The sequence below is a fragment of the Anguilla rostrata genome, chromosome 12, assembly GCF_018555375.3.
Source record: "Anguilla rostrata isolate EN2019 chromosome 12, ASM1855537v3, whole genome shotgun sequence".
NCBI classification, from domain to species: Eukaryota; Metazoa; Chordata; class Actinopteri; order Anguilliformes; family Anguillidae; genus Anguilla; species Anguilla rostrata.
In genome coordinates this window covers 19,592,445-19,664,533 of record NC_057944.1, presented here as the reverse complement: position 1 = coordinate 19,664,533, position 72,089 = coordinate 19,592,445, and the positions used below count along the sequence as shown (strand labels likewise).

Below are 72,089 nucleotides of genomic sequence, written 5' to 3'. Positions count from 1 at the left end.
GAGGTTTATCAGTGGTTTGGATCTTGTGGTGAACCCTATGAGCCTGTGCTGGTGCAGTCTTCTCTTTATGGTAGTCTTTGACACAGTTATGTTACATCCTGGAAAGCGTTCTTGATTTGTTTGACAGCTGAAAAGGTCTTTTTCTTCCCTATTGAATGCATTCTTCAGTCATCCACTACAGTGGTCTTCTGTTGTCTACCAGCTGTTAGCTATTGCTGAACTCTCCAGTGCGTTCTTGCTTCCTAACAACATATCAAACACTTGATTTTTACATACCCAATGTTTTGGCTGTGTCTCTGATCAATGTATTCAGATTTTTCAGCCACTTGATAACCTACTTTACTTGGCACTTCTTCCTCATGTTGTGAGACAGCAGTAGCAGACTCCAAATGCTAATGCACCACCTAGAATCAAACCTAGACTTTTTGTTGCTTATGCATAAAATAAAGATGCAACAACACAGCTGGCCAAGAAACAGCTGAGCAGTCAATTGTCTAATCACTTTGGTGATCTAAAATGAGTGAACAATACATTAAAAGGGCTGGAATTCCTATAGGCTCACCTCATATGCATGTAAATACCCTCAGTTTTCTGAGGTAACCTTATATCCATTGTTCATTGTCTGTTATATATACCTTTTTCATATAAATTTTGTGTCATATCAGTTGCTCCTGAATGACATTGAAATAACACTGGATTGATTTGCAAACAATATGTCTATGGATGGTTTTTGAAGGGTTTTGTAAACAGATTGTTCTGAGTCATCACTGAGATTGTAAGGAAATGGATTGGGCAATAATTTAAACGGTGCTGTCCGTGGTGCTGAAATGCACTCCAGGGGATGTTTCCCCCCCTTTTCCTTCCTTAATTTAAAAGCTACACATTGGAAAGCACATTTGGAGTTTTAAATGAAAATGTCTGTGCAGTTTCCAAGCATTAAAAGGTTTCTCATTGATTGGTCTTTGGGGGTGTCAGGTTTAGTGATGTGAAAGTTGCTTCCTGTTATCGCATTGCTGCTGTGTTGACGGGTAGTCTCTGTTCCGCTGTTCCATCATAGTTGTGTTACTGGCTTTGTTATTACATCACTGCCGTGCAGAGTCTGGGTCTGTGTGAAGTTACTGCTACCACTGCGAATGTAATGAAGTGTATCTGAGCTATTGGTACATGACTGTACTACTGGTCCTGGGTCTGTATCCTATGATTGTATCACAACAGTGATACTGAGGTTTACTCTGTACCCTGTTAATGATGTACTGTTGGTAGGACGCTGTTGATGCATTGCATCTGCGTTCTATCAGGGCTGATCAGGAGCTGAGTATGAGAGTGCAGGGGGAATGCAGAATGCAAAGCAGATTCAGTGTGAATGTTGATTCAAAGGCAGAGTAGTTGAAGGTGTCACATTGCACGTTGAATCACTGCTGTGTGTATATAGGTGCATTTGTGAATGTGTTTGTGTGTGTATTGTGTGCGCGTGTGCTTGTGTGTGTGCTCCTTCTTTGTCTTTCTCTGTCTTTCTTCCCTTGTCTCTCTGTGGGTATGTATGTGCATATTTATAATTCTATGGGGCCATGCATTTGTATGTACAGATGGGTGTGTGTTTGTGTGTATTTGTAGGTGTGTGCATGTGTACCTATATATGCACATTTATTGTCAGGAAGGAAAGGCTCTTCGGGATTCCTTCCTGGCCTCGGGGAAAGCCTGTAAATATGTCTGACGAAGAGACAGGGCTTAGACTCCGCAGTATCCGATGTCTTACGTATGTCAGTATCAGTGCCTTACGTGTCTATTTACTATGATAATTACTGTGCTGAGAGACAGCAGAAAGCATCAGGGATAGAGATATGTCATTTTTGTGCTATTTTTATTTATGCATACATGGTGATACAGACATATATATATATACATACATACATACTACATGGCCAACAATATGTAGACTCCCGACATCTAACATCTAATCTGAAATTATGGACATTAATATGGAGTTGGTCCACCTTTTACTGTTATAACAACCTCCATTCTTCTTTATACTAGATGTTGGAGCATTGCTGCAGGGATTTGTTTCCATTCCGCCTGAAGTCAAATTGGGCACTGGATGGGTGATTAGGCCTGGCTCTTAGTTAGCTTTCCAATTGATCCCAAAGGTGTTGGATGGGGTTGAGGTCAGGGCTCTATGCAGGACACTCACGTTCTTTTACAACCTTCTTGACAAAACCATTTGAATATGGACCTCTTTGTGTGCCCGAGAGCATTGCCATGCTAAAACAGGAAAGGGCATATAATCGCCTAGAATGTGATTGTACAGTATGCTTTAGCACGGTGCCTTAGCCGAACCCAACAGCCCATCTATGTTTACTTATTCCACACGTTATTCCACAGGTTTTTGGTATATCACCAAATGTAACTATATTTTCAGAAATGGGACACAATCTGTGATGTCACTGAGAGATGACCTTCAGAAATGCATCCTGAATTGCATTTTTCTGAACCATTTTTACCTTACTTAAAATATCGTCTAAATCCTTCGGTATTTTCTCCTCAAATTTGGAATGGCCAGTGCTATTGTATTTGTTAACCTGTCACATTGCCATAGCATCCTCTGTTAATTCAGGAGAGCTCTGTAGTTCACCAGCTGAGCTGCAGTCACTGCCTTGGAGGACTACACTTCATTTTCTGCTGGCTCAAGGAGCCTGCAGGCGGCCGATCGACCGGAGGAGGAGTGACGAGTCGGGGGAACCGTGTTCACTGAGGCCCTGCCTCCCTGGGCGACCCTGTGGAGCTTTGTGTTGCTCTCCATAGCAACGTACAGTCACAGCCAGAGTCCTAGCCAGAGAAACTATGACCATGTTTTAGTTCAGCTGCTTCAGCTGTGTGTCTAGTCCCTTGTTCTGAATCTCTGGACATATAATATAATGTGTGCAGGACTTATATAAGACCATGCAAAGGTGTGCTATCAAATTCCTCTACAAGTTTTCTACTGTGATATGCTGGCATGACAGTGTGCACTGGTAAATTGTCATGATTCTAAATTTATAGTATTCATTTAGAAACAATGTGTTATCTTAATTTGGATGGATGCAATGACATCACACACACAGACACACACACACATGCAGACACACATGCACACTCTTACACACACACGCACACACACACATTTTCATTTTTAAGCTTTTACAGTTTGTCCTATCCACTGTTCATTATTTAGATTTCAAGATGCAACTCGAAAGAATACACTCAGGAGGATGCAGACCTCCGCCGAGGCTCAATAATCTCCCCTCAGATGGGTGTGCACAGCAAATGTCTTGGCAACCCAATTATACCTTGTTGTGATATTTTTGGCCTGATGGTGGCGCTAGAGGGAAGGTCATGGAAATTAACAGGTTACTTCCTCTTGGAAGCATGAATGTGCACTGCAAACTTCACGGCAGTTCAGCCAATACTTTTCCAGATATGTCTGTCAGACATGGATGGACAAACAGAGACAGATGGACAATGGACCAGCCTACAAACAAACAGACAGACAGACAGACAGACAGACAGACGTCATTAAATAAACTCCTTGGCAGAGGTAACAATGACTACGTGTACATGCTCACCATATTCTGAATAATGATCCTTGTTCTGATTATGGCCGTATTCAGATTATGCCATTTACATGTGTCATGAAAGGTTTTATTCCTGTATACATTGTTAGCTTAAAAATATATTTACGTCTTTTGGTCAGTTCTAAAAGATGATATTCTAGTAATTCTTCCTTGTGCATGAAGTGCTTAAAATTTTCCACATGTGAACAACTGGCATTTCATTACCTTGAAATTGGGGCTGTCAGTGTTAACCTGTTAACTCATGCAATTAATTTTTTAAAACGTAGTTAATCACATTTTATCATTATTATTATTTTTTCTTTTGGCTGTGTCAGTTCCTGTAAGTTCAGATCTATGGGGCAATTTACAATCTAACATTTTATCTATGACCAGAATTCCCATATACCATCCTATCATTAACAATTGTAATTTATAGTAGTAATTAAATTAATTGCATGAGTTACACATTAAAGTTGACAGCCCAACTTAAAATACATTGCTTTCAGGGTCTTCCACTTGTGTCTACTTTGTTCTGTGGGTTGAATGAACTCAGCGTCTTTTATTTTGTCTGCTACAGCCTCAAAAAAAAAAAAAAAAAAAAAAACTATTTCAATGCTTTATGCAAATCCTGTTTTGCACAACTTGCGCAACAATTTTTTTAAAATACAGAAATTAAGAGTTATGTCTCCTTATCAATCTAGAATTAAGGGCTTTGTGTAGGTCTGGGTAATAAATCATATAAATGGTTATCAATTTTTCTTTTTTCAAAGTGTAATAACTTCACCACTAGTGAAACAAATATTACCACTGATATCTATGGGGTGTTGATAAGATAGCCGATTAATGACAAGGTTGTAGGCTCCAGTTTCCGCATGGTCATGTGATGTGTTTTTGTTAAACATGTGGAAGCTACAAGGCCCTGCTGCTTATTGCCTGTCACATCAACAGCCAGTTGAAATTAGTGATGATGTTTATTATTATCCAAGGAGCATTTTGCGTGACCTTTGAAGTTTGGAAGTTCACTACTGCATCAGGTATGAGTAAAGAAATAAATACCAAAGAGTGCTGATATGTACGACATTCGATTAGTGCTGTGAAAAATGTATATTTAAAATATTGACTGATTGGTAATAATTATTAGTAATTTTTTTTTAAATTAGATTTTTCTTTTAAATTTGAGTGACAGTCCACAACATTCAATTGAAATCATTAACTGCAAGTTCTAATGTCTATGTAGAACTGGTTGTTGAGGTCTGTTTGCTTGTTTTTCCTTTTTTCACTTTTGTACTAAGTCTTGTTCTTATGCTTGGCGTTTCTGTTTTTTGGTGTACATTTCCTCCGAGATTTTGTTATGCCATATGAGAAAAGGGAATGGCAGTCACCTTGCAGAGCGATAAAAAAAGAATTTGAAGAAAGGGTAACAGAAACCCAATTTTCGATTAGCATTATATAACAGTGTCGCAGGATCAGTTTTTTTTTTTTCACATTTGGGGAGTCAGGGAAACAATCGTACCGGGTGCCAAAAAAAGTATTTGTGACAGATTGGGATTTGTGAGTGATAAGATCTGTCATCCTGCGTGGATCCCTGAGCCTCTCCTGGTGGGTTGGGCTAAACTGTCCCTCCCCTCTGGGTCTGCGGCCTGGCCGGGTTCAGAACCACTGCTGTCAGGAGATGAGTGATTCATGGTTCTAACCATCAGCTCCGACAGCCTCTGTGAGATTGCATTTCCCCCTCTTCCTCCCGCCAGTGCTCTTTCAGAAGTGTTTTGGACACAACAGCTATTTCACAGATGGGGTCAGTGTAGCACGAACCCTCCGATGACGCTGTGCTCCTCCTGCTTGATGAATCGCTTGCTTTTGGCCAGCTTGGCTCCTAATGAATTGGAGGCAAAACTTCCTCTTTCTATTTGTGTGTATGCACCTATGTGAGTGTGTACGTGTGTGTGGTGTATGTATCTTTACGTGTGATCGACTCTCATCTCGGTCTCCCCCTTTTCCCTCTTTCTTTTGCACATTCTCCCTCTTTCTCCTGGCCTCCCTCTCCATAATTTTTCTCCCTTGCATAGTCTGCAGTGTGGGTAGATATGAAACAGTATCTGATAAAGACATGATGCCCATTGCACTGCAGGAGCCAGCTGAAGGCTGTTTGTGATGCTGTGAGTGAAAAATGTTTCATAGGAGTGCAGTTTAAATTGACATTGGCCTGGATTAAATGATAATACATTCAAACATTAGCTTTTTCTTTTTAGAATTATCCTAAAATGTAACCACATAGCACTAGCATTGTTACAACAAATTAGGATTTGGTAGATGAAACCTAGGTTACAGCTGTCCTTCATGCTGTCAAATTGTGTCCTTATGTTACTCAAATTTTGCTGAAGCATTGGTGGGGCACAGGGAACTTGGACTGCTGCCTGTGATATTTATAAAATGTTAGTCTAATATTGGAATAATGTTGATTTAGGGACTGGGCCTGGGTTACAACTGCCTGTTCTGTTGCACCATGTGTTGTGTGGGTGAGCATTTGGAGCCTGCAGTACTGGTCTGTCTCCCTCTCTCTCCCTGCAGAAGAAAAGAGTTTTCACTTTAAACAGAATATTAGATTGACTCAATCAGGGGCCACTTTGATCACGGGGCGAGTACACGATCACGCTGACACAGAGGGTTGTTTTTATCTTATTTCTTTCTCACTCTCCCTCCCCCTCTAGTACGGATCAGTTTGTATCAGTCTCTCCCATAGTGCAGGAGTGAGCATGTTGATGTTGCGTCTGTTGGGATCTGACCCTGAAGCGAACGTAAGAGATGGAGTTCCACTGGGGACTGGCCATCCCAACTGTGACTGTTGGGAGAGAGAGTGTGTGTGCGTGCATGTACATGTGTGTACATGTGTGTGCATGTGTGTGTATACATGCGTGCATGTATGTGAGAGAGAGAGAGAGAGAGCGTGTGCCTGCATGTGTGAAGGGGGAGAGAGAACATGCGTGTGTACATATGTGTGTGAGAGAGAGAGAAAGAGAGAGAAAGCATGTGTGTGGGGGGGGTTTGGTATTTGTGAGTGCGCGTGTGCATGTGTGTGTGTATGCGTGCATGTGTGTGAGAGAGTGAGAGAGAAAGAACGTGTTTGTGTGTGTGTGTGTGAGAGAGAGAGAGAGAGAGAGAAAGAGAGACTGTAGAGGGAGACAGTAAAATACCACACTAACTGAACCACTTTTTCTCTTGCTCCCTTTTCTTTCTGTCTCTTGTTCTTATTCTCAAGCGGACTAATAGCAGATCACATCCATAATTCCCCAACATCACTGTCAAGCTGCAATGGGCTGGACTAGGAACCACCAAAACAGCGACATGCCCCCAAAAGCACTCGGACAACAGAGTGAGGTTAACTGGCCTGATCCACTCTGACCCAAAACCAATCTTTTGTAATTCCATGGAATATCAGTTCATTAGTGAGTAACTGGTGATTAAAGAAGGTCATAGTAAGGCAGCCCAGAACCTTTTGCAATGACCACAAAGACCCCTGAAGGGCCAGTTAATGATCATTCATGCCTGTCTTTTTCATTTCTTTCTTTATTTTTTTTAGTGAGAAGGAAGGGGGTTCATTAGTTTAACTAAGAGGAGTGTATTCTCATCATTCAACCTGACTGTACCAGGCATTGGAGGGGTAGGGCATTCAGGGGGGATTGGAACTCCATTGTCCCTCTGAATTCGTGCTGGCTTGCTGAAGGGGAAAAAAGATGTGTTTGCCGGCTTAGTGCTAGAGATCATATTTATACATTATTGGGCGAAAGTGAGCTGACCCAAGGTGCTCACTGACGAAGATCGTATCATGCTACCATGCTACCATGCATCCCCTCTCAAATTCTTCAAGCCATTCGTGCGATTGAAATAAAGTTACGCTGATCTCTCTCTGAACAACAGGAAATAGAATGCTTTCAGTGTACATAGAATACAAGCTGAATATTACTTCCTAATCCCAGTTACATATTAATTTTAAAGCTCAACTGAAGAACTTAATTTCTGAATGTATGTCAGTGATGTATACTGTATCATCATTATTATGTTCACAGTATTCTTTTTGACAGCATTTCCATTTCAGCCCAGTCACATCTCACTTCACTGTCATTTGGGGCCTGCTTCTGGTTGTATTTAAAAGGGGATTGTGGTTACAAATTATTTTATTCATCGGTAATCAGCTTAGAAAGGTAATTTCATTATTTGATCCTTTTTATTATATGAGTTATTATAAATATGTTGGTATGTGGTACAGGTGTGAGGACTGAATAAGAAAATGTATTACTAATCTGCTTTAAAGATAGTGTGGGTAGGTGTGATTTGTGTCGCTGTTGGTTGTGTTGTATCCCCCCCAACACCATTGCCAGATAAGCAATGATGATTAATGGCACAAAACAGCAAGGTTGAAAAATCACCGCCAAACATATGGTGCAATCCAAACACGCGGCGTAGTCCAAACACGCGGTACAGTCAAAGCATAAGGTATGGTCTAGGCCTGTGGCTGCTGGATCTGACTTCTGTACTGAACATATGTCCGCTCCAGTCTAATCGGGACATCACTGAGAGCCCTCTCTGTCAGAGGTTTAGAATGGTCACTCTGAATGCACTGAGAGTAATGGTAGACCTGCCGTGCTAGGCAGCTGGCAGCGAGCGGTCTCCACTTGCAGTGAATCTGACCATCTGTGCCATCAGTAGGACTTCGGTACAGTGAAGATAAAAGAAAAATGGGAAAAAAAGAAACAGGATTTATTCATTATTGTTGTTAATGAGGATATGAATATGCAGTAACTGTGAAGTTCTCCATTAATCAGAACAAGAAATCATAAGCAAAAAAACGTAAGAAAAAAGAACAAAAAACCAAACCATGACATCTCTCCAGTGGGAACAGGACGAGAGACTCGGAACGACCTGGTTTTATGGTTGAACACTTCATCACACTTTGTTTGAGATATAGGGCTTGGCAACTGACAGATGGTCCAGTTTGCCAAGGCCTGACCGATGGGATTGGACCATCAGTCCAAAAGCCCTTCCTTGTGGTGGGAAGGAGAAGGGAAATGGCAGCGATGGTTACCCCACAACAAATATGAGAAACCACTTGTAAGTATTATTAGTACGACAAGAGAGAACTTACCTATTAAAATAATCATATGAATTAAGCAAAACCATTAAAGTTGGGTATGTGTGTATGTATCCTGCAGTCTTCTGAAATACTTACGAAAATCAAAAATAAATTCTGCTTCAAATTTCATGGTTCTGCACTGGTAGAATAGCATTATAGCATTCAGTATCTTGTCCTGAATTGGACAAGCGATTGCAGATAATGGATAGATGGATGGAAGGATGATGGCCTTGCACAGCTACGTAACTCTGGGGCAGACTATGCAACACAAAGTAGCAAATAATAAGTAAAAATAATAACGCGTTCATAATATGAATCGCTGATGAATAAGCAGGTGAATCCATTTTAAATACAAACAAAAAATTTGAATTGATATATTTAGCGATGGCCCTTCTTCACTAACATACTCAAAAATTAGCATAAGTATGAAGTTCAGTATACTGTATGTAGAGAAGAAATATGAATTCTGAAATTAGCATTTGTTTCATTTTATTAATCCATTCCAGAAATTGAAATGCTGCCATTTGTCGCAACAGAGTAATGACAGCATATGCCTTTTTATAGAATAGTTTGCCTGCCAATGGATGCAGTCATACAACATGGCAAAGCATCAATGGGGTTGAGATGAATTCAAAGTTTAGCGTTGATGATAAGTAACAGATAAACAGAAAATAATTAGTTTCTTTTGCTGCTTGAATGTCAATTATTTCTTTTACTTATGTGATCTGTGTGTTTTTAAAACAAGGTATGACCTTATAAGATAATTATATCAATATTCTTTCCACTTGGTGACAGAAATAAAGATAGCCACCTCTGGGAATATTATTTTTAAAACAAATGCACAAAGAGACCATTATACCCTCCATGAAAATATATATATAAGCAGTACTCTCATTGTCAAACTAATGGATGAAATAATTAGCTGTCATAACAACACAATAGAACTTTCATACAACACAGATAAATGTGAATAAGAATTGCTCGTTACATCCGAAGGTGGAATGAGTCATACAATTATTTAAAAAATAAGACAAGCGAACACGCAAATATAAAAAAATAAAATAAAAAAATAATAACTAAAAAAAACAATCCCAATATTAAAGTTTATTCTTTAAATATTTATAAGGGAGCCAGATTTAGAAACACCATTCCCTTACCAATTATGTTCTTATTGTTTTTGGAAATATTTAAATATTTCCTCATTTTACAGGTCTAGACAAAAATGCCTTTTCTGTCACCTCCCCTTCCCCTAATCATTAGTCATTTGCACCATGGTTATTGCTCAAGACAGAATCCATTAAGGAGAGCTACACTCACAGCACATCCTGGTCTGTTTGAAGTAATCAGCATGTTTTAATACATTCACAAATGGTGATGAGATTTCCAGCATGGCTGTTCAGATGTGTGTGTTTAACTGTGTCTCAAGGACCTGCCCAGATGGAAAATACTGTGCTATACTTTAGACATCCATGAAGAATATATCGGGATAAGCATGCCAGTCTACCAGGATACATGTGCCAGCTAAAAGCTTTGGAAATAAGAAATAATTTTCACCAGTGGAGATATTTATGATTTTGATCAAAAATTGGTATATGGTTGTAAACTATCAACGTCAAAGTAAATGAATAAATACATGCATATGTATTGGAAATTGATGTTCTAGATGCTGGTTTTTGTTTCAGAACAACACTCAACAACACTGTACATGCAAGTATTTTGGCTTTTATATTTAAAGTACTTCCTGTCATGTATCAATTTTTTCCGGCTACATTTCACAGAGTGAGTCACAGAAAATGTATCACTTATTAAGAGGGCTTAGGGCTTTCATTTCTTATAGCCCCAATTAGACGCCAAATCTAAAAACAACATGATCTTAAATTATTGCTTTCATTGGTCACTGATTCAAGGTGCACTGTTGTAACACCTACACTGTTGTAAAGCACAGAGTCTTCGCACTTTCATGTAAAAAAAAACCCATCTCGATCGGTAAAGCCAGTAGAGATAATAAAAGAAAAAACAAGGCGGTCCCCTTACCCAAAGGAGGGGTGAAATTGACGACCCAGGTTGATGATTATGGTTTTTTAAAATAATCTAATAACTGTCTGTAACAAGTCAAACAACTGGTAACACTACTGTGATCGTTTTGATATCACTAAATTCCCGCTCTAATCCTTAAGCAATCATTCTGCTCTTTGTGAACAGGCTAGCAAAAGTCATTATTCATTAGGCGTTATTTCCATTGAGCTGAAAGCGTTTTCATGAGCATTTGAAAACGAGCATTTCCATGTACGTAAGTAGAATGTGAAATGCAAAAATTGCAGTTTACCTTGAGAAGCAACTACCTGACAAACATCAAAATAATTATCTCAATTAGACATTCCAGTGCCAAGTAAATTACCTAAATGCAAGCTACTACTAGAGATCTACCCATTGTGAATTTTGCCCCTGCTTACGTTACAGTAATCATAAAGTGTTGTGTTGATCAAGCTCATCTACATAGCTTTCAAACGTAGCTTACAGCTTCCTTCTAGCTTAAACTACGGTTTAGCTATTCTACTGCGTACCGACTTATTTTCACTTTGCGTTTTTGTGTAGCGCATAAATTGAAACTTTATTTGTTTTGTTTATCAGTAATACTTGCATAAAAGACACTGCAATAGTAATAAAAGGCAAATATTATTGTAATATTATCGTATTATCGTTTATGATTCAATTTTATATTTTTGTCATTTTCCTCCTTGTGAGCTCTCACTCAGTTGTGATCAGGACGTTTACTGCTGACAAGCCTGATTTACTGCTGTTTGGCCGCATGGAGGACTCAGCAAGGTAAAACCAAGTGGTTTGTTTGTTTCTAAGTGTGTGATGACAAACCATTATGAGCACATTTTGTACATAGAAGCTCTCTAAAAGGACAGCATTTGACTGAAATGCAGGGCTTAGTCAAAAAGAGAATGGGTAAAGAAAGAATATTTGTTTTGTGGGGTGCCACCCTTGATGGAATTAGCATCTGGAAGTGGAATATGCCTGCGAATAAAGACATACCGAATATTCTAATTTAGAGAGGTTTGGTGCCATTTGGAGAAGTTTCCGGGGGACTTGGATCCACCTTTGGGAAGACATATGTGCAAATTTTACTGCTGTGTCCAATCCACTCCAAACTTTTCTTACTGGTGTTGCATACATCCCAGGGTACAATTTGAAAATCTGGTTTCATCCAGTATTATAAGTACACAATCTCTACAGAATAAAAAAAAAGTGTTTTTTAGATTTATTTGTTTTTTTTTTCAGAATAAATATGTCCTGTGTTTGTATGGAGTGAGACTCCTATAGGATAATGAAATCTGGTCATTCTGGTACAAATGTCCTGTTTATTTCAAGCTGTGAACCATGTCTGTACTGTATATAATTTATGTAATGGGGTTTATTTAAAACTGGAGATTCTTGAATAAAGCCCTGTATTTGTATTTCCCTGGTTTAAGCAGTTTTAAACCTTTGGGAACCCATTGTTCTCTTGGCTCTGGAGGTGAAAAGCAAGTGGCCAGGTGGGTTGTGCCCTTACTGGTGCTTATGTAGGTGCTATTAACTTTACTGCTGCTTGGCAAAATGCACCCAACTAAACTGTCTTGGATTTAACTTGTTTTCTTTCTTACCCAAGAACTCAAGGTCCCAGAATGGCAACCCTTTGAGAGGACATAAAGCAGGCAGTTGTTAAACATTGACCCAGGGTAAAGTTAGCAGGATTGAAAGTGTTGCCTTTTGAGATTTCAAAAGAGAGATCTACTCTGAAAAGCGCCATATTCACCTGTCAAGAAACATTTGTATTGCCTTACCGTCTTTGCCAATTTCAGAGCAATCTCTAAGATCGTTTCTGTCGAATTGCACTGCTGGTCAGATCAAATGGGCAAATAAATGCCACAGTTTTTCCTGTTCCATTCTCTCCTGTTCCTGTTCCTCATATGCAAAACCATTATTTCTGTCCAATTTCAATCATCGAGACTGGGTTCCAAGCCAACACTCAAGCTCTAGAAATAATGTCCTCAGGCCAGACTACATTTTGTAAATAGAAAAATACTTATGTCTCATAAATAAATACATTTGGAAAAAACACCTCCTTTGCATTATCCATCTTTGCAACATCTCAACCTGTGTGTGTGTGTGTGTGTGTGTGTGTGCGTGTCTGTGTTTATGGTCAGACTGTAAAATCTGGGGGGAATAAAATTTAAATGTTCACGCATGCGCACAAACACACGCGCACAAACAGAAACACAGACACACGCCTGCGTGCATATTTATGTTTTATTCCGCCTAGATTTTACAGTCTTACCATAAAAACAGACACACACACACGTGCATGCGCACACACACATACATTTCTATATATAGAGGCATCATCAGGTATGTACTGTCGTTTGAGACCAGCTTTCCCCTGACAATACAGAAAGTCGGCCATAAAGGTAAGACTACTAGCCTGCATGTGTATTGCCTATGTGTGAGGACCATCTTATGTGTAGAGCATAATTTCATGGGGAAACATTTCAGTTTAATTCATAAATTAATTAATTTGTTCATTCATTCAGAGAACGTAATTAGATGAGAGATTTTATTATTTGTTTACATACGTTACAGTTCATCTTTGTACATGTGTAAATATTGTTTTTGGAAAAGTACACTGATTGCTGAGAACAAAGTAAAACCTTTGAACCGTTGAGCTGTTAAAGCTAAATCCAAATCCACTGCAACTCTGATTCAAGTTGTGTGAGTGATCCTTTTTTGTGTAAAATTAACAGGAAAACAAAATGCTTCAAAATATTATTGAGTGTAATTCAAAAATGTTAAAAGTCTAGTCATTTATTTATCTGAACTTGACTCTAACAGTGTAAATTTGTGGAGATCTTGTGATATTAATAGAAATCCTGATTATGCTATGGATATGGCTAATTAATGCAGCTGGCACTTGGTTATATCTCAGCTTTTTGCGTATGTATGTCATCTAAGCTAATTTTGTTAGAGACCTTAGAAAGGAGTCATTTCTGTGTCATTTCATTTCTCTAATGTATTTTAAGTTGAGCTGTAACTTATCCTTTGGCTGACAGATGTTTCAGGAACTTCCCTCCCATAGATCTACTTGAAATATTACATATATTAGAAATCTGCAAGAATAAGGCCTATAGTATGTATCATATCCTGTTTGATAAAAAGCAAACTTGAAATGACTTGTTTTACTCCAAATCATTACAGCACTCTTAGTTAAGAACAAGTAATGAGTCATTTATTATTAATGTACATACTGTAGTTGGAGGAGTACTGGCTTGCACATGTAAAGGCTGTTAAATGTTGGACAGTTTTTAATATTTGTTGTTATTTTAAAATTTAAAAATGCTAAATATTTATTTATAATTACATATTACTGTTCTGTAACTTGATTTTATATTGAGAATGCAACATAACATATTTGAAACCATGTAATCATAAATTCATATGTACATGCATTTTCATTGCTAGTTAATCAAGCAACCTAACTGTCCTACTAATTACTGACATCACTGTTGGTCTGTAAATGCAGTCTGACATCATAATTTTTCTCTCCAGAAATTGATACAGGAAGTGTGAGTCTCAGCTCTTTATCTTTACATAATTTTATTTATAATAATTTTATTTATAATTGCGGTATAATATTGTGGTTTCAGTGCAAGAACAAAATAACTTTAATTATTTATTATTTTCAAATTAAATTATTAGGGAAAATTAGACGGACACAATGTGAACTTTTTAGTGCATTATCAAGTTTTCTCAAGTAAAGATTCTTGTACTGATGACAGACATACAGAATTGGTTTGGAATGCAACTGGTTTTTAAAAAGTGCATTTGACAGTCACTGTATGAAAGCATTTCTGTTTACCCTGTTGTGGTGAAAGTGATGGCAAATAAGCAAGCCCACTCTTGGCCCGCTGCCGTCGGCGTCCTCCCTTGCTCTTCACACAACATTAAGCCGTTGGCCGTGCTTCACAGATACTTCACCTTTATTTGATGGGAGAGGAATACGGTACTGAGAAAGTGGCAAAATGGAGGACACTACGTGACTGGTTGTTTATAATGGCAGGATTTAGTCCTGGAAAGAGCAAAAATGAATTCATAGGAGAACACTAGGGGCTATATTTTAACGATCTAAGCACACGGTCTAAAGTGCATGGCGCATGGCAGTGCATTTAGGGCGTGTCAAAATCCGCTTTTGCTAGTTTAACAGTGGATAATCTGAGCGCAAAGTAAAACGTATGGTTCAAAGGGGTTGTACTTAGTCTCTTAATTAATCATAGGTATGTTTTGGGCGTAACATGAAATAAACCAATCAGAGTGTCATCTCCCATTCCCTTTAAAACCCAGGTGCCCTTGCACCTTGGCAGATTGCTATTATAATGGCGGATTTGCCAATTAGTAGGAAAGAAATTCTGATAAATATTATGACTAACCATTATGACATGTATTTTTTTTTTAATATCACGCGTTGTGCACACGCCTATATAAGCGCATTCCTATTACTATCTTAATAATGCGCCCTTAAAATAACAGTAAAATATTGCGCCATTGACTTAAGACCAGGTTTTTGTTGGTCAATCGCACAATCGCTTTCCGCTGCCTCAAGACGGCAATGCACCAACAATGCGCCTGACCACACCTCATTTAAAGACCAACACGCCCATGGGCGCTCAGATGGGCGCAAGTACATTTGCTATTTAAACAACGTGGGCTCTGGATGGGAAAATGATAAATGCGTCTGTCTGAAACTAGCAGACACGTGCGTTGCGCTTGGCGCCGCTTTGCGCCGGGTGTAAGATGGAGCCCTAAATCTATCTTTCTCCATCTAAAGTCCTTCTAACATTCTTTAAGAAGAGCCTATACATGCTTATATATATATGTATATATTATATATTTACACATGCATACATACACACACACAGACTCACACACAAACAACTACATGATAAGGCTATGCTTGTACTGTAATTATAAATCATGACATTCAATACAATAAACAATCACTTAAGTGTCACGGATTCTCATAATATGAATGAAATTAAATTGTCCAATTACTGTATAAATCCTACATCACAACCATGATACCCACACACGAAAGACAGTTTGGGTAACAATACCTTACAAGCATTTGGCATTCAAATATAGGCCAAAGTGGTTGACAGGGACAGCAGAAATGTGCAAAACTCAGGACTGTAACAATATAGCTAGCATTAGACATCAGCTTCTACCACCATAGCTGCTACGGTATTTGTTTTTATATTGCTAGTTAAGAAAATGTGTAAATTACTTAACTACAACTACACACCTTTACTTGTTTCTGAACAACCGCAACAAGTGGTGATATTTCAGTGATACCCATTCATGTACAACTGGCACAATGAAAGCCAGAGCCTGCAATTTATTCCAGGGTGACATTAACAGAGGTCTGGCCTGATATTCCAGTTTTCCAAGGGGTCTGGCCTGTATTGTCTTTGTAGCCTGCTATATTATACCTGAGTAGTATACCTTTTTCCATGTTTGTGTTAATGTGTTAAGAAATAATCAATCCCTTTATTGTTACTTTTTAGAGTTCTTACTGCATGATGTGCAGCAAAAATAGACATCCTAATTTTTACAGTGATAATAAGATGATCTGACTGGTCAAGTGTTGCCCAGTCTGGCAACCTTGCTCAGTCCGTCTTCTCCCTCTTCTTTCTTAATCATTTCCCCACTCCGTCTCTCAAGGCTTTTGGATGACTTCCAGGTGACCTTGTGATTCACATTCGTCTCCCAGCTGTGAAAGCGGGCTGGCGAATAAAGAATATTCAGAATTTATTCTTTTAGCGCTAGCAGCAATGTGATTGATGAATCTCTGTGAAGTAAATAAGTGATGCTGAAGCATCGTCTTTTGCAGCCATTCCAATTTTTTCCTCGGAATTGTGCTTCAACTTCCTGGAAGAAGAAAATGGAATATGAGAGTCTGCACGGCACTGACCTCCATGGTAGTGCTGGATGTGTTAATGTCATGCCATGCTGATCTGTCTTCTGAAGTAATGAGACACATTGACACTGTGTCAAAAAATGTAATGGTTTTAAAAATGTTTTTCTTTAATTTTTGCATATGTTTTCATGATTCTTTTTCTGCTTAAAGAGGAAAAATTAATATTTTCAGATTCATGCATTCCATACAGCTGAGATCTTTCTAGAATGATAACAACTGCCTAGATGCCTCAATTCTGTTAAGAATTGTTTGTCTTCACAGTCGGGGAATATAACATACCCTTCTAATATGTTTGTATCTTTATATGCCTATGGTTTGTGAACAGATGGGAAAGCGGAAGTTCTCAGGGTTGGAGGTCATACTAATTGTGATGTTCCTGCTGATTTCTGTGGTTGCGGTGGCCCTGATTGTGCTGTTGGCCACGGCAGACCAAACTGTCATTAAGGATGATGGTGAGTCGGTAACATACCTAGGGGTGGGGTTATGCAATCACCATGCGAATATGAACACATCCAAAGGGATCCAGTGGCATTTAATCAAGAAGACAGTAGACTTAGAGGATAAACTCTGGTTTAGTTATATAAGAAGGATTAACATTAAGATAGCTTTGATATCTAAGGTTCTTCTCTAATAAAAGTTAAATCCAACTATTAAAAGCATATCGTAAACAGTGATTAATTTTACAGTTTGGTTATAATTAAAGCTTATTTTTGGAATATTGTTCCACTGTAAAGGGAGCAATAAAAGCGTATATGTGTGTGCGTATGTGTGTATGTGTATGTGTGCGTGTGTGTGTGTGTGTGTGTGTGTGTTATTGTACGGGAGAGAGATTATAAAGGTAGAGAAAAAAAAGATCATTTTAAGAGTCATTAACAATAACCATATTTACAATGCAGTGTGTTTTACATCTATCACACACGCTGGTAAATGCTTAATGGTTATTATGTTTTACAGGGGTTCTGGAGTTTGCTCCAAAATGTCCAAACATTACACTAGGAGAGAGAGTTGACTGTTACCCTGATGCAGGAGCATCACAGGTCAGTTTCATTATCTTCATTTCCCTGAAAATTTCTGCAGCACCTGTTGGGATGTTGTTTATTCAAGTCACTTCGCCAACACAACATTGAGGCTCGGTGCCATTTTTGAAATATTCTCAATCATGTGCAACACTGTCATTCTAGTTGCTTTGTTTAATTTGTGTTACACACTGGCCAAAGCCCATTACAGTTCATACTTTCATAAGTTTGTCATTATTATGCACTCGCGAAAGAGTGGTGCAGCCACCAAGTTATGTAGTTTAATGAAACGCGCACACCAAAGTCCAGTGTGATCCTATGGTTTGGTGGAGCAGTCATCTAGCTCACCCAGAATTTGAAACGCACTGTGCTGCTGCAACACTTTTTCCTGCCTCTCCCCAGAATTTGTGCATCGCTCGAGGTTGCTGCTGGCAGCCAATGGATGAGGCTTTTGTTCCATGGTGCTTCTTCCCCACCAACCATGGATATCAAGTTATGAGTCAGTCAAGCAACAGTCAAGCAAGTAGGTTTTCTCAGTTTTTTTTTTTTTTTTGGCATTCCCAAAAGAATGTCTCCACTGCTTCCAGAATATCACAACATGAGGTGGACAAAAAGCAGCCAGCATGTGATAATTGGAATAACTGCGAAAGCCCCGGAAATCAGTTGTTTGGTCTTGTCATTTTACTATATCTACTATTTATTAATTTATAATTTATTATTTATTACTATTTATTTTTCTCACTTTCTCACTACATACATTCCCATCAGTTCACTGGACTGAAAGTAGTTGATAGAAAATGTCCCATGCCCATTGGTTTGTGGGCTCACATGTGGGTTCTTGTTTCGTTTTGTAGAAACAGAAGCCCAGCTGAAAAGGATGCCTTCTCCCTCCCTCTTCGGAGCCGACATAGAGGAGCTCACGTTTCAAGCCGAGATGCAGACAGACAACCGGTTTCGATTCAAGGTTTGCCGAGGAGAGCCCGCCGTCATTCCCCCGAGACCCAGACCAGCTGAGCATGTGGCAGAACTCTCTCATGTTCCTCAGGGCTATATTCTAATTAACCGTTAGAGACTCTTCTAATCATCCATCTCTAACCATTCATTTCATTTTGTGGTTATAAAGCACTGAGAGTTTGAAGTCTGACTGGCACAGGGTGAAAAAGCACCAGACGTTGAGGTTCGATTCGCAAAGCATATTAAGAGCAGTTTGTATCACCGACAGCTTTTTAAAAATGTACAAGAAATTTACAAAAACTTTAAAAATGGAGAAATGATGGACCCATCTCATGATGTAGCTTGTCCTGTTTCAGGTATATGAGTGGCCTAAAATAATAATTCTATTGACATCCTAAAATGAAATACTGAATTGAGGAAGCAGTATTTTTAGGTTATCGTTGTAGTAGTGACGTTGAGTGTCATAGGAGTATAATTATCATTTTTGTGTGTGCCCATGATTGTGCATATGGTTTTTCTCTGCACATCTCACCTTCAGGCCTCCCCTCATGTCTTCCCTTTCAGATTACAGATGCTCACAAAGCCAGGTTTGAAGTACCTCATGAGCATGTGAAACCACCTAGCAGTACCGCTACCCCTAACCCAAACTACACTTTTGAGCTGGTCAAAAATCCCTTTGGTGTGAAGTTGCGCAGGAAGTCCTCTGGAAACGTCCTGTGAGTCTTTTTTCCTGTCTCTTCACCCTGTCCTTCTCTATCTGCCTCCATCTCTTCACATAACCAAACGATCACCTTCACAGCCTTGGCCTTGGAATTTGGTCATTGAACCCTGTGAGGATGTCAGCAATTTGCTAATTTATAAGAAGGCTTCATAGCTAGATCTCATATGATTTTATATCAGCTGATAGTGCTGCCAGTAGGGCTTTATCAGGCACCTTTGCTCTCCCTAAGCATGAGAATATTCTACCACGTTCTGTATTTCAGGCTCATAGGGTCAAAGTTTTAATCAACTGTTGTGTGAAGTGTCAAATGTACTGGTACACCTACTACACCCATTGATAGTGGTGGCATTACCTGCACTCTACCCCATTTAATGCTCAGTGCCAAGGACAGAGGGAATGAGTACTGGCTTTAAAATATTTGCCAGGCTTACCTTTCCCAGATAAGGATGGACAGAAGCCCAACTGCAGCTTTTTTTTTTTTTGGCCACAAGGAGGATAACTGGCAAATGCGATGCTGTCATATCAAATTGGATCCCTCACCAGCTTTTAGTTTACCATTAAGCAATATTTTTATTATGCATTCATTAAAAGAAGACTATTTATTTCCCTGTTCTCTGTCAGTCACTAAAAGAGAGAGAGACAACATAATTATGGTTGTGTCACTTCAGGGACTGTTCAGCGGATTTGTGTCATTAGAGGAATCAATTACTTCTCAAACGAACTGAAGAATGCACTCTCCTCTACAATTAAAGCGTTATTATTAAAGAGAAGAAAGATAACGACCCTTTCATTAATTCTGTTTTTACAGCTAATGTTTCAGTTTGAATAGTATTTTCGAATAGAGAGCCCCTCAGACAGTGTGGTTTTATGGTGCGAACTGGGGTCAAAGTTTGTCTGCTATTACAGGGGACTTAAACATTTCATTTTCTCTGTTTCAGACAAAGAACAATGAGAAATATTTCTCAACATTTTTTAATATTACACTGCTGATATTTGCTGATGAGTGTGACTGGATTTGCAGGAGAACAGTACATCTATTTATAGTATTATACTGCCCAATTTATTGTACATTATAGACAAAATTTGCAACCATAAAATATTTATGGTAGCATTAAAAAAATTATGGATTTATTTTAGGTATATTTGCAGGGTGATCTTTGTAACTTAGTTTATTACTACTTAAAGAGGTGTGGTGTGAGAACACTCTAGATTCACTACAGATATCTGATTGTTCTATGCTATACTGAGATTTAAACTCTGTGCTAACTAATCTGCCCACTGTCAAATAAGCATGAATGATGGTCACTTATAAACTGTCTGCTTCATTAAATCTGCAGTATATGTTTGCAAAAACTGTAAACTTGTTGAGTCTGGACATTACATCTTTCTAAAGATTTATAACACAAGCTCAGTGAATTTCTTAGGGTGTTCTCCTTTAGGTGGTTTCCTCAGTTCAGCAACACAACATTTTTTTGAGCTGAGAGTACTTATTTTGTTGAGCTGGTACCTGTTCCTTGCTATTGATGATCTGACCTTTTCTTTTCTTTTTATTTATTTTTGTTTCCATAAGGCATGCCCTTTTAACAAGGGCATCATGGCCAGTGCTAATGTCTCACTTAGGTCATTTGCCCCATGCTTTCAGGTTTGACACTACAATAGGCCCCCTGGTATTTGCTGATCAGTACCTACAGCTTTCAGCCAAGCTTCCCTCACATAACATCTATGGGCTGGGAGAGCATGTCCATCAGAACTTCCGCCATGACACAAACTGGAAGACCTGGCCCATCTTCACCCGCGATGCCTTCCCCAATGGAGTGAGTCCTCTGATTCTGTTCCTCAGCTTCTACACCTTAAATGTCAGACCAGCCAGATATTCCCCCTTATCTTACATTCTCTCTCTCTCTTTCACAAAGCACACATTTACAAATACCTCGACCACACAAGCTCAGACACACACACACACACACATTAATTACAAACAAACAGGCACACATTACACACACATGTGCCCGTGAATATACACAAGCATACAAATGCAGCAACGAAATACACGCAGACAACAATGCTTTACTCAGGTAGTCAGCTGGTCTTTGTTATGTGGTCTGGGTGAACAGGTTCCCCCCAGATTCTCTCACACATGCAATTAGGTCTCCAGCACTCGCATGCACATGGCTGGATATTGTGTGTTCATACTGACCACGTGACGTATATCCATTCATCGATTCTGGCTGTGTAAGCTATGCTTTGGATGTAAATTCTGGGTAATTGAACAGTTATCTGATTAAAAGGTTATTCCCTCCTCTTCTAGGGAACCCATAACCTCTATGGTGCATACACCTTTTTCCTGTGCCTTGAGGATGAGAGCGGAAAATCATTTGGTGTTTTCCTTATGAACAGCAATGCCATGGGTAACTAAAGATAATTCTAGAGCTATTCTATTTTTGTTGATCCCATTTTCAGTCTACTCACCATAAGATGCACAAAATTGAAGGAAATGAGCAATGCATCGAATATTTGACATCGTCTGTGCTCTACACGTGGATGATTATTTGAAATGTGTTATCTTGTCTGTTACACAAACCTGTCCTGACATTTTAAAGATAATGGCATTTTATCCTTAATTTAACCATTTCAAATGTGCATGTTACTGTGGAGGCCATGACACGATTAGATGTTTCCATTTCAGAACTTTTCTTTGAGGGCTGTCATGTTTGGTTACTTTAGCAATGTTTAACCACTACGGTCTTGTTCTTACAAAGAGGTAACAATTCAGCCAGCCCCAGCAGTTACCTACCGGACTATCGGAGGCATCCTGGACTTCTATATTCTCTTAGGAGACACTCCGGAAGGAGTGGTCCAAGAGTATCTTGAGGTAAGAGGCAAGAAATTCACTGAATGCCAGACTTTATTTTATTGATTTTCCAATGTGTGCTGCTGTAGCAGTTTACCCTTAAATGGTCACCCACCAAGCCCTGTTCTAAATGTCTAGAAAAGACCTTGCATTTCTAATGGAAGTAGAATAGAAAATACATCACCTTGCAAAAAATCACTAGATAAGAAGCAAATACCTCACCAATATATTTTCACCCAACCACAAATGCACACACACACACACACACACACACATAAGTGAAGTATGAATGCTTTTAAAAATCATGGTAAAGTGCTGTGGGCAACCAAACGACTGCATTTTTATATCATGTAGTATCATAAGCATAAAATGGTTAGCTTACCAAAGGGTAAAGAGTAAATTCTAAATTATTTCCAATATGTAATTTATTGATAGCAATTTATTTATTATAGCTGCAAGTGCAGAAATACCAAGTTATTTTGGAACAAGCTAGGTAGTGATGTCACAACGTTGGTTTGTCTCATCTGCTGAAGCAATTTCTGTTACTGGACTTCTGACTTCAGTGAGATCAAACAATGAATAATTTCCACATAGTAAAAAGTTATCAAAACGTTCTTGAAAACTGCCTGTAAAGTTATTGCTTACCAGTTATCCAGTTTTGAAAGTATTATCATAGTCACACGAGCGGTTCAGACGTTTTGTCTTAAAAAAGTATGTGCTTTGTTTTTGAAAAAGTAAGATTGGGATAATAATAATAATAATAATAATAATAATAATAATAATAAATAATATACCATTCAGTTTCACTGCATGATTATGAATAGCAATTCAGTTTAGTTACTTAAACAACTATCATTGATCTGGAGTAGGGATGTACATAATGACATGCAGTGGCCATAAACCTGGTTAAAACCGGTCTCCCTTTTTTCCAGCTGATTGGCAGGCCTGTGATCCCACCCTACTGGTCGCTGGGCTTCCAGTTGTCGCGGTGGGACTACGGAAGCCTGGATGAAGTGAAGCTCACTGTGGAGAGGAATCGCGCGATTGGGCTGCCTTATGTAAGAACCAGGCTCGCCTCCTTCCACTGACATGTGAATCTGCATCCCCACATTTGTGTTTGTTAGAGTTCACTTTCATTCACCACTGTGTTCAAAACCTATGTTGAGGGATTAAGTCTGATGTAACTAAACCATTAAATTATTTCTACAGCTCCATATGTGCTCATGTTTGCATTATGAACATCAGCATGATATATATATTGCTCTTGTATCCAAGTTAAACAATAATTCACTTTATTTATTAATTTCAGTGTATACTTTTTATTAGCCCAGATAGTTCTTTTTGTGCAATTAACAGTATTTTAAATGCTTGAGGAATATCCAATGACCAGCCACGGTATCTTTTTGCTTTAGACTGTAAACCCCAAAATACCCCTATATCAGCCATTGTAAAGCAGTCAAGTCCTCAGAAACTATGCACACAAATTGAAAACATACACTAAAACTGAAATTATCAATGACCCAATTGAAAATGCACTAAAACTGAAATATTATCAAAAGCCAAGCTAGAATATCCTTTTAAAGTCACAACCAATACTCACATTGGGTTGCTAGCAAATCATTAAACATTACCTGTAAATTATTTGTCAATCAATAACACTGTAACCATAAATTTTTTTTAGTGCTCCAGGCAGCTACAAAGCAAACTTGCATGGTGCAATAGCCTATTACCAGGAATAAATTACAAGGCTGGTGCAATATAAAAAAAATTATGAGTACATTTTTTTTTTTTTTTTAGCTGCGACCACAACTCTATAGCTCTGTCTGTCGGTTGGTTGGTTGGTTGGTCCATAAAAAGTTTCCCACCCCGTAGCGACCACAGTTTTCGCCCCAGGAGGCTGAAATTTGGCATGGACTATTGTGGATTCACGCTTGTTTTTCATTGAAACCACATTCAACTTTATTTTACATTGAGATCAAATAATATAGTTTACAAAATACCCTATCAAGGGTGGGAGCATAGTCAGCATTTAGGGCTGTATACAAAATACAAACCTCAAATTGTTTGTTTGTATGTGTGTATGAGTAAGTGTGTGTGCACATGTATGTGCATGTGCTTCCCTCTAGATCTTGTGTATTCATCAATTTGACTGACAATGCATTGCAGTTCACCTAAACTGGAGTCCGTTGTCTAATCAATATAGACATAGTCAGTAATCGATTGTAAAAGGACGTGTTTGCGTGTGAAATAAAACGTGAATACCGTCACAAATAACATTCACATTCAGTTGGGAACACTGAATCACTTAGATGGGAATCCTGATCAAATATGATAGGGCGGGCATAATTATTCTCCGCTGATTCATTGCAAACTGATTACCGTTAGCTATGAACTGGCAAGAAGACATTACCATCTGGAGAGTGGCAAGGTGGGACATTTACAATTAATATGTAAAGCCCAAAATTGATATGAAATACTATTATGAAAACATATTTTTAAATGAGGAAAATTGCACTAACAAAGTGATATGTATTTATACCAAATACTGTGAATAGGAGCAGTTCAGATCTGTAAAGTCAGTGAATATATTAAAACTTGCTCTTTTATTATATCATTCTGTGTTATAGGAAATCCAATACACGGACATCGACTACATGGAAGACAAAAAAGACTTTACATATGATACAGTGAAATTCAAAGACCTGCCTCAGTTTGCTGATTACTTACATGAGTTTGGTCAAAAATATATTCTCATATTGGTAAGTGTAAACATATTGTAGTGCTGCCATCACATTAATAAAGCATTTTTAACATGTTAACAAGTCTACCAGTACATACATACATACATACATATGCATGCACACACACACACACACACACACACACACAAATAGACACACACCTGTTTTGTAAATCCACAGTAGAACCTTGGCGATATGATTGTCAGTGCTTCAGACCCGATCATTGTATAATGTGCTCCCTGCTTATATTGATTTGATTGTTTTTTTTACTTATAAAATTACGTAAAGCAATAGCTAGAAAATGAGAGAGAGCTTCTTAGAAAGCAAGACTATAAAATACTAGTTTCACTAACTCCATGAAACATGTCTGCCTCAGGATCCAGCTATTGCCACCAGTCGGAGGGTGAATGGGGCATATGGCTCATATGACAGAGGCACGGTGAAGAAAGCCTGGGTCACAGAATCTGATGGGAAAACACCACTAGTGGGAGAGGTAACCTGAACAAAAGGTGCTGGGGCAGGGTCGATGGGTCAGGAATGTATACATATAGGGTAGGGAAAGAGGAGGACAGAGAGGTACACTGAGTGGTGGAGTGAGCAGCAGCAAGTAGCCAGTGACGAGAACCAAAACTACACCCGTATTAAACTGTAGAATCTCCTCTATGTGGCTGTACTTTCATGCTCCTCAGGCATTTGTTTTTATGGCTGGTTAAAAACCAACCCTTTCTCATGAACAGAAGAATGAAGAAACAATAGATAGCTTGAAACTGAATCTATGAAGTAAAGACTCAAATATGATTACTCACCTTCGGGGGTATATCTAGTTTCTCCACTGTTTCTGTGCAATGAGTGTCCTCCTATCATGCCGCATCTAGGCCAAGGCTCTGTTACTGCCAATATTATTCTGAAAAAACCTACTTTGAAAAAGTATTAGAGGTATTCAATGTCATTTTACTTGGTTATATAAAATCCAAGGGTCAAAAAGAGGGGTTTGTTCAATCAGAAAATAAAATCTTTGACTGCTCTTTGTTCAAGCGAAAGTCTGACTGGAAGGTCTTGTTGAAATGTAAAGAATTGATCTCCCTACACCCCTGGCGATTACCCGGGGTAACGGGCAGTGAGCTGCATCTGTAAACAAGCAAGAACGCAACAGTCGCTGAGGAGTGGGGTCAAGGTTCTGCTGTGCTTTCGCTCAGCAGGAAGTGGCACGCATGCCAGCCTCCGTTGAGCTCACATGCACGGTGAAGCTCAAGTGCCCGACATGATGCTCTGGCAGGCCCATATGGAGAGAGAGGAAGTTGGATTAACTCTTCGGATGGATTTTATCCTGTCATACGGTTCCTTTGTGTATGCAGAATAACAAGTAAAAGTGCAATAGACTGTAGATTGCTTTTTATTATTCCCTTTATCAGCAGCCATACGGCTTTGATTACTTTTTATTGTGGTGGGGCTATAAAAGTGATATTAATCATTATATTTACGTCTGATTGGAAGTACTAAGATAAAGAACATTGTCCATTTAATTTCAGTTTTGCTGTGTCACCAATTTAAGCTATCTAGAGTGAATCACTCTTCGTCCATTATATTAACAGTCCTGCTGAATTTACAACCTAGTCAAATGTCCCTGCAATAATTGTTGTCTTGTTAAGCTTCCAAGCAATGAATTTTGGTTCTGTGTCTCGTTTCAAATTCCTTCCTTTTCACAATCTTAAGTTCAATGATCATGTTTTTCCTTTTCCTTTGGATAAAATGAATCGTATGGCACGTTTGCTGATGGAACTGTGAAAGGTAGCAGGACAATTGTAATTCAGCTGGTGAAGCAAAAATGATTCACGCAGAATTACTCTAATTATATGTCTTTATTTGCATATATATATGTGAATTTTTTTAAACATATTTATAATTTAATGAGAGTAATTGCACAGGATTTCACTTATGTCACCTATGTTTGGACAGAAGCAAATGTAGTTGAGAGAGAGAGAGAGAGAAATCCACTTCCCTCAGAAGTGACACCTTTACATGAGTCACATGTCTTCAAGCACATGTTGACATGTGTTTGTGCGCATGAGCGGGTGCTACTTTAATGTGAACAGACAGAAACCTCAATATAACATCAATAAAAGATACTGTTTCACAACTGGGTGTGGCTCAACCTTCACCCAGTATCTTTACCTGGGAGTACCTTCTAGTGGAAAGCCTGTTGATGGTGCTGGCCACTGAACTCCAGGATTAAGGACCGTTCCCTAAGCATATGCTCATAACTAGTTAGAATATTTTGAGTTTTCCTTTTTTGTCTGCATAACTATTCCTTTCAGACCTAACTGCATTATTGTTTTTTTTTTTTCTCTACTCTTCTTCCTCTCTCATTGCTTTCATCTTCATCTTTTATTTTTTCTGATACTTTTGCAGGTCTGGCCAGGAGAGACAGTGTTTCCTGACTACACCAATCCTGCTTGCATTGAGTGGTGGGTTGATGAGATTGAGAGGTTCTATAAGGAAGTGAAGCATGATGCACTCTGGATTGTAAGTTCCCTATGTCGATTGCTCTGGTAACTTCTCACTTTTCGGTTGTTTTATTGCACACAGGCGGAACTCAGTGCTGCTTTAACACTTAAAAGCCTTGTTCTTCTATCTCAAACTTGCTCTGAAATTACATTATGTAGAAAGAGTGCACTGTGTATTTATTTTTGTGTTTGAAGCTGTGCTTTCTCACTCATGGGTGTGCTTGTTTAATAACTAAATCAAGTTAATTAATGGATGATTGCACAAATTCTTATTGTGATTTAAACAAAGAAGGTTTTGTGTACTAAAGTTTTCCGGAAATTTCCAAAGGACATGAACGAGGTGGCAAACTTCAAGAAAGGTTCTACCAAAGGATGTGCTGCCAACAATCTGAATTACCCACCTTTTACTCCAAGTGAGTTTACTAATCTACCATCTGAATCACCCTCTCTTCACTGCATTATTTAACCACAGTAATATATAGCTGTCACTTTATTCAAAGTCAGTTTAATGCACCAGAAACTGTATAACCTCCCTCTAGTCTGAGTGATTTTACAAAGTAACTGTGCAGCCTGAAATACCCTGCTTTGCCAAAGAGAGGGTACTAAAAACAGCCACTTCACAGTCATATATCAGACTGCATGAATACACTGTTCTGTGTCAAATACCACCCCCTGCTGCCTGTTTACCTCTGGAATGCTTTTGTGTACTTTATATAAGACATCCTGGATGGTGTCATGTACAGTAAGACCCTCTGTATGGATGCCAAGCAAACGTGGGGTGACCACTACGATGTCCACAGCCTCTACGGATACTCAATGGTCCTGGCCACAGAGATGTAAGTTACATTTCTCATTTGAATAAGGTTCATGAGTTGATGGCTGTTGTAAATAGATTAAAGTCTCAAAATTTTTGAAGGAGAAAGGAAAACATTGGCTGTGTGCTATGAGTTCAAACTGTCAGTGAGTGTCATCCTTTCTTCTTCTGTTTTTCCCCATCCTGTTTTCATGCCTTCTCTCGTCACTTTCCCGGGTGACCCCAGTGCTCTGAAACGAGTGTTTGGCAACAACCGAACACTGATGCTCACTAGGTCCTCCTTCCCCGGGGTGGGCAAGTACTCTGGCCACTGGCTAGGCGACAACGCAGCCAACTGGAATGACATCAAGTGGGCTATCCCGGGAATGCTGGAATTTGGTCTTTTTGGGGTCCCTTATGTGAGTGTATGATCTACTCTGGCTTTAAAATTTACTTCATTAAATATAGTTTCCTCTATATGCCTAAAAGAATAGGTCATATAACAATGCAAAACAGTGTAACTCTTCCTAAACAACCAAATAGTGTTATTATTTTAGGAGAGAGAGAGAGAGCCTGAGAAATGTCAAGTTTGGTACAGGAAGTCTCCAGAAGGGACTGATGTCCAGAACAGGAAGAAGGTTAAATACAGTTGCAGGAGGCAAGTGGCAACATACAGTATGCATTCAGCGGAGTAGGGTGATTTTCTCATATGAAATTAACAACCATTTGCATCCCAAGAGACCACGTGAGATTAACTATCGGTTAACTATGTAATAATAGAGTAATCAGGGTTGATTTGTTATCAGCTGATAAAAGCTTAAAACATTTGGTACTGGTTGATAAGGTTAGATTACGGCCAATATGATGGTATAAAAGACAAAAGAAATGATGCATGGTGACAAGGCAAATTCAATGAAAAAGTAGCCTAAACATATTCCTCTGAACATCTTATTTATTATTGTTAATTTATTATTCTTTCCAGCCAACTCACAAGCTCATTAGCTTTCTAGACTTGTGCTCTCTACTTAATACTGACGAAAGAAAGTTGAAATATTTTATTATACAAATAAAATTAGTTACACTTTTCCTTCAGCAGTTGACACCTTTCTAATCTGCTTCTTCCATGAATGTACTGGTTATTAATCTTGACTCCATAATTTCCATATTGTGCGCCAGTTCTATGTACTAAATTGCATTAATTGATGAGTTATGTGTTGAGTAACAACTAAAGCCAGCATACCTTTCAATTCTCCTGGCCCAAGGTAGGCCACCCTTGAACTTTATCGCAGTGGAACTATAACTGCATTATGGCCGTATTAACCTGATCTACATCTATATACACATTCCCAGATTGGTGCGGACATCTGTGGCTTTTTTGACGACACAACAGAGGAGCTCTGTCGCCGCTGGATGCAGGTCGGGGCGTTCTACCCCTTCAGCCGCAATCACAATGCGCAGAATTATAAGGTGGGCTTTTATTTAATAATTTCTTCCTTTCTCATCATTGAATTAGTGCAGAGAAGCAATAAGTCATTCATTAGTAGACATTAACGGGAATGCCATTCCCCCATGTGTTCTCAGACAAGAAATGATGACGAATTGACGCTGTTATTGTTCCCAATACGAGATGAATGGTCCTTGACCTTTTGTGTCCACTAATCACCTGATTCAATTTTAGGCCCGAGGTAAAACTCTTCTGTCTCAAAACATAAGCAATCACCCAGCAATAAGAGAGAAGCGATTCACAGTGACCTTTCAGCTCTCATTCATCTGCCTCCATCTGTCATATGCTTGATTTATGTCTGCTTCTTTTCTTTCCCTCGCATTCAAAAGATGCTTTATTCACATGAACTGCATCTGCAGTTAAAATAAATAAATAAATAAATAAATAAATGAAATGTTTCCAGCACAACAAAGTGTTCCTTTTTTAGAGCAAGTATCCTGCGTTTTGGAAGGTTCTCAGTTAAACTTTTCTCTTGTCAGTTGAGGAAAAAACTTTTGTTTTTGACGCATAAAATCAAACATGTGACATTAAATAATAATAATAATGACTTCAGTCAAAAAAGGATAACACTAATGGTAACACAATAATAACATACATATGTAGTATGCTGGGGATAGATTTGTAAAGCAACAGGCTCTAAAAGTCACAATATGTAACTTTTTCTTTGGCTGCAATGTTATAAAAATTAGTCTATATTACTACTAAAAAGAATCTTGTAGACCATAAGCCCAATTGCTGTTTGAATGACCTCAAGTGACAACAACTTGCAATGTCTTGTCTACAAAACCATTTAGAGGGCACTTTGGCTACTATAATTTACAGTTTAGCTATTTACAAGATGCTTTTATCTAAAGTGACTTTAAAAAAGTACATTTCAAATGGTACGACTGGCAACCAACTATGTTATATTTCTTATTTATTGGCCTAATGTTTATTTATTGTGACTCCTGTCAACAAGCAGATCTAACCACAGCAAGTAAACTCAGTCACAAAAAGACAATCAAAGTAAATTAGAGTGTAGCTACCTTTAACTGTGCCGTAGTTAGCTTGATGCAATAGAAGAGCCTGTTCTAACTGGAAAAATAATAAATAAGTACTTATGAGACATAAGGTCGCAAGAAACTTTCCAGATGAAAGCTAATTTTATAATAGGATTTGGAAAATTAAAGGGTCGGGGAGTGATGAGATGAGATGTGACTGGACTAATGTAAACCCATTTTTCATTCACACCATGCTTCTCTTGCTCTCTCTTTCTCTCTCTGTCATACAGCCACAGGATCCAGCCTATTTTGGTGCTGACTCATTGCTGGTGAACACCTCTAAGCACTACCTGAACATCCGCTACACACTCCTGCCTTATTTGTACACTCTTTTCTACAAGGCCCACGTTTATGGGGACACAGTTGTCCGGGCCATGATGCACGAGTGAGTGATGCCGCTTTTTTGTTTCGCCCTGTTCTATCTGAATACACCCTGCCTGCTTCCTGTTGCAGTGCAGTGACTGAACTAGAGCACCTGCATGCTGACCCTGTCTGTGTTCCTCAGGTTTTACTCAGACAACGCCACCTGGGCAGTGGACCGGCAGTTCCTGTGGGGACCTCACCTCCTCATCACGCCTGTCTTAGAACCTGTGAGTTTGCCCCGTCCCTCTGCTTGTCGGAGAAATATCACACACACACACACACACACACATGCATGCACGCACAGACACAAACACACACGCATGCGCGCACACACACACACACACACGCGTGCATGCACAGACGCACACACACACACACAAGTGCGCACATTGAACGAGACGTACTGGCACAGTGCATGCCCAGACGTGCTTACACATCCAGCTTTAGTTGTCAGTAGGAGAGCTGCATTTGTCAGTAAAATATTCTGAACTGGCATTATAACCTCAGGCTAACACATAAGCTCCTTTAGACATCAGAAACCAGAGACTACCAGTAATCCTCCAGCCCACATCATATTCTGTTGCAGTATTTCCCTGACCTGGGTTGATCTCTCAATTTATTAGGTTTTAGTGAGCTGTTCAACTGAACTGAGTACTGGTCCTTATTTGACAAATCTACACAGATCCTGATTAATATTTTATATTAAAGAAATGTTTTTGGAGTTGTTTATGCACGTAAAGACAATGTCCAGCCTACTATTGTTAAAAGTATGATTCATACTAAAAAATTATTTTTGACCAACAAATTATTATTATATTTTTTTTGACCAACAGTTTTGCTTGGCCTTGTTAGATTGTTAGCAGTTTATAATGAAAATGAGCCCCTTAAAGGGGTTATGTCATTATGAATATGGTTATTACCACACATACTGTATATCATTCAGTGCTATTTATTTTTAGTGTTTTTATATTTTATAGGAATTTTAGACAGAATTTTGCTGCTTATATTCCTTGTCCATACATTGACATTCGTTTTGAAATGAGGAATTGCCAAACCTTTTTAATTGATGAATAAAATCTGAAAAAGCCATTGAGAGCTGCCAGTGGGTCAACTGACATTTCTTAAGAAAAGGAAATTAGTGAATAACCTTCATGTTTATGGTAAACTATTCCTTTAATATTACTCAGATTAACAAACTTTTTGCAGTCATCTCTGCACTCTGACTTAATTCTTGACCACTTATTCCTGAGTAATTATTGTTCTTAATAGAGTTGAATACATGTGTGTTTTACTCATTTAAGTTATAGGTAGCAGTAGCTTGCAAGAACAACCTCACATGTACAGTGCTGTCTACTAGAACAAATCCGTTTATTCTAACAGCCTTTATCAGTAAGAGAACCAGCTGCTGATATTCATAAAGCAGTGTCAATTCCAGGTCAGTATACAGATAACAGCTCAAGTCTATAGTAATTAATTGAATGCTCAGTGGAAACTCGGCATACATGGTGTACCCACAGGAGCATGTGCGAGAAATGGTGTTCTATTCCAAGCCAAACCGTAATGAGGAAAAAAATACCCCTGTGACCATAAATCAGTTCATCAGAAGCAGTATGTAGTACGTGCAGAGGGATGGGTACTTCAGTGGTTTATTTCTGCAGGTGACAATGTGATTGTAATGCATGTGATTGTTCCATTTGGTTTGGCTTGTTTGAACAGTCAGTCCCTCTGGTGTCTCCTCTCCTCACTATATTTAAATAAACGGTTAATAAGGGGGAGCGGGTACCAGGTGACAGTGAGACAGCGGAGAAAGACAGGATTCCAATTTGGCAGCTGCTGTAGCTGGGCTGTCATTGTCTTTTTGTTTTGTAATTTCAGGATTTAATTTACTTTAATTAGGCCCATTTGCAATTCACACACAGCTCTGGCCATTGTCTTGAGGAGCAGAATTCTCCCGGCCTGTCATAGGGATAATAGTGCAGGGCTGTGGGGGCGTGGCAGGTACTGTGGCGATGTTTGATGTTCATCACCAGCACACAAAAGCCGGCCCTGGGGGACACCCAGCTGTCCTTGCTTCTCGCGTTCTCTTCGATGAAACCATGGGCTGTTTAAACAGCAACAGAAAACTGGAGAAGAAAAAAAAACTTGCACTATTTGTACGAAAAAGGGAAATGGGTCCCGTTGTTTCAAACTGTAGGGGGGGATGTGTTCAAGTCTGAAGTGTTTCGAGGTGACCCGAACTGGAAAAAATTGATTTAAAGTTCATGGACAGATTAGCATGACTGTGATGCAATGTGGGAGTTGGGATTTATGGATTTATTCTATGAGAAGTTCAATTTGTGCCTATCTGATGGCATTCCCCAAACACTTCAGATGGCTTTATGACACATAGAGTAATATTGTGGAGAGCAACCACCTCAAAGCACTTTCTTAATTAACCTAGAAAATAGGTCTCAGAGCAACAAAGAATGAGACAAACACATTTCAACCTCATCAGCCAGAATTTATTTTACCCAGGGGGTTTAGTGCCATGCATCCCAGCCAATCACTAAAGAATTACAGGGTGTGTGCTTGTACTTCCTGTGGGCCTGACTTGACCTCCTCTGGGACAGATCCCCATTGGGACTTTCTTCCTCTATAATTTTTTCCTTCCTTTTTCTTTTTTTTAATGAGAGCATTGACCTCATTACGGAGAAATTAGAATTGAAGATAGATTGCGGTCATGTTAAAGTGGGTGATTAATTGCCAATTTAACATGTCCCCTCACACATTACAAAAGAAGCGAAATAGATCACTCAGATGAAAACTGGGGCCCGTAGAAGTTCAGTCTGGGACTTGTGAAAAGTTTTTGTGGAGTTTACAGTGCATGGTGGGAGCTTCACTTGTGTCCCAGGAGAGGTGATGCTCAGGTGCCCCATTTACAGAATAAAGGTTATGTAATACCGATAAAATGCTCATGCACTTCAGCTGGTGGAGTCACTTCCTTCACAAAAGCATAATTTGAGTGTGGTATGGGCGACGATGAGATGCAGGGTGCTTAAAAGAATGTCATTTGCCCTTTCTGTATCAAGGCACTTGCATGTTCCTCCAATGACATATCAGATCCTCCAGATCATAAAAGCAGCAAAACTCAGCCTCATCTTACGAGAGACTTGGGAGATCTCCCGCAGCCCCCAGCGTCTCTGCCACCCCCGCCTCCTCCCCCTTCTCCTTCTCGCTTCTTTTATTTCCAAACAAGTCCCCTCATCTATATTCACCTAATTATTTTTCTGACGGGGGCCGTTCTGACCATCAAAGCCAAATTGGATATTCTCCAGCACGGAGGGGTCAACTTCCTGCTGGCCTCTCACCCTTTTAAGTTCTCAAATGGGAAACGGATCCCTGTTGTGACTGTTTGTGCATCTGTGGGTAAGCTAACACGAACCCACGATTGACAAACCTACCGTGCACCTCACCACAGAGTGCGCTGCTGCTACAGCAGCCGCTGGTGTCCTGTCTCATTGACATCTGCTGTTTGGGTAGATTTCAAGCCGCTCCTTTATTTGGCTGCCTTAAAACTACAAGTCACAAAACTGTGTTTTAAATTCCTGGCAAGGCTCTGAAATTAATACCATTGTTCCAGTGCGAACTTGTTACTGAAAACCTGGGTCCATTTATTTGGATTTAGAAAGGTGCCTTGTTCCAGTTCACTTTTGCGAAGATCATGAAATCAAATCAGTTCGTCAAACCTCAGTAAAATGCCAGTAAAACAGTATATTCAGTTTCAGTGCAAGTAAGAACTCAGACTGAATAAGGTAAAAGAGACCAGAAACATTTTTTATATCTGCAAGCCTTATGTTCACTGCGTATTCAGTTTTCAAGTGTCCACTGAGATTTGACACTTTCAAATTGCAATGACTGACTGAGTGAGAAGTCATCACGTTTATCCTTATCTGAGATCCATGGCCTCTAGGAATGGTACATTACTCCCTTTGTGATGTAAGAAGCCCATTATTAGTTAGTATTGACATTAACACCTGCACCCACCAAATGCGGGTAGGATTCGGCAGTGGTATGTAATTCTGTCACTCTTAGCAGCCACTTTGGCGGGTGAACTTTTGGTAGCATTTTCTATGAAAAAATAAAAATTGTTGTAGTTTACAAAAGGCATATGAAATAAGTCAATTTGAGGTGATACTACATGGTACTACAACTCCCGTGAGCACTGGGTGCACATTATGTGCTCATCCCATTGCCCATCCACTTTTCCCTCTCACTCTTGCCTCTTCAGTTAGCTCAGCTGGGAGTATAGTCTCCTTGATAAGAAGGTGAACACAACGGCACAAATAAACATGTGTGCTCACTGTGGCTTCAAACTGTTTTTTTAGTGACATTACATGCCAGTGGAGAGTACAGATTCAGATCCGGTGGTTATGACTGGAAAACACGGAATGACAATGATTGCCACCCCAATCACAGAGAACAACAATGGCTCGATAAAGGAGCATGAACTCCAACAGACAGACATCCATGATTCCAAACTCTCTTTAGTTTATTTAGCACTGCATAAAAAAGAAAAAAGAATGTAGGCTTGTCTGCAGTGTACGGTCAACACTGCACTAGTATTTTGTAATTGCAACTTAAAAATAAGAGAAAGAAAAATTCATAAATAAAAAATAAATAAATGTACATCTGCAGAGCTTCAACATTGACATTATTAAATGCATCTATGCACATTATGAAAAAAAAGAGAAAAAGCCGCATGTTATCACAAAGTGCAGGTTCAGCAAGATACAAATCAAACATGAAGGCCAGCAATAGCTGGTATTTCTTGAATCGCACACTCAGAAAAAGAAGAAAAAAAGAAACAAGTTTATATGACATTAAAGATTTTAATGTTATAAATTTTGCAAATTAGGATGTGAACGATGCATTATATTCACATAATGCTCAATACCATAAGATATAGGCTGGTCTCCTCAATTAGGCTATAGGTGAGAAAAATTATTTGCATCTCAAAACTGTGGATGCATGTACTCTTCATTATCCACACTGATATTTTAAGAATATTCATGGCAAAGATGTACAATGCACAGATTTTGTAATGCAAACAATCTTAAAGCATGTGTAGGCTGCTTAGTGATTAGTTTTTCCACTTACTCACTTATGTACACCTACACATACATTTTCAAATTACCTAAATTAATCAATGAATTAATCTATGTATTTATTCATTCATTTATGTATTTGTTTTGGGAGGGGAATTTTGGCTGGTGAAAATGCTGAGTGGTTAGTGATTTTGAAATCCACTAGCCACAGTGACTGGTGAACCAAAAAGTTAATGTAAGTTCAAGTATCATTTTGGTGAGGTAAGCTCCCATTCCAGACTAGATGGATTGTTTGCATTGCATGTGTATTCAAAGTATGACCTTACCAAGGACAATTCGAGAAAAAAAAACCCAAAAACATGTCTATTGATTCCAGATATGTTAGAGCACGGATATAGAAGTGCTAGACTGAATAAAAGCTCTAAAAGTAAAACTGTCAAATAGGGCTTACAATGAATAAAGAGACTGTTACTGTTGTTTTGGAACCAAAGCCACTTGTGCCTATATGGTATATTGAATAACATTTGAAATATTTAGAGACTGATTTGATCCTGCTAAATGTTGCTGTCTGGCTTTTATACTCAGTCAGGCATTTCTTTCTACAAGAGGAACAAATCTATTCATTTTTATTTCTTTACTCCTCATCACCAAAAAGCTGTTAGACCTCCATCATTTCATGCATGATTCACTAGCAGCAATAAAACAACCGCAAAATGCTTATGCAGCAGCTACCTCTGCCACTTCTGCTTTCATCTGTTTCCTCTCAGTTCCTTAATGATGGAAATCTGTGAAACATGAAATAAAATGACAAGAATGGAAAGAATGAGTGACAGCATTACGGATTATTCTAAGAGGTAAAAGAGTGGTAATGCATGTGCAAAATGTCTTGCACTCCACTTGCTCTTAAAAAAGGGCATCGCCCTCTCTGCTCCCTTTTGCATAAATGATCCCAATGTTGGCTCAACCAGTGGAACTTCCATTCATAATTTCGCAGGCTGTTGTAACATGGTTGTGCATGCATTTGTGTCTGTTATGCGGATGCATGCTTGCGATTAAGCGCATGTCCCATATGGCAGTATGCATTTCCCCAGATGGAAAATAATGATGGCTGAGCTGTTAAGACATCAGTTATATAATATATAGCTTTTATCCAGAAACCAACTAAGCATGTGCCACAGATCAGCTTCTCTCTGTAGTGTCTTATTTGGTTTGTTCCATATTCACCCTCTCGGAGTTGTAATTTAGTTGAATTGTTTAATTTTGCAGAATGTGGACAAAGTGTGGGCCTACATCCCAGATGCAGTGTGGTACGACTATGAAACGGTAAGCTCCCTGTTTTCCATGAAAGCTTTAGTTGGTCACTCTAGTTCAGGGGTATCAAACCTCAGGCCTGCCTGCTGGTTTTCAACATGTTTCAGCACAAGTGATTCATTTAAGTCATTGATTGGCTAAAGCACCTGCAAACCTTGTTGTCAAGTCCTTAATTGGTTGCTGATTGAAAGGAAATCACAAATACCTGCAGACACTGCAGCCCTCCAGGACTGGAGTTTGACACCCCTGCTCTCATTGGTCCCTCTCCACTGAGGTATGGTGGGATTCCTAATGACAGAATGATGCAGCTCATCCACGGAAACACTGGGAAGGGTGCTGGAGATGGTTAAACTAGAATAAAACCTGGCCTCTGGTCAGTGGAATTGATTTGCTCAGAATTGTATATTTGTGCTTCATTACTGACACTGTCATGATGAGTTTAGTTTCAATTTTCAAGGCTAAAATACAAAAATGTATTTTTAATATTTATTTGCTTAGCAGCCATTTTGTTCATGGTGTTTTACTATGCTTAGAACCTGTACTTTTGTCGTATCAGTAATGCTTAACATATTTACATGTGTTCTATAAACAATTTAGAAAGCCAGACTGCACTGGATCAGATTATGTAAAGAACCTTGCTCAAGGGTACAAATATACATTTCTCACCTTGGTATTCAATGCATGACACACAGGGCCAGAGTGAATTTCTCTGACCACTCCCCCTCAGTACTGTTCCCTGCATGCATAATTGGGCACATGAAGTTAACAGTTTAGGATGCTCCGATGTTCAAACATGGTAGTCCATACTAATAATCATGGAGAGCTGTTTTAACTGCCTGCAACAGAATCACAAGGCCAGCTTGTTATAGCACCTCTATATTATAGACGTTTGCCTTAAAATGTGGAATTACCTTATGTGCCTCTGATATACGAGCTGGCCTTTGACATGAATGAGTATGCGGTCACATTCAAGTGCTATTCTCTTAGACAGGTGGATGCATTGTTATATAAATGAATGTGTCAAAGAGGCTGGGGGGACATGGTCCCTAGCGGGTGCTTTGCGTCACTTTAAGGTTGATCTGATGGGCGATAAGAAGAACAGGCTCTCAGGGGGCACGCATTTGGGTCGAAACTTGCGTGGCCCCCCAGGGAAGGGGAGGGAGGGGGAGGTCATCAGAGGCACCGTCGATTAAGAGAACGGCTCCTCCCCAGCTGCAGGCCCGATTCCGCGTTCCGCTCAGAGAGACGGAGGAATCTAAGTGCTCTTATCACGGCCGACAATGAAGCGCGATAGGATCTGAAATTGCTTATGACCGCCTCAGTGATTCGCCGCTCCCTCGAACACATCGACCCCTCTGAATACAAAGGCGAAAAAAGAACAGAAGAAGAGAGAATACGTTTTAGATTCTTCTCGCCCCGATCAGTTGAACGGTTCCTCCAGGGAGTGAGAAAATTAATTGCACTGGAATTCATGTTTCAGCTGTACAGTGTCTTGGAGCCATTTTGGGTTTTTATATGGCTGCCTCCCATGAAGCAGAGAGTAGCTTTGGAGATGTCAAGATAATGCCGACCAACACCCCACCCAATTCCAAGACAGTACTATTAAGAATGTAGACGCAGGTTTGACTTTCAATATCTCTACAAAACAAGTGACTGAATGAACTTGAAAGAAGGGTCTTCACTCAGACAATGTTATTATTTTGTAAGTATATGTTGCATGCAATGCCATTTGTTTAATTTAGTGATTAGTAGTATTAGTATTAGTACTAGAGTGACTGATATAGTCCTATCCTGGTGATCTGAAATATCTTTTTACTCACCCTCAACCAGCAAGAGCGGCTGATATCCCGTAAACAGCATGTTGAAATGAACCTCCCTGCTGACAAATTAGGCCTGCACATAAGAGGAGGGGCCATTCTCCCAACACAGAGCCCAGCTGTCACCACTGTCTACAGGTAATCTCAGGGAAGTGTCTGGACACCTGTCTATATAGGCAAGAATCACTGTGTACAGGTGTTGGCATTGGTAAAGCCATCAAAGTAAATGTCTCTAAACGCCTGCCCAAATAACAAATAAAACTACAACTTTTACACAGTTTCACAGTGGGGACAGACAAATAACCATCTTTACTGTGCCGCAGAAATCACATGATGTTAGTAGCGATATAGGTCATTTCGTAGTGTTTGAAATATTTTCTACATTTATGTCTGTACAGGTAAAAAAAAAAAAAAAAACCTGTCAGTAGACTCGTCTGTATCTGCTAATACTGGCCAGCATGTTAGTCTGTACAGGGAAGCATTTGTCTGTAGACCTGTTTATACAGGCAAACACATTAGCTCACCCGTCCATACTGATCTGTACATGTGTGCATGTAAGTGATTGTCTGAACAACAGCTTCATCTGATGTGCAGTCACTATCAACAGTGTTTTCTTCTGGAATATTTCTGCTGTCATCCATGTCTCTAGGTTTTTCTCATGGAGAGCTCTTCCTGTTTCTCAGGACAAACAGGTGTCTAAAGCACCTTTTAACCTAGTATATAAGAGTGCTTTGAAGAAAGCGGGTAACCAGACCTGGCAACCTCTTTCAAAACAACAATTGACCCTTTTCAGTTCCTAATTTCTAATTTTCAGTTCCGTTTCTAATGCATCTGCTTCTACAGAATATACAATACGTGACAGACATATTAACAGCACGTGCCCCTCTCCCCCAAATATTCCTTCTTGCTTATTTGTTTCACACTGGTTTTTGTGTTCATTTGAGATCCCTGCCTCGTTCTAGAAAAATATTCAACTTTCAAGTACAGCACTTTTTTTAATGAAAAAATAAATAAATTATTTTCTTCCCAGTGAAAGATTTTGTGGGTGATGTAAGAGGGTTCTGTGCTCCTGTTCCCTCAGTCGGCGCAACCCCATGGGGCTGATCATTGCGCTTGATGACGCCAACAGAGCTGCAGGAGAGCTATTCTGGGATGACGGTGACTCTAGAGGTATTGTGGTCTGTTAATTAAAAGTTACGGATTTCTTTGTTTTATATTGAGTTCATTTCTAAGTGTGTGTGTGTGTGTGCGTGCATGCGTGTGTGTTTGGTGAGATTGCACAGGTGCATGTTTTTCCTTCAATAGCTTCTCACATTTGTAGTTATTGATTAACTTTCAGATTAAATTTCACAGGGAAACTTATCTGAAAGAGGATATATGATTAGTGTTGTGACAAGTCAATGTATAAGCAATGATAAATGTGTTTCTGAAGTCCAGAGTTCAATGGATTTATTGTTAGACAACCACAACCATAATTTGTCCTTCTACTTTTGCCAAAGGTGTACATGTGACCTTAATAAAATATTGTCTTATAGACTAAGCCACCCTAAATATTGATATTAAATTGACATACCATCAGGGTTTTCAGCCACAGTTCGATATTGTTGCCAATGTGAAAAGAACATGATAATCACTGGCCATTTATTTGTCGAGTAATTCACTTTCGTGAAATCGGGAAGAATCTTTGAATTTGTGATTAGTGCCATTTGACATTCGACAACAAAAATATACTTTGATACATGGAAAATTTTTAATATCGTTGCTATTAAAGGTGATATTTCTGTGAAGCCTGATTGGCTAGTCGGAGTTCAAACATTTGCCATAACTCCCTCCTTGGTATCAAACTGCTTCCAGCAGCTGTCGACTGTGCTTTGAGAGCATGTGTTTGTTATAATACAAATTGTAATTGTATGCTAGTTCTGCTGATAGGGATTGCATTTCAAAGCTCGTCAGTTTCCTCCTTTAGCCAATTAAGTCTTCACAATGGAATAATGAGCTTTTGAGAATGAATTGGTTTTCTTGTATTTCCTTCCATTATCTATACCTGCTTATTCCTGGTCAGGGTCGTGGGGGGTGCTGGAACCTATACCAGCGTGCATTGGGTGAAAGGCAGGACTATACCCTGGACAGGTTGCTAATCTATTGCATTTTCTCTTATTTTCTTTTACATTAAATTATTTTGAATGGAGGTTCAGAGCAGGTTGTTGGGCAAATAAGGTTTTTGAATTCAGCGGTTTTATTTTAACACAGTCAGCACTGTGAACAGAATAATGTTCAGTACTGTGAACAGAATGTTCAGTACTGTGAACAGAATACAAGTGGCATCAAGGGCTAAATAAGTGTGGCATCAAGGGCTAAATTAATTATGAGACACTAATTATAAATTGAATTTCCAAATTCATTGAGAGGTGGAGCAACATGGTGGACCAGACTGGATTAAAATTAAGAGGTTTATTAAGTTGCAAGACAAAGTGTTCAACATTTAATCTAAAGATAAAGGTTCAACAAACTGAATGCTACAGACATGGACTTTAATAAAGTTAGCTACAAAATAAATTAATGGCAGAAGGTACCAAACTGTAGCTTGTCTCTCTCAATTAAATTCAAAGAATGTGCCACAGCAAAAGACCAGAAACCTGCAGAGCCCATAACACCATGCACCAAAAGGCTGGGTACTAAGGCAATGGGCAAGAGCAAAAACACCCCAGCATGCTCAACAAGTGTTTGTTGTGTTTGAGACTGGGGGAGCTCATGCATAATTCATGATTGCTTAGGGGAGGACCAGAGAAAGACTGCTCTGTTCCCATTTTACACATTTTGGTTTTGCTCTGTCAACGTTCTTTTTGATGTTTATAAGGAAAATAAGCCTCTCCTGATGGGCGTTGTTGAGACATCACAGGTTGCTATGTGAGGTTTGTGAGAGACAGGTTAGGTGAATAATTAAAAGTTTGTGCACTACTATCTGAGGCCAGCTAATAAACAGACCATGCTGCAAGGCCAGTGGTGCTCTCATGCTTCATTCTCTTGTGGCCTGTCCCAGAATTTCAAAGAGTCCAAATAAAAAATTATGAGATAGATTGAAAGGGTGTAAAATGGGCTAAAGTGATGATCCCCAGGGGACTGTCAGAGCCACCTCTGGACCCTTGTTGAATGTCCACACACACACACACACTAGAAGTGGTATGTAAACTGTACCGTTTTGAGTCCTGAGCACTTTGTTTCTTGATATGGTTTTAAAATCTGTATTTTCACGTTATTTTCAGACACCGTGTTATCTGGCACATACATCCATTACAAGTTCTCTGTGGATTCTGTAAGTACATTTATGAATAATGATGTATTAATAATATAATTATCAGTTTGAAAATGCTTATACAGTTCTAGCATAATTTTATTTGCCTGCTATTTGTGTATTCATGATAAATACTGAAGCCTTTTTTTTTAAATCCATAATTCAGCCTTACAGTTTACACAGGCTTTATTGATTGATTGGATCATTTGCAAAACAGAATACATCAAAACAGAAATAGTGAAAAGTGTAAGGATTGTATTTGACATTACTGTGGCCTTGTAAACTTCCATAAAATTATATTTAAGCAAATTGTAATATGGCATGTTACATTAAGCATAAATGTAAAAAATACATTTACACTAATTTGTGCAAGGCCCCTCATATTTGACATGATATTTATATTTGCATAATACGTAATGGGTATTTCTGTAATTTGTGTGGAACAGGATGACTGTCAAATAGATTTTGACCTGGGGTGCACTTCCTTCATGCGAGCAACCTCTGGGTAATAGTATTGAGGTATAACTGCCCCTTTTGGAAAAAAAAGTTCAGGCAGTAATATAGTGTTAACATGTGGTCATGGTGTATCCCCCACACAGGGTGTTTTGCAAATCCAGGCTCTGAAAACAGGTTACACCGATCCCAACAACTTAAAGTTTGAGACCATCACCATCCTGGGTCTCAAGATCCCCCCTTTTACCATCACGGTCGGTGGCGATAACACCACCTCAGTACCGCCTGAGAACTTTGCCTACAACAGCACCACGCAGGTACGTGACCCACCACAGTTTTTGTTTTAGTGCAATGTTATGTGCACCAGACCAAGCTTCCCAGCCCAGAGTATCGGCATTGTGTGACTTGGAACAAGCTCTTAAAGGATGTGTGTGATTTAGTTTCTTTTTTTTTTTAGTGGGGAGGTTTGTGAAGGGGGTCCGTGAGGCGGTGGGGAGCGGGGCACAGGGCAGGAGATGAAGTGGATAAAAAAGGGGGGGTGCTGAGCACGGGGCCGTCTCGCCCCTCGGCGTGGAACAGCCTGTGCTCGGCAGCGGATCGGCGCCGATGAAAGATACTTCATTTGGAAGCCCTTCACTCTTTCATCTTCCTTTTAAATGAAGCTATTTCCAGTGACCTTTAGAGCCCCGAGGTGGCTCGGCAGGTGCCAATTAAGCAGCACGTGAGACGAGCCGAGCCGTCTGCCGTCGCGGGGAGGAGAGCGCGATTCCTCCTCCCCGTCGGCCTGAGCGGGGGTATCGACGAGCCTCGCATTGATCTCGATAATGACCCCCTCCTCGCAGGTCCTGCACATCACGGGGCTGCAGCTGCAGCTGGGTAAGAACTACACGGTGCGGTGGGACGAAATGATTGCGAGAATTGATTGCCACCCCGAAGAGAACGCCACTGAAACAAAATGCAGAGCCAGAGGCTGCATCTGGCAGGTGCGTGGAGAAACAAGCCATTGTTCATAAGGCACCTGCACACCCTTAAGCTTGTTGACAAGCCAAGCTAGCAAATGGGCAGATACTCGTCCTGGGCAGATAATCATCCTGAAGCTTGGTTGTTTTCGTAATTCACCAGTATGGAAAGTTACATAAGGATCAAACTCATTACCTCACACGGTTAAACTAAGGATCTCCTGCACACCTCTTGTGTTTGAATAAAATTATATAGTTATACAATTTGTATTCTTTGTTATAGTGACTCTTGTGTAATGTTAACCTCAATGTAAAGCGTATGTTAAAACAATAATTAAAGGGTAATTACATCACCTCCTTTATAATGGAACATTTTAATCTATGCCGTTAATTCAACATTTCTGAAATTATATAATTTTATCAGGAAAAAAATGGTAATAAAACATCTTGGTGCTTCCCTCTAACATTTGTACAATTCTTATTGCATTTCACTCTGGCCCTGCCCCAGTCATGATATCTGAGTACCTATTTACTATTATGTCATGTAGATGTCAATCAAGATATCCAGTTGGAAAATTGTTGCCGCCCACAAATTCACCCATTTACTTTTTAATACAACGGAGCACTGCTGGCACCTGATTGGCTAGACTGGTTTCAGTCCAACACTTCTCAAACTGAAAAAAAAACATAGTGGCTTGTTAATAAACTCATATTCCAGCTAAACAGTCCACTAAAGATATGTTTCTGAAAACATCTGAGGTGAGAAATAGGCCATGTAATTTCTGAATCTTGGTTCATGTTTGATCTGCAGTGCCTTGTTTTATCCAAGTATCATGAGCCTATGCTGTACAAATAATTTGCATATAGAATACTTTATGCAAATCAGATGAACACACCTACTCCACCCCAGGATGCATTTTTCTGAATCGTGTGGTAGGCGGAGCCAGACTGAAACAGTGAGTGCAATAACTCTTTAAGTGTAAGAGAATCAGCAGTCAATGGGTGAACTATATTTATAGGTTATTGGCAAGTTTAACTAGGCAAGATAGGCTCAAGACCATAGATTATTGACTGCTATTGCTCACTACATGAAAAATGGATATGAGCCAATCAAATGGCTTCCATTGTAAAGCACCGACTGATTAAAAACAGTGATAAATGCGTAGCACCACCCACATTGAGCAAATTGTACAACAGGACAACATATTTTTGATGATTGTGAGTAGCGTGTATGGAACTGGCTAAAATGAAGACCACTTCACATTTTTATTTAACTCATGATGCAACAGTATTTTTGAGGTTCTTTTATCCTGAAATCTTTCAAAAAAAACTATTTCATTTTATACAACATAAGAACTCATAATTATGAGAACAGGCCAGTCAGCTGATCGTAGCTTGTCATTTACTGGCTTTTTTATTTTGCAGCCAGTCAACATACCGGGTGCTCCCTGGTGTTATTACCCCGAAGACTCTGGTTACAGAGTGGAAAACGTGCAAGAACAGAATGGTGGCTTGTCTGTTGATATCCGACGGAACATCAAGCAGCAGGCCTTTCATCGACAGGGGTCACCCGATATTGACCTCCTGAGAGTGGAGATAAAATACCACAGTGGTCACATGCTGCAGTTCAAGGTGTCTGTTCATTATTTCATCATATCGTATGATGTACACTATAATGTATACTTTACCTATATCTCTGCATAATTTGGAAATATGCATTTATAATAAATAGTGAGACAGAGGTAGATTGCATTTCTGAGACTACGTTCATGCTTCCAGTCCATCCACAAAAATGAGGACAGTTTAAATTAATATCAACACATATTCATTTGAGCAGTACTTTTTGATGATAACCATTTTTTCCTTTGGCCTTCTTTAAGGTATATGACCCTGCTAATAAACGTTTTGAAGTCCCTGTCCCTCTAAATGTGCCAAGCACACCAGAGACAGATGAGAAGAAGAGGTCATATATCGTTACGGTGTTGGACTCCCCCTTTGGAATCCGCGTGGTGAGGAAGAGCACAGGAACAGTCATGTGAGTGACACCAGTGAACCACATCATTTCTGTTTCCTATTTATTTGAGAGCAGAAAAATAATGTTCTAACAAAGTCTATACAATAATCATATGGTGAGCTCTGGATTAACTTTGAATGCTATGTCCTAACTGGAATATTTCAAATTTCATTATAATGTTCACAAAACAGCATGACAAAGAACGGAGCAGTTCCATAATATTTTGGACAGACATATTTTCTCACTTGTGTTCATTGATGATGTAACTGTTTATAGCAGCAGCAGAATTAATTCTGAACAGTACAGAAGCATCTTATCTGCTCAAGTTCACCCAAATGCCTCTAAACTCATTGGACGGCTCTTCGTCCAACAGAAAAGTAGCGATATGAAAGATACTGCTAAAGCAGTGGTAACCAACCCTGTTCCTGGCGATTTAATTTGGCATACCTGACTTAATTAGCAGCTCAACAAGATATCTAATAGTTGAATGAGGTGTGCTTTGTTAGGGTTAGAGTGAAAATCTACAGGAAGGTAGATTATCCAGGGTTGGTTACCACTGTGTTGAAGCAACAAAAGAGTTTTTCAAATCTAAAACTAGACAACTCAACTAGACAACTGGACTTGTCCTTTTAGTTGGCAAATATGAGCACTGCATTTGTTAATTTCAATTTAGCTTTCTGTGTCAAAACAAATATCAATAAATACATAAATATCTTGGTCATTAGGTAATGTAATTACATTTAATATTACTCCAAAATTGAAAATAAATGTTCTGCCATTTCCTGTTGACAGTGTGGAATTTCTGACAATGTTTTTACCTCTGTCTTCCTCTCTTTCTTTACCTCTCTGTTTCTCTCTCAGATGGGATTCTGCCATCCCTGGCTTCACGTTTTCTGACCTCTTCATTCAGATATCCACTCTCCTTCCCTCCGAGTACATTTATGGATTTGGGGAAACAGAGCACCAGCAATATGCCCATGATATGAACTGGCACACGTGGGGCATGTTTGCAAAAGACCAGCCTCCTGGAGTGAGTGACTCAGACCATTACACTTACCCACAACCTCTCCCTCCCACAGCCGTTTCTTTCTGCTCCTCCCTTTCCATGCATGCATACGCCTGTCAAATATTCCTTCCTATAACTGATGTCATCTGCATCAAGGGATCCTTCAAACGAGGTCAATTGATGCCACGTTCTAAAAGATTACAACTTCACAAGAGTTTTCACCATTCCATCAGGGAAATAAGTGTTTTTCATGGTCAATAAATAAAAATATACATTTATTATTAATAATAATAATAATAATAATAATTACTACTATTATTATTATTATTATTATTATTATTATTATTATTATTATTATATTACACAAGGCATTTAGTGCAAATCCAACATCAAGCAATTAGGACATTTCTATGTATTCTATTTTTATTCTGAATATTAGCAACAGTAAATAATATAAATGTATGGCATGGGATGTGGATTATGATTGTGATTAAGATTGGAACAAAGTAATCAACACTATTCCCTGCTATATGCTGCCATTGTAACAATTATCACAGCATTGTAATTATGAAGTTATCAGGGCTCCTTCCTGAAAAACATTTTCAAACTTCTCATTTAAGGATAAATGTCTCTCTGCAGTCTTGGCAGCAGTTTGGTGTTTCCTGAATTGTTTCATGCTGCATCAGGCACAAACTCCCCATAGAGGATCTTGGAAAGGTGTGCCATCATTAGCTATCAGCCCTTGTTAGCAGACACGCTAACGACCTTTTCCTCCGAAGCACCCCATCCATCATGTCCACATTCCAAGGGACAATTTTCCTCAAAGCCAAATTTTCAGACTTTGACACCTTGCTTCCTAGAATGTGACATGACAATAGGGCAGTCTGGGGCATGGCAATGGTGTGTTGCTAATTTTTTTCTCTCTCGTCACTTTTTTTTCACTTTCTCCCCAGTACAAAATGAACTGCTACGGTGTGCATCCCTTCTACATGGGATTGGAGAAGACTTCCGAAGCCCACGGAGTACTGCTGCTCAACAGTAATGCCATGGGTGAGGCCTCCGCTCATGCCCCATGCTTTGCCCACATCTCCCAATTTTACCTGGATACATATCAGAAAAAAGCAAAGTTCTTTTGGAGAGAAAATCTCCATCAGTGAAAAAAGTTCTAATAAGTTAATGCTAGTAATAACACTCATGGGTATGGACCTGAGGAATGCAAAAGTAATATTTTCCATGATAAATAAACACTACTGATAATAAAATGCGGCATTCACAGAATGCTAGCACTGTTGCGTCATATACACATTTCTAAGGCCTAGAGTTGATTTCAGGACAGTGTGAGGGTGGCAGTGACAGTGACGGCTGCTGGAAAGCACATGTTGAACTCCACGATGTGACTGCTAAAATCATGAGACTCATGAACTGTCTTGTTTATGTCATTTTTTAAAGGCCAAACCATTTACACCTCTTTCATTCCTCTCCCGAGGGGGAATCCGCAAAAGGACCGAGATGTTTTTATGCCCGTTAGACCATTGCAAGTACCAGAAAAAAATAAATAATACATATGACTCACAAAGCACCTGTAGTGGGTGAAAATGCACATGCAACAGCACTACCAGAGGAAGAGTGTACTGTCTGCATCATGCATATTTAAATTGCATTAACTACATATAGTACATTTCAGCAGCAAAATTACTTTCATGGAAACGACACTCAAGGCCTGTTGGATTCACATTATGAAATTACCACCCACAGTATGCAGGAGTCTTTTAAGAAAACCTGAAATCAGGTGGTGATGAGGATCTTTCATTCAAGGCTGTCACTCTGCTGAGTCATACAAAACTACAATTGCTGGATGACAAATGTGGTATTGAGCCTGTCCCGTCATTTGTTTTCTGCTATAATTTAGAAGGCGATTTCATTTCGGAGACAGATATTTAAACTCCAATAACCAATAAACAGTTACTTTAATAAAAAATCTATTGAAAATGCTCCAGTTCTATGAAATGAGATGGTACATTGTTCCAAGAAATATTTATTGGTCTGTAAACTGGTCATTCAGATGATCTCATCCTTGACTCAGTGGATCCTCCTTTCAATCATTATTACCATTATTTGTTCAGCAAAGTTAAATTAATCCCTTATTAAATGACATGCAATTTCCAATTAATGTAAGTGAATGAGCGCATGGCCAACTTAAAAAAAAGGTGGAAGTAAAACCATACTTTTACTTCATTTTTGTACATTCAAAGACAGCTTTACAGCAATACCCCCTTTTCTGAGCAAAAAAAAAAAAAAAAAAAAACTGAAGTTGAAATGAAATTTGGTGTGACTCTCCAAAAAATATCTTTTGAAGGTTGAACTGATGGTCAAAATGCATGACATTATTGCTCTTGTGAACTATTCTTGCTAGCTATATGCCTGTGGTTGCTTGGTAACTTGATTTGCATTAAAACTAGTCAATTAGCTGTTAATATGACGGATAGTGTTTGTGTTTGTGGCTTTTGGGAAAGAAGCAGACGGAACTCAGTGTTTGAAATGGTTATTTATTACTTAATGTGTAATGATTCCGTTTCATTTTTCTCAGTTGAGCAGGTAACGCATGATAAGAAAACATTTTGGAGATAAAATAATATATAAAATGTCTTTTGAAGTATTTTTTTGTCTGTCCTGACAAACTTGGATATTTCAATGTTTCAACTGTTTCTACAGAAGCTGGTTATACATGCCTACAGACAATCTGCAGGCTATGTATAGGAACAAAATACGTTACTGTAACATTAATGCACACTTTTCTGGAATCATTTCTTTGTATGGAATATCAAGCCGTTTGAATTAACCACAAGTGAATATTGGTGAGGGGAGGAAGTCAGCTCATCCAGTGCTAATGTGTAGCACCGAAAAGTATAATAGTGGCAGCCATTTTATACCAGCATGCTCACCGCACATCAGCTAATGTAGATGCAGAGGGAATTATTGAGCCAATCAAACCATTTTCTGTGTCTCAAACCACACGTCTACACCCACACTCACATCAAAGACACCAAATCCCTTTATGATACATCCATCACATTCCTGATCCCTGGATTAATCATTTGGACTCAGAATGACTGTAATGATTATTTATTCAGAACACACACGTGCACACATGTACATAAAGGCCAACTTGCACACACACTCACACACACACATGCACACTTACACATACACACTCCCAGAGATGAAACAAAAATTAATTCAAAAAGAGATCCTGAAATCATAGCAGGGGCATATCTTCTTCCTTTTTAACTGGAAAAAAAAATTATGTAACATCAACATACAGTATATATATGTGCCTATTCTTTACCAAATAGCGTATAGGGGGATAGACCCCCTTTTCACATTGTTTGAACTACTTAATTGCCTTTGTTTATGCTTTGCCCCAGATATACAACAAATGTTTTCAATGACAAATAACAGCAGGCTCTAAGTGTGTCAAGAAAGTGGTGCTTGTAATCTTATGTGTGCATGTACAGACACGTACACATGCAGTAGGTGCACACACATTGCTGTAAGAGCATTCTTTACCACACGCACACACGCATGTACATGCACACACTTATGCACACACACAAATACAGAGAGGAGGTTTTACTGATCATTGTTTGCCTCCTTACTGTTCCCCTGCAGATGTGACCCTGCAGCCAACCCCAGCATTGACCTATCGGACCCTTGGTGGTATCTTGGACTTCTACATGGTGATGGGGCCCACCCCTGAGCTGGTGGTACAGCAGTATACTGCCGTGAGTCCTCCGACGTCCGTCTCACTCAGGTCCCACACTCAAAACACTGACCCCTGGCCTATGAGAAGAGCAGAAGGCTCAATGTGTGCATATACATGTCTCTGTGTGTGTTTGTGTGTGCGCATGTACCACAGGATGAAGGCCTTCTAATGCCTATCACACTCACACAGACATGCACACACACACCTGGACATTCCGCAGTTTGAGTGACGTGAGGGAAATTTCCTGAGGCAAATTTATTACCTTCACATTGCCCATTGTAACTGCAACACGCCAGCTCTATCATTATCCTACTTATACAATGGCTAAACTATAAACTTTGACGAGCAATAACTAGACTAGCTAGCCTACTCTTTACAGTCATTCATGGACTGTAGCAAGTACAGCTGACACTGTAGCAAGTATGGTATTGTAACAGTTGGCTAGCTAGCTTTTACATATTTCCATTTGATTCATCAACTAAATAATTTTTATATAATTTAGAAGGGTGATAAAAGTTTTTTAGCCAGACATATATGGAAAAATAATGCACACATCCCAGCCAATCAGAATTGAGTATTGAACCAAGTCATCGCTTATTGGTTTTCTGGGTGTGCAACATTGGTAAGTTAACAATAAAATATTTTGTATGATATCTGACAATGTGACTGTGTTTATTGGCACCATATGCAATTAACACTTTATGATGACAAATTATTATTTTTTATGATAAAAACATTGGTATTGATTTTCTTTGTTATGCGCTCATGCATTTTCTATACAACCAGTGGTGCCCCCTGGGCCAGATGCCTTCTAAAAAATAGATTCTTCCCCATGCCAGTAATTGATTTGGAATTGAGCACATTATGGGATCACTCGAGCAGTGAAACAATTAAAATCACCATCCCTAGTATGTTTTTTCATGAAACTAGTAAAAAGAGGAGTTTATTGGATTATTTGGTTTGCTTGTCTGTTTCTGTCTAACAGCTCATTGGCCGTCCAGTTATGCCAGCATACTGGGCACTCGGGTTCCAGCTCTGTCGCTACGGATACGAAAATGACACGGAAATTTCACAACTTTACGAAGATATGAGGAAAGCTGAAATTCCCTATGTAAGCTCCTGACTATAACAGGTTTACGTCATTCAATCCCTATCATCGCCATGAAAACGCATTTAACAACATGTATCATTCAGGCACAGAGGTTTCTGATAAAAATCCTTTGCAGTGATAGTGTTCCTCAATAACTTGACTCTGGCCCTGACACTGTCTGACCTGTCTGCTGTTTTCATGGTGAGAGAGCCACATTTCAGTGGTGGCTCATTAAAATGCCACCCTTCCAGGGTTCTCCTTCTAGCCACTCAATGTCAAAAATTCACATTCCCAAGCAGCATAAATAGGACTTGAAGTATTTTCAAATCAAACTCAGGAACCCTCTTGTGTAGAGTCTGACTGACTGGTGCGTTTGAATAATAATTGATGGCGATGCACTAAGCAGATCGTTCAGCTGGTGGATACTCTGTTTACATAAACAGATAATTGAACCCTGTGACCTTTCACTCGTACAGGACGTCCAATATGCGGACATTGACTACATGGAGAGGCAGCTGGATTTTGTCCTGGATAAAAATTTCAAGGGATTACCTGCACTGGTGGACCAAATGAGAAACGAGGGCATGAAATTCATTTTCATTCTGGTACATTTCCTTTGGTCACCACAAACCAGAGCTCATGCATTCAAGTTTATGAAAACTGTCCAATATTTTGCCATATGAATCATTGTTCCTTTCCATTTTTAAAGCGATTTACAGTTAAATGTAAAAATATTGGTACAGTGTAATAATAATAATAATAGATTATGTATTATTGATAACAATAATAATAATAATAATAATAACAATAATAATAATAATAATAATAATTATTATTATTATATTAATACATTTTTAACAGTGATTTATGAAAATATTGCAGAAAGAGTGACCAGTGTAATGGGTGCATCAATGAAATGAAGTGTGCAAGTGACAGTCAGTTATAAATGATGTAACACCAGGAACAATGTGCAAGTAACAATGGCCCAGAACAAGGCTGGGATGAAGGGAAATCAAATGAGCTATTAATTCTCATGCTTAGACATAATTGTCTGTGTTCTTTCATTCTACACTCCCTTCCTACTTTACATTTGATATGAGCAAGTTTTATATTTCAATGGTAATATAGAAGTGATGTACTTTATGAATATCCTTACCGACATGCAAATGAGCAATAATTTTCAGAGTCACTGTCCACATATCATCCACATATAGATGAAAACAGGGCTATAGCTCCTCACATTTGAGCTCTTCCTTCCTTGTCTGTTTTAGGACCCCGCAATCTCGGGCAACGAGACGGCATACCCCGCTTTTGAGCGAGGAGTCCAGGATGACGTTTTCATCAAATGGCCGGCTGAGATAAGCAACGATATTGTCTGGGGGAAGGTACTGAAAGGCATGCTTCAGGCATTCATCCTTTTTGAAATTAACATAAAATCTATTTTAAAAATAACAATAAAACTAATGCAGACGTGTTTGATGCTACAGCCCATCTCTCACTGCATTTTAGGTCTGGCCTGACTATCCCAATGTCACTGTGAATAATACTTTAGACTGGGACACTCAAGTGGAGGTATGCCTACACTGACTGGATCTTACCATCCTCCAATTCTTGGAGACTTGCCTTTTTCTCAAGTTCTTTTTTTCACTTCCTTACCTCTGTTTTCCCAGCGCTACAGAGCTTATGCTGCCTTCCCAGACTTCTTCCGCAGCAGGACAGCAACATGGTGGCACAGAGAGATTGAGGAATTCTACAACAAAACAATGAAGTTTGATGGTCTATGGATCGTGAGTGTTGTTTAAACAAACAGTGATAATGTGACTTCAGTTTCTTCCAATCATCTCCTTAGTTTTTATGAGATACAAAAAAATATTAATGGTTCAGGAAATTTATGCCATTTATACTTTAAGGTAGTGACAATAATTTAACTTCGATGTAATCCATAAATTGGTATTATATATTAAATTGCGCATAATGAGTGACCTACTATTGTAGTTTTATTTGATTGTTGTTTTAATGCACAATAGCAGTCTCATCTATGATCAAACCACAGATCCTACAGGGTCCCAATGTAGGAGGATCCAAGCTGTGCCCTCTCACTGATTGCATTCTATAGACTTCCACTACATTATGCATGTGAAGCAGACAGCATTAACTAGCGCTAAAACATTACTTGTCTATTTAACTGTTTACATGGCATGTAACTTCAAAGGAATGACCTAAGTGGTCTTTCCAGAATGGGAACCCCAGTAAACCTGCTTACTTTTGTCTGCTGCATATATGCATACTGTATATATGGTTAGCAGCTGTACTGAGAAGACATTTGTAAATTTACAATGTTGATTTTATTGATTTTATTTTTTTGGTCTGAAGGACATGAATGAGCCAGCGAGTTTTGTCCATGGTACCGTCGGTGGACAATGTTTGGGAAACCCCATCTATGACTTCCCGTCTTACATGCCCCGTAAGACCACAGCCGTTGTTAAAGGAACTGTACATTTTATGTATTTATTTATTTATTTATTTTTGTGATTTTTTTCAAAAATATATTCCCTTTGCTTCATTTTTCATATACCAGCTCTGGAATCCAAGCACATGGGACTTAGGCACAAGACACTGTGCATGAACAGTCAGCAGTTCCTTCCTGACGGCACTCCGGTCAAGCACTACGATGTCCACAACCTGTACGGCTGGTCGCACACAAAGCCCACTTATGAGTGAGTACAGGGCTCAGGGGGATATGGCTGATCTGTGGACATAAAACTAGTTGTATTTGTCATTGACAATGCACTACTTCTTAACCAATTTCTTTAGAAAGAAGCTTGCTGGAAGGGAATCTACGGAACAAGTGCCTGTGAAGAATTGTCTTTATTTCTCCCTCCGGTTCCACTCTCCCTTCTTTCGAATTACTTCCGTCCACCAAGTTATTAATCCTGGTGTGTTTTTTTTTTTTTTTCATGACCCAGTGCCTTGTTGAAAGTCACCGGGGAGAGAGGGATCGTGGTGACCCGATCAACATACCCCTCGAGTGGGAAGTGGGCAGGTCACTGGCTTGGAGACAACAATGCCAGCTGGGACCAGCTGGCCAAGTCCATTATTGGTATGGGAACATTATTTTTCCATCATTAAACCAATTGTAAACCGTGTGTCTGTAAACTGTAAACTATGTGTCTTCGTCTCTCTGCATGTGGGTGGCTTGGTGAAGCTAACAATGTCTTCGTTTAAATATTTCTCAAATGCAAGTCATATTAAGTCTTCTTGCAAAATCACTGATGTTAACTAAAGTCATTTTCTTTTTCCATTTCTTAGGAATGATGGAGTTCAGTTTGTTTGGCATCTCCTATGTAAGTCAGAGTTTCTTATTTCTATGTTCTTTCAGAATAGATAGTGGTATTTGGATGAATATAGATAATACAGATATTTCCCCCACAGAATGTCATTGATATGGTTCCATTCTTTGTGCATTCACAATTACAGACTGGTGCTGATATCTGTGGCTTCTTCAATGAACCTACTTATGACATGTGTCTTCGCTGGATGCAGTTGGGAGCATTCTACCCTTATTCCCGAAATCACAACGGACTAGGGAACCCAGTAAGTGTGGAATCAAATTTGTTGTTTTAATGAAGGGGCGGGCAGCTTGGAGAAGTTCAAGCTCGAATCCCAATGGGATAAGAACTGGTTCCTAAGCTTATATTTGCGATCTGAAGCCAGCATATTTGGTTCATTTGTACTCATGTCTAGGAAAGGAATGTGGCCAGCATAAAAACATACAAACCTCATTACAGACTATGGTCATTACTGTACCACAGACCCATCCTAAATGTTGCCCAGATGCATATGGGTGACCTAAAATACTGATGCATAATACAAATTAATGAACTAATTGCTTATGCCACATGTGCTAAAGTTGTGCATTGAGGAAATGTTCATTTAGACAGGAGAGGGGCTTCTCAGTGCCCTTTGGGGATTTTAGTTGTAACATTAATTTGGTTTGAACATTAATTGCTGAGTAAACTCGTTCATTCAGGGGTCATTGTGGATAAATTGACTGCTTCAGGGATTTTATGAGACTTTTATAAGGTTTTTTTTTTTTTTTTTAAGTAAGGATTTTATGAGGACTTTACTGTAATATAAATAGTGCCCAAAATAAATATGAATTGATAACTGGAACAAATCCTGCACAGAGTGAGACATGATATCACTTATTCACATACAATAGAAGACTATAATTTTCAGTTAATAACGTTATTAACTGAAAACTTTCTAAAATTATAGGTTTATATTTTGACTACAGACCTTCAGAATAGAACAGGTGGGAAATACTGTTAACATTAGTTTCATGAAAAGATTTTAGTTACTAGTTTATATAAAGAAAGTTATTTGGACCTCTTAACCCTTTAGGGATAATTGGCATACTTGTGATAGCTTATTTGGAAGAGTTGCAGTTTTTTTTTAGACATTGATGAATTGTTAAAGTACATCCCTTCCACACTTGTGGCTGAGAATGGAAAGATTTAGCAAAACAACACTGTTGTATGCATGCATGTAAACACAATGTATGGCAGCCTGTTTGCAAGTGGTGCTAAAGAAGATTCACCGATTGAACATCCATACTAATGTATGCATTCACTCTTCTGCATCATAAAGGATATACTCTGAATGTAAAAGTAATCAGTGTAAACAGCCTTGGAGTGAGGCATTGGATATACCTGCTGAGGGGAGGCGGGCCATAATGTATATGCTCGAGAGCGGAGGTGGGGTTTACTTTCTTTAATTGAGCTATGCAGGTAGATCCTTTTTCCCTCAGTCAGGAACTCTAACAATGCGATGCGCATTTCAATTGAAATGGGTGAACCATGCTAAGCTGAGTGTTTTACTTGCAGTTTACAAGATTGGCGCCTTCAATAAAACCAGGGTGTGACTCAGACAACCCTTCTGGGTTTTGGCTGGACACACAAGCTACAAGGTCAAAGTACCACTGTAGTTTTGAGAATTGTGGACCAGTCATTAGTGATGTTATCTTACTATGCAGTAGCCTGTTGGTTTTCAGGTATTCGCTGTGGCACTCCATTAGAATCTGACCTTTTAGGAGTGTTGGAACACATCTAAAAATCCAATAAGTCTCCTGCAAGAATCGATGTGGCATTGCTAAATTTCCTTGTTGAAATACGACATGACTTCATTGCTGATGGGAAGCGACCGCAAAATTGAATTTTCAAGGTGAATCCACCACCCGACCACCCTTCCCCTCCCCATTCGCTTCTAGTCATATCATAAAGGCCTGCGAATGGATGTGTATACAATGGGTAAAATAAACAAACACAAGTAAGGATGGAGAACTGAATCAGCATTGCCCACAGGGTGGGGTGGTTCTGAGGTTACTTACAAGCATTGATTGATTACCAGTCTCTGATCGGGCTGACTGCCAGACTAAATACTGTGTTATAGACTGAATTAGAAAAAGGAAAAAGAGGAAACAACAAAAATACAAGTCCTTACAAGCACAAAGCTAGTAAAGCAGACTGTGGGTCAGCTGGGTCATTAACGTAGTGCCTCTGTGTACACTTGGACACCTCGCTCCGTGGTTTGCCCTCGTTTATGTCCTGGTCTAATTGTCCTTCTGACAGCTGATCGGTCATTAGCTTTAATATGGAAATTTGAGGAGTGCTTTTTTAGATTTATTTATTTTAGAAGGGCTGGAAAAAGAAAATGTAAAAAGAAAAAATAAATACATTTTAAAAACTGAGCAAAAGTCATGCATAGCACAGAAAAAGAAAAAGAGAGAGAGAGAGCTGAGTGATGTTTTGTGTTCTTCAGCTCTCTTACATCTCAGAAATAAAACAAGAACCGTGATAGGAAGGCATTCATAGCTGTTGAGCAATCATGACATGAGGATAATGGAGACAGAGCAATACATTTGTAATAATTTAGCATTCAGCTTTCTCCAGAGAACTATGTTAAAGGGACAGTTCACTTCCTGGTATTTTTTATATTGGCCTACTTCAGTTTTAGTGTATGTATTCAGTTGTCCCAAACTGGACCGTTTGTGTGCAGTCAAGTATATTTCAGATACTTACAGAAGTTTCCAATGACCTGTGGGCTTTTTTAATGCCTGTTATAGGGGCATGTATAAGTTTGTGGGTTAAAAAATAAAAAAAAAGTGATGTTATGTTTCCAGAGGCTGCACATATGAAGACATTCTTTTTATTTTTTTACAATTATAAATGTAAATATTATACAGCCTGTGGAAACAATTTATATTTATTTATTTATCATCATGATAAAATCAATCATGTGAACATTAATCAACTGGAACTGTTATGTAGTAAGTACTGTTTCTTCCTTTTGATTTTATTATTATTTTTTGACTAATAATGGTGATATGTTGGTATGCTTGTCTGTCTTTTAACAGTGACATTCTATGCACACTTTCTTTCACTGTTACCAGCCCGGGGACAACAGATGAAATTTAGCTTGGCAGCTAATTCTGGGAGAGCCAGGTGGCTGCCCACTGTCCTTATCAAATAAACAAATAAATAATATTTGTCTTTATATGGACCTGGTGCTTATATCCTTCAGCACCAGGGTTTCAGGTTGCATATTCCAAAATACTATTCAGGTAATATACACACAGTTGTTTCTCTAATTGTGAATAAATGCTATAACATAAACGTGTCCATATTTACAGCCTCTGGAAACATAATGTCGCTGTAATAATGTGCTTCAGAATTAGTATTTTCCTGCTTAAAACCACAAACTTGGAAATAGCCCTATACCAGCCAGTATATGAAACCCGCAATTTATGAGAAACTAAGTTTCTAAGGTATCTAAAATACCCTTCATCGCACACAAAAACTGAATGTACTGAATCAAAAACACACACTAAAACCAAAACAATATATATTAATTAAGTTTAGAAGCAATAAAACACATTTCAAAATGAACTGAGAGCTGAAAATGGTTTGAAGAAGTCTGACCTTAGGAAGGCCAGGAAGCGTATTGAGAAGTGCCTTCATATAATGGTGCTGATCTTTTAGAAATGGCTTATTTTCTCCACACAATAAAAGCATTCCTGTGTTAAGTGAAATGGCTACCTGCCGCTTTTCAAACACTTCCTCCTTTGCTCTCATCCTGTATTGATTGGAGACTGCTGTTAATTTTGGTAGCATATTGATATATGGAGGTAAACCGAGGCTTTCAAAGGTCTCTTTGACTCCACTGTGCTCACAGATCTCACTCTGCTCAGGGTGGAGAGCTCTCGTCTTTCATTTGTTCTTTTATTTTTTTTATGGTTTGATAAAGATATAAACTGAGAAAAGCACACCGTTGACTTTGGTACAATTGCATACTTTTTATTGCTGCTTAATGATGAATTGAGACAATGAAGCTGGCGTTGGTTTTCAGGCAAAAAAAAATTAATAAAAATAAAAACTAACTTTTTTGTAAACAAAAAAATGTCAGTTCACACCTTTTTTTCAGCCTTTGTCGGATATGTGAAAAAAGGAGGTGTGAAAAGCCGGGGTAATTGAGATCAGTAAACAAAGTTTGGGTGTAACGGTGGATGAACACAAAGCTCCTGGACCTGCTTTGAGCTGAGGTGATTATCAGACACCTGCTCCTTCATTACCTGGCTAATAACAATGAGATGGTGAAGGGCAAACAAATGGAATGTGACTCAAAGAACAGGAAAGGCCATCTAATTACCCTTCAGCGTCACTTCATTTTCACTCATGCTTTTGCCTGGGAGTGAGTAATAGAAGGCATCTGCTAATGATAATAATAATAATAATAATAATAATAAACAACGTCCTAAGCAGCGCAGTTAGCAGGAGCAGAGGTAGAGTTGAGAAATATGTGGCTGATCTATAAGTACTTAACACAGTTTGAAGAGAATTTTATTACATATCGAATCAAATTTTAAAACCAATGTAAATGTTCATCCTTGGGGATTCCATTTTAAAATATGCCCATTGAATTATATTTCCTTGGCTACTTCTGCCTGGTGTCACACTGACTCCCAAGGTGGTTTGTTAGTTGCATGTAGAGACACGTGTTTTATCTCCCAGTATGTGGATACAGAAAGCTAAAAATTGACCGCATTTGTTTTCTCCGGGGGATTTATGTGGCTGAATTACGTGGAAGTAGCACTCCTGAGGAAATCTGGGTATGCATTAGAAAGGTCTTGACCACAGCTCTGCTTTAAAAATCCATTTCCCAAGGTTCTCGAGTTCAGAGTCTATCCTGAGTTACTCTATGTATAAAAAGGAACAAGGCTGAAATAACATCTCCATATGAAAAATCTCCAGGGTGAATCATTCTTTAAAAAAAGGTATGACCCCATTTTCTGCAATTATAGTTAGTTTTTCCTAGATATCACATCTAGAAAAATATGAATGTTTTTTTTTTTTTTTCGTTACAAAGGAATGATTCATATGGCTTTTTAATGTGAATAACCAATACATTAAAATAAAAAGATGTCTTGATTGCAAAGTATTTACCCCTTTATGTTTAAAATGCATAAAACATTAGAAATGTTAAAACTTCCTTTTATGTGGCATCACAATAGTGGTCTGTGGTAGCATTTTACAAACAGCTGGTCTGTCTATGAATTAAACAGGGAATCAGTGTGTGCCATTTGTTCTGTTCTCTTGATTGAGATTTATTTCGCTGTTCATGTTGCCATCCACCAATCAGGGCATCTGTGCAGTGGAGAGCTCCAGGCATTCTGCATTATTGCGGTTTAACTTATTCAGGAGCTGGGCCTCTGTAGAGGATGGAGGCCGAGGCATTTAATGACAGAACCCAAACATCTAAGAAGGCAGTCCAGCTTGTATTTCCCATCTCGGTTTTCAAGTTGGGTCTTATGTTGGACTTTCCTATCCGTCTGCAGACTTCTTTGATGATGTAAAAATGACAGAGGAGATACTACAGAAGACGTCAAACAGCTGAATGAAACAGGCACCGTGCCCATATGTCATGTGTGCATATGCTTGTCTGTGTGACAGAGACAAGACCCTGTGGCCTGGGACGCAGAATTTGCGGCTGCTTCGAGGGACGTCTTGAACATCCGCTACACGCTGCTGCCCTACCTCTACACCCTCATGTTCCAAGCCCACAGCGAGGGCAGCACTGTGGTCAGGCCTCTGCTACACGAGTGAGTGAGGGAGCCGGCGCTCTGCTGGAGACACTGGAGTAATCACACACTGACACTGCGCTGTCCTCAGATTAATCACTCGCACTGTTCACTCCTCACATTTAGTGCATGGTGAAATGATAGCTTTCTGCTTTAACCAGCCTTACGAAGAGCTTCTTCTTATTCTTCGTTTAATTAACTCTTTTCATATTCCTTCCATAAAAGACTTAGCCCTGTGGTTTATTTTCTGCTGGCTTTGTCCTTTATACATGAGCTTTTGTTTTTACAGATTGGGTGACTCTTCTCTCTTCCTCTTTTCCCTCATTTCCTCTCCTGGTATTTTTTCACCCAGCTATTTTTGTTCCAGTGTTCTGCCTTACCTTCTGCACCTCTCACATTGCATTTTCCATCCTTCTTCCTCCGTCTCTTCTTCCTTTCGGTCTCCTCCTTCACACTGCTCTGCTGATCTTTTCCATTGCTGCCCTGGTTGTTTGGTTCTTTGCGTTCACTGACACCACAGGGCTCTCTCCTCTTGCTCAGGTTCGTGGATGACCGTATCACATGGAGCATTTACGAGCAGTTCCTCTGGGGTCCTGCCCTGCTCATAAGTCCGGCTTTATATCCGGTGAGAACGCACGCACTCATGTGTACATTAATAAATGATACCTCCATGCTCATGTCTACAGTACTCATGCTGAATGTAAACTGCACATTGTATCACAATTGCCCGTGTGTTTCATCATAGAAGATGTATTGGGAGGTGCATTTGAAATCCCTCAGGTCGTGATTGACATCATAGCCTTTGAATGTGGAAGGGCTGGAAAGGTTTCTTGTAATCTTTCTCCTTGAATTTCATTCTCAGAATATCACAGTGGTGAAGGGTTACATGCCAGATGCCCGCTGGTATAACTATCATACAGTAAGTCTATACACATTAACGGCATCCTATAGTAAAGAATTATCGCTCTCTACATTTACTTTATATTTTATTTCTAAAATTTCTTGAGCTGTTGCGGAATTTGCCTGCAGAGTACAACAATGTCAAACCATCTTTGTTTCCCTCAGGCGAAAGACATAGGACAGAGGCGCATGTGGGTGAACATGGATACCCCCCTGAATCAGATCAACCTCCATGTGCGAGGAGGGCACATCCTTCCCTGGCAGAAACCAGAGAACAACACGCAATACAGGTCACTCCAACCGCACGAGTTTTAGCGGTAGCATTTCCCCTTTCATTAAAAACAATGTGTCACGAGGCACAGAGGAAACCCAACAGCACATATGTGCAGTTAACTCATCCTGAATTGTGGGCTTGTGGTGGTAGTGAGGAGCAGGTGGTCAATACACTGTGATTCATGCTGTGTATCATTTTTAAGCACTATTTTTTTATTGCATATATCCTGGAGCATGAAGTATTGGCTGCACTTCAAGTAATGCGCAATCCCCAATGTGAATATTAATAGCGGACTCTCTCTGTTTTAGTGTGGGTTTGCAAACGAAAGACCCTTGTATCGTTTTCACAAAAAACTGTAATGAACCCCAGTGGGTTTTCTGCTCACACTTGTTCTGTGCTTAAACTTTCCAGTCGGAACAACCCCCTAGGCCTGATCGTTGCCCTGAGCGATGCTGGAGATGCACAAGGCTCTTTCTTCTGGGACGATGGGAAAAGCATTGGTATGTGTCCAGCATAGTCTGGATGATCATTTGTTTAAGTCAAATTGATATGAGTTTTTACACATAATATGACCCAATTATTTGTCTTTTACAATTATTTACTCAAATAAGCATGACTGTGTTGTTGCATTGTTGCCCTTTGAAGTTTCTGTAATTTCAGTAAAACTACAACATTTGCTCTTTAGGAAAGCCCCTGTACATTTCACCCTTTTCAAAACATGCAGTGTCACTGCATTGGTTGTGAAATGTACAATGAGAATTTTTTATGCTTGAAACCTGTTAATCAGTTTGAAATGGGCTTGAGCTGAAAGGACACTGAATTAGCACATTAATTAGATATTGTCAAAATAATAACTATATCAGCGATGCTGCCTCTCTCAGATTGTATACATGCGTTAAGAGCTAGGCGATTTACCACAACAAGAATTATCGAATGCAATAACAGTCTTATTGCCAGAATATTGTGTATTACCTGTCTTTTCATCTTTTTTCTTTTTACTTATACCTGAAGCCGTAGTAAACAACCAAACTAAAGAGGCTTCCAGTTAAAAAAAAACCCATAACCACTGTTATCGGTTGGTTGTTGACAAGACAGCCAATCAACAGCAAGGTCGTATAGCTTGTGATGTGCTTTTGTGAATCACATGGATGCTGCAAGGACTTGCTGCTGTTTGGCTGTCTTATGGTCACCCAATAGATAACAGTGGTGACGTCTTTCCCGGAAGTATTTCACGTGACCCCTGAAGCATGCATATTTAATAACGCATCAGGTATAATTTAAGAGAAAAAGACAAAAAGAAAAGCGATACACCCCATGGTGGTGACGACCCATACTGCCATCCTCTCTCACTCTCTGCATTTCTTTTTTTCAGACACGTATGGAAACAAACAATATCTCCTGGTCTCTTTCAATGCCAGCCAGGTACGTTCTGTAAAAATGGCCACTGTAAATTTAAATGGTTTTGTATGGTAGTGCAGAAGTCACCGTGATATTGTGAAAACTTTCCCAGACTTTTATCAGAATACCAACAAATTAGTATTGCCGTATTAAATCTAGCTAATCCCGCTCTTTGTATGCTTCTGTTGCAAGTGTCACAATGAAATTGTCACATTTATTGGATGTTATTGTGAGTTGGCATATTATGATGAGAGCAGAGCAAGCTGAGTAGGAAAGGAATTTCAGCCCGCGCCTGTTAAATGCTAGCTATCCTTTGTGTTATTCTCCTGACGACAGTGGGAAAGCACGTGATGTTAGCTGGGAGATGCGTTGTAGTCTATATCTGTGTCCGACTATCTCTGTTGATGTAGTATCTAGCAGATAAAATGATGTTAGTCAGGCTAGTTTCTCTAACAAGCAGCCAGCTAGACATGTGTTCACCAGTATGCAAGCCTAGTAACATTAATTCCCTAGACTATGTCCCTGAATATTATAATTTGTCATTCCTCCTTACCTGAAGCTCAAGACCTCGTCAGTCTGTTGTACGCCCACTTTCTCTCTTGAGCATGTAATGATCGCTGTACAAGGAAGGCTGGCTGCTGTTTTGAGACTTTTGTTGACATATTATTTACACGCCTCTCTCGCAGACTGTCTTTCAGTGGCAACCAGGGTGTCAACTATTGGGGTTGAGAGGGGGCGGATGCTCAGTTGGCTCAATCTGAGTGACAAACCAGGCTGAATAAAAATAACTTTCTCCCTCTTCGTCCCAAAAGCATTTTTTACTGTCCCCTGGACGTCGAGACGCCGGGACACCGTTAGTCTCGAGCACTGTGCTGGAGTCAGTAAGGCTGTATGCGGCCTCTCTTCTGTTTCAGAGCTCCCTGGTGAACAACGTGACGCACGACGGACTTGCCCCTGCTGACAGACTGGTACTGGGAGAAGTGAAAGTCTGGGGGGCTCGGACGCAAGTGAAAACAGTGACGGTGCAGATTAGATCAGAGCCACCTATCCCTGTTACCACCTTCACTCATAACCCAACCACACAGGTGAGCCTACAATACCTCTGACACCTTACCTTATTATAAGGCATAGGGTCAGATTTAAGATAGGATTATGCCTGCTTTTTGAGTGAAAATGTAGTTGCTGCAAGGTTAAAATATCTATGCCAGATTTGTTAAATAGTCACAATAGGTCAAAATCGCTGTTAGGATGTGATTTGTGAGGATTACACAACTTTTCTTTTGATACATTGCTAAATCTGTTCATGCATTCATATCCCTAGGGTGAACACACAAAAAGATGGTGGAGATTTTGTAAATTAGGCCAATTACGTGTTGTCTAATTTATCAAAGCTTACTTCTCTGACTCTCTGCCTTACATGTGGATTTTAATAACTCCTGAAAGCAGCTGGCAATTTGCTGAGCGTAGATAAAAACAATAAGACAGGAGAGGGACATTTGTTCAAGAATCACTTTCAGTTACCTGAACATCAGACTGAAGTGATACAGCCAGACTGCAAAGCCAAACAATAATCACATAGTAGATGATATAAAAGAGGAACTTTTTCCTTAAAAAAAAAAAAAGTTCCTGCCCAGCTATGTTGAAGTTTCTCAGTTTTACATTTCCTTTGACCAAATATTATCAAGGTAGCCTATACAATTTCAGCGATTTCACAGTTCTTATTTTATACTACGCTGTCTAAGGTGCTGGATGGTTCCAGCAATTTACAGATATTATTTTTTTTCTTCAAATCAATTACATTTTCAGGAATACTATTAAAATGATTTTTTGTTTCATTGAAAGCATGCATGGTTTTTATTGTCTGTTATCAGCTAGCAGGTAGTTAAAAATTGTCTTGTAGTGTGCGTGTCTTCACTAGAGTATAGATTAATACCCAGTTTTACTTTCCCTCTGCAGACTGGTCCTGTCACATGTTCAGCCATGTCTATTCTTTCCACCTCCATGACGTGCTCATTTTTTTTTACAGGGATTGTTCCACCTGTTTTTCAATAGTCTTTGCTCAGTTGGACCACTGTATTTTGCCTGCAATAAGTTGTAGGAAACTTTAGTGTGCACTGCCTAAAATCATGCCATCTTTGCTTTACAAAAAGCCACAAAAAATGTATGGTTAACAAATATTTTACCAAGCTAGCTTAATGCCAGAAAGCAAAATTCTTAAGATATTTGTGGCCAGACTATGCATGCACAAGTAACGTTATAGCCTATCATTTTCAAACTGCAAAGCACACAAACCAACTGGTTGGGTACTGTAGGCTTGGACCCTCGCAACTACAGATCCATAGTCAGCTGTCCGTAGCGAGAGACCCCTTAATATTAAGGATTCTGTACTACCATACTGAACCGCTAATATTAAGCATCTCTGGCTTGTAATGAAGGCATCCACACTATGGGGTAGTGGAAGGTACCATTCAGGAGCTGGAGCTCTTCAATTGGCCATATCCCAGCACAATTTACTGGTTGTAATGTTATTTTCAGGCAAGAAATATTACGCAAGCACTCAAACATTTGAAATGTGTTCAAGCTTTTTTGCTTCTGAACCACAGTTCCGTAATCTGATCTGAAGCCATTTTCTGTGAAGAACTAAGCTTCCGGAAGAAGGTTATCACCCCTTCCGGTTTGCCTACCTGGAAATGTTCCATAGGCCTATGTAGCAATGATTCAATTTTCTTAGTGAATCTTTAGCATGGGCATGTCCTATAGTATCTTTCTTATTCTATATAGGTACACTGTAGTTTAAAGACAGTGGGAAATGACATGGAATAAATATCACAGTTGAGTATTTTGCTTTGACTTTGACCTCGATCCTACTATTCAGCTTGATGGACAAGCAGTTGACCTTCAACAGCCAGTAAACATCAGCTTTGTGTGGAAAAAGAGATGGTCATATATTTTTGTTTACATAATATTTATTTATTTATTTGTGGATGGGGGGAAAAGTTTTGTATAACTTGTGCTCCAACATAATTCTATATATTAACGCCCCCTAGTATATTTCTACCAAAACTTGAAATAGGCACTCTGGCCCGCATTGATCTTGAACTTTTGTTTGCAAGCTATAAGTTACATTATGATTTAAGGTGGCATTTGGAATAGACTCTAAATACCTTTGTTGCAGAGCTGTGACATTGTACTTGTGGGAATGTACTGTAATCTCAGTCCATCATAAGGGTCCTTTCTTTCTGACAAAGAAGAAAAAAAACTTCCAAATCTGTTAGGATATACGGTATATTTACTGGCATTAGTTCAAACTCTGAATCTGTGATTTAATCATGCTATTGGACTGATTTCTGTTTTCTTTCAGGAGCTGGTTGTGGATTTAACAACATTATCTGTCTCTGTGGAGCAGCCCTTCAAACTAAATTTCACATAACACCATAACCAAACTGCTTAATCATTCCACATGTGGATAATGCAAGAATAACCAATTGTAAATAATAATAAAATAACAATAATGAAACTGAAATTGAAATGAAAATGCATTTATGGAATCCTTGAAAAACATTCAGAATTAAAATGTGCAATGTTTTAATGTAAAATAATTTAATATAAATTATTGTATAAATGTAAAAATATAGCACCCAATATAAAAATAAATTCAAGTTTTGTTGTCTAACAGCTTGTAACTTTCATGAACTTGAATTAAATTTTTATTTCTATTACAAAAATGTCTCATTGTTTCATTGGGCTGGTGAGGTTTCGATTGGCTAATTAAATGTCTCAACTTGTGTTGGCAAGCTTTATAGACAAAACTGCATGGGCTGTGGCAATGAACAAAACAAGGATGAAAAATTGCAAGGCTATCAAATAGAAAACTGGAACAAGAACCCATGAAAAGCCACACAATCAGGGGATGCAATTACCTGCATCTGTCTATTTGTCAAAAGGGTGAGGTTTACGCACCATTGAACATAGATATAATGATACAATAATCAATTATTCATACTGCAGTAAAGATAATGGTATCAATTTAGCAATGGGGAATTTAATTGATTTCTGCTCTAATTGGCAATCATCATTTAGTTTTTTTTTGGATGGAGGATGGGAGAGGGGTACTGTAAGTGGAGCACAGTGAGGTGCTAATGATCATGGAAATGCAGCAGAAGAGATGATTCAAAGAACACCAGAACAGGTTCAATAGTAGAATAACACTTATTATAATACATCTTAATATATAAAATTTATTAAATTACTGCAGCTGCACATCTCAGGACATGAAAGCACTTTATATTGTGCAATGATGCCAATGGACCATTGTTAAGCTCTCTTAGTTGTAGGCTAGCCGCTAGCTTAGCTTGTAAGCATGGCCATACAGTTTGCTTGGGGAGCTTGAAAAACCGATACTCATTATTCAAAGAGTTTGGGTGAGGTAATGTGATTTCTTCACGTTTATAAAACCAGAATTAAAAAAGGAAAAAAAAAGTGTAGGCTGTTGGTAAAACAAAACCAAACCTCATTCACAAATGAAACACTCAGATTATGAGGCACACCTGTTTGCTCCAAGGTAACGTTAGCTGCACCTAATCTCGCCACACTTTTAATACTAGAAAGGCCACTTTAAAATGTTCCATCCCCTGCGGCATCAGGCTTGTCCAGCATCTCAGCATCAATTTCTCCATCCACGGCAACTTAATTTCATAATGATTATAAAACCATGTGTTGCAAAACTATTTTTTTGAAATAAAGAACACTACTGAATAAATTCCAACATTATTTCTAAAATGGAGAAAGAGAGAGCACACACACCAACACAAAATCAAGTAAACGTCTTCACCCTTCCCCCTCACAGGTTCCGGGCGAAAACAAACTAAAACAACAAATTAAAATATCCAAGACAAAAGAAAGTAAAAACAAGCAACCGCTTTCCAGCCTGCCACTCGTAGCTGGCCAACTTTGCAGCTGACCACTTTCTTTCTTTGTCGTGTAGTGTGCAGAAAAACGAAATTCAAAACTTGTTTTCTCAGCATGTGCTCCCTGGCTCAGCCCTGAACTGTGGCGAGGAACACACTTTTAAGCACCTGGGCTGATTAGTTAATTCAGACCAGGTGCGCATGCTCTCTCCACCAGCCGGCACAGCCATGACCAATCTACTTCTCCACTGGGCTGCCAAAGATATTTATTCATTTGACTGCTTTTTTATTGATTGTATTATCTATTTAATTGTTTATTTTTACTTCTATTATCAATATATTTCATTGCTTATTTATTTCATTATCAATTAATTTCTTTCATTGTTTTTTTTTAATTTATTGATTTATCAATGTAATCAATTTAATTTAGTCACATTTGGTCTTCCATAGCTAATTACTGAGATGACAGACAACCAATGCCTACAGTGCAAATACAAATACAAAAAAACAAAAAAAACAATTGCAAGTAGCCATATGATTGTTGTTTACACTGTGATCATTTTGTTTCTTTAGTGAGGAGAGTCATGCAGTGGCTTAAGAAAGAGCCCTACTCAGTCATGCAAGCTTATTCTTGAACTGGTTTAGTGAAAAACTTTTCAGAAATAAATCACCTACTGTCCCTTTTAGGTGAATTTCTACAGTAGGATACACCTTTGTTTGGCTTTTCACAAATATTTAGCCTGCATTTAAAAATAAAAAGTTTGCAATTTAGATGACACATTACAAAATTGTAATAAAAAAAATAATTGATTATAACAATATACTCTATAGGCTATTTTATTAAATGTCTACTGAAATTGAATAATCTGCAGTTGTGGGCAAATGCTTTACCATTTTGTGATGTATGGAAAAACTGAGCATCCACAAATAAAATAAAAAGTTAGCAGATTTAGTTATTAGTAATGCACTGTATGCTTATGCTCTCACAGATTCGTTTACACTCCCTGTTACCGCCAATAATTAAATATCATGGCATTCTCACTTTTTTGTCATTTCTATTTTTCTTTTTTCCCACTTGTTTTTCCCTCTTTTCTCTCACATAGTAACATCACACCATAAATGTAGCCTTTTAACACTGCGTGTTGCGGGGGCGTGTGAGATTGACAGCGTTGATAGCGTGCTAAACTATCTTCTTAGCCCCTGTCCTCCCCTCCCTCCCCTTCTATCTTTCTCCCAGCCTATCTGTAATCTTTGAGTTAATGCAGTGACTTCTTTTGTTATCAGTCCCCGTGTACAATCTTCTGCATTTATAGTTAAGGTAATACAGTGGGGATGTTCACCCTAAAGCCGGTATTATTTACCTGTCGCTCTATTTTTACTGCCTCTCTGAGGAAGGGGTTCAATCCAAGGGAGTGTCAAGGGACACATCTGCTGTCCAAATAAAGTAATTAATGTTGATTACCCCAGACTTCCATCACTGACATATAGAAGGCATAGACTTTTATGTTTATTTCATTTTGTCTGAGAAAAAAAATTGAGATTGGCATTGGCATCTAATTGGCATTGCTTCCTATTCTACATTATTCATCTTGGCAGACAACTGATTTTTGACTCCAGAAAACAATGGCAGTTTGTTTTCTGTGTAAACCTTGTGAACACAAGGACAAAAGAGGAAAAACACAGTGCCACTTTCAGTGTGCAGATAGCTGATATTGGATGAGAGCCTTTTATCTGTTTCTGCATAGCAGTACAGTATAACCGAGTCATCAAGGGGATTGCCAACATACAGTATGTAACATAATGTAATCTTTCAAATAGTCCTCTGATAAGTTCAGTTTTGGGGTTTGAGAGTGGGATGGGAGGGGGATGCATTACATATTCCTGGGAAGACAATTTTCAGATCTATTGGGAGTGGGGGGGAGACCATTAAGAAAGTTAAACTGTCCAAGAAAATGTCATGTTGCTTTCAATTCTTTGATAACTGCGTCAGTTCCTTTTTGCAGAAACAAGATAGGAACATACCCTTGAGCCTCCGGGGTAATAAAGCAGTAAAGTAACAGTTTGCTTTGCTTAACATATCACATTCACACATCTTGCACAGCATGCTAAATATTGTTTTACTCTGACAAGCTAATACACATATCTGTGAAGTTAAGGCCATGCATTATTCATGTTGTGACATCTAGAGTATAATAGAATCTGCAGTTTGTCTTAAACTAATGCCTGCGTTCAACAAGGAAACTCAACACCATCTTGAATAGAAACATATACTTAGCAAACAACCAAAATGCACACTTACTGTAAGACATGTTTCCATACCCTTGAAAGAGTAATAAATACTAATTCAAGTTTTGAGTTCTATAGCCAAGTATCCTGTCTCTATTTGATACATCACATTAGTCCTATAGTGAAGACAATCTAAAATCTAAATAAGTCATACCACTGCATTTTGTGCAAAAAATAAATAAATAAAAATAGTAATTTGGTGCCACCCACAGGTAAAAAGTTTCAATTAGTTTCACAAGGAGCCAAGCCCACACCAGTGATGTAGAAGTAGGTGAAAACCAACTGCTACAAGCAACCTACTTCTACTAGCAAGTCAAAGCCCCATTTCTGCCCCTCTTCTTGATTGATGGGTAAGTATTTTGTATTCATACGAAGTGGCCAAAATGAGGCTGAAGCTCACTTCCTTGTCTTGTTGAAAGACGTTGCTCACTAGCACCAGTGTGGTTGGCTCCAGGATAGGTGTTTCAGCCACCTGTTTCAATGTAAGTGAATGGTAACAATACAGTCAAAGGATGTTGTCGCAATAGGTGTTTTTTCTTTGTCTAATGTCTCACCGCGTGCCGATTTATTAAGTTATTGTGTTTGCTCATTTCAAATTGCCTACAGTCGAGCTGTGACAGCCTGGACAGTTAATTTCCCTCTAGATTTGTTAGAAGTTCTTTTTAGTCTTTCCTTGTACCGACCCACGTTAATTTTCTGTATCATTATTTAGCTCTATAGTTGGCATTTTAGCAGTTATTTTAGTAGTTAGTAGTAACATTAGTATTTTTCAGTTCATTCATTGTTAAGATTTAGGTAGTTAGACTTGTTTGTATAATTACACATAGCTTTTCCAATTGTAATGTTAGTCTTTCCTAATTGCAGTATTTTCCTATTGTAAGTTTCATTTGCAGCAAATGGGCTAAGTCTATTTTAGCTGAGTTCACTTGTCCGTGGCTGTCAGAGCTCCACAAAGTTACTCACAAAATTGTGTCGTTAAGAATAAGATTGCTTCTGCAATTGAATTTTCAAAGTGAAAATTTGATCATAATTTAGTTGGTGTGGTTGCTTACCGGCGGAGTAAATAAGATAAAAGATTTTGACAGAATGACAGAGTTGGATCATTCGACTACTCGGTAACTGCATGAGGACAACACTCAATTCGATACCTTGGATAACTTTGCTGATCTTTAGGAAACAACGA

General features: G+C 38.9%; 1 protein-coding gene across 2 annotated transcripts; it reads left to right on the top strand.

The window, feature by feature from the left end:
- Positions 1 to 13,073: 13,073 nt before the first annotated feature.
- On the top strand, positions 13,074 to 67,409 carry si (sucrase-isomaltase). 2 transcript variants are annotated; one of them, XM_064302266.1, is made up of 48 exons: positions 13,074 to 13,169; positions 17,055 to 17,181; positions 17,684 to 17,766; positions 18,148 to 18,268; positions 18,600 to 18,709; positions 19,264 to 19,415; positions 21,063 to 21,234; positions 21,729 to 21,828; positions 22,180 to 22,292; positions 23,204 to 23,329; positions 24,899 to 25,030; positions 25,389 to 25,505; positions 27,422 to 27,535; positions 27,845 to 27,929; positions 28,235 to 28,352; positions 28,557 to 28,728; positions 29,660 to 29,776; positions 31,084 to 31,238; positions 31,359 to 31,443; positions 37,567 to 37,623; positions 39,442 to 39,566; positions 40,510 to 40,598; positions 42,692 to 42,741; positions 43,320 to 43,490; positions 44,016 to 44,156; positions 45,558 to 45,764; positions 46,013 to 46,167; positions 47,008 to 47,176; positions 48,106 to 48,202; positions 50,822 to 50,934; positions 51,901 to 52,026; positions 52,482 to 52,610; positions 53,277 to 53,390; positions 53,515 to 53,577; positions 53,676 to 53,792; positions 54,379 to 54,469; positions 54,584 to 54,722; positions 54,972 to 55,105; positions 55,315 to 55,349; positions 55,483 to 55,599; positions 61,014 to 61,162; positions 61,682 to 61,766; positions 62,004 to 62,060; positions 62,207 to 62,331; positions 62,727 to 62,815; positions 63,688 to 63,737; positions 64,628 to 64,798; positions 67,075 to 67,409. In XM_064302266.1, the coding sequence occupies exons 2-48, from the start codon at positions 17,055 to 17,057 to the stop codon at positions 67,141 to 67,143; spliced, it is 5,433 nt and encodes a 1,810-aa protein (XP_064158336.1). In that variant the 5' UTR covers positions 13,074 to 13,169; the 3' UTR covers positions 67,144 to 67,409. The 2 variants fall into 2 exon arrangements, with proteins under 2 accessions (XP_064158336.1, XP_064158335.1); XM_064302265.1 differs by lacking the exon at positions 13,074 to 13,169 and adding an exon at positions 13,379 to 13,470.
- Positions 67,410 to 72,089: the final 4,680 nt, after the last annotated feature.

What these genes read in the sequence shown, in the direction of transcription:
- si (XM_064302266.1), top strand. Translation starts at nt 17,055, where the DNA reads ATGGGAAAGCGGAAGTTCTCAGGGTTGGAGGTCATACTAATTGTGATG. An exon ending in TATGAACAGCAATGCCATGG is followed by an intron (nt 21,829 to 22,179) that starts GTAACTAAAGAT and finishes GTTCTTACAAAG; the next exon opens with AGGTAACAATTCAGCCAGCC. An exon ending in CTCATAACCCAACCACACAG is followed by an intron (nt 64,799 to 67,074) that starts GTGAGCCTACAA and finishes GTTTTCTTTCAG; the next exon opens with GAGCTGGTTGTGGATTTAAC.